The sequence below is a fragment of the Quercus suber genome, unplaced genomic scaffold (assembly GCF_002906115.3).
Source record: "Quercus suber isolate HL8 unplaced genomic scaffold, Cork oak 2.0 scaffold_390, whole genome shotgun sequence".
Lineage (NCBI taxonomy): Eukaryota > Viridiplantae > Streptophyta > Magnoliopsida > Fagales > Fagaceae > Quercus > Quercus suber.
The window spans coordinates 406773-478861 of NW_027069842.1; the positions used below are offsets into that span (position 1 = coordinate 406773).

At 34.9% G+C, this 72089-nt stretch overlaps 5 protein-coding genes across 6 annotated transcripts; 2 read left to right on the forward strand and 3 right to left on the reverse strand.

Annotated features, from left to right (window-relative positions):
* Positions 1-3781: 3781 nt before the first annotated feature.
* On the reverse strand, positions 3782-10898 carry LOC112031514 (uncharacterized). 2 transcript variants are annotated; one of them, XM_024064206.2, is made up of 5 exons: positions 10563-10898; positions 9153-9336; positions 7246-7663; positions 5777-5857; positions 3782-4578 (listed from the first exon to the last, which is right to left on the reverse strand). In XM_024064206.2, exons 1-5 carry the CDS (start codon positions 10644-10646, stop codon positions 4077-4079), a joined length of 1269 nt encoding a protein of 422 aa, XP_023919974.1. In that variant the 5' UTR covers positions 10647-10898; the 3' UTR covers positions 3782-4076. The 2 variants fall into 2 exon arrangements, with proteins under 2 accessions (XP_023919974.1, XP_023919975.1); XM_024064207.2 differs by having other exon boundaries at positions 9153-9333; positions 10563-10895.
* Positions 10899-44934: 34036 nt separating this feature from the next.
* Positions 44935-48230, forward strand: LOC112008379 (BTB/POZ and MATH domain-containing protein 2). The gene is made up of 4 exons (XM_024040710.2): positions 44935-45639; positions 46293-46641; positions 46894-47170; positions 47756-48230. The coding sequence occupies exons 1-4, from the start codon at positions 45179-45181 to the stop codon at positions 47932-47934; spliced, it is 1266 nt and encodes a 421-aa protein (XP_023896478.1). The 5' UTR covers positions 44935-45178; the 3' UTR covers positions 47935-48230.
* Positions 48231-50356: 2126 nt separating this feature from the next.
* Positions 50357-53924, forward strand: LOC112008381 (sm-like protein LSM2). Its single transcript, XM_024040711.2, has 3 exons — positions 50357-50491; positions 50836-50994; positions 53630-53924. The coding sequence occupies exons 1-3, from the start codon at positions 50489-50491 to the stop codon at positions 53747-53749; spliced, it is 282 nt and encodes a 93-aa protein (XP_023896479.1). The 5' UTR covers positions 50357-50488; the 3' UTR covers positions 53750-53924.
* A 1416-nt stretch (positions 53925-55340) lies between these two features.
* On the reverse strand, positions 55341-56417 carry LOC112008386 (hydrolase pyvD; the record flags this gene model as incomplete). Its single annotated transcript, XM_024040718.2, has 3 exons — positions 55341-55604; positions 55818-55915; positions 56321-56417. Coding segments are annotated over 3 exons (345 nt in total), but the record flags the coding sequence as incomplete, so codon positions are not given.
* Positions 56418-61649: 5232 nt separating this feature from the next.
* LOC112008383 (endo-1,3;1,4-beta-D-glucanase) lies at positions 61650-67269 on the reverse strand. Its single transcript, XM_024040716.2, has 7 exons — positions 66917-67269; positions 66042-66063; positions 63196-63319; positions 62901-62991; positions 62667-62756; positions 62190-62287; positions 61650-61960 (listed from the first exon to the last, which is right to left on the reverse strand). Exons 1-7 carry the CDS (start codon positions 67149-67151, stop codon positions 61814-61816), a joined length of 807 nt encoding a protein of 268 aa, XP_023896484.1. The 5' UTR covers positions 67152-67269; the 3' UTR covers positions 61650-61813.
* Between the last annotated feature and the right edge of the window lie 4820 nt (positions 67270-72089).

Sequence of the window (72089 nt, forward strand, 5' to 3'; positions counted from 1 at the left end):
TTTTCAGTATATTATCATCATAAATTTGACCTATCTTCTTGAACGCTTCAATTGCCGCTTGAGGGTCATATCCAGCAGATGCCATTAACATTAATCCAATATGATTTGCTTCCCTTTCATTCCTATGATTGAAACAAAATGTAACATTATTATAATTTGACATGAAAAATGTATAAGGTAGCAGAATTTGGATTTTCAAAACAATTATGGACACCACATAAAGAAATTTCAACCACTTTTAGGCTTTGATAACCCAATAATAGAAGAGAAAGACAAAAAGGGGGGGAGAATCTCTTTCGAAGCTCAAAACAAGAAAAAATTGATTGAACCAATGTAAATTATTATGCATTTGCTATTATTTTCATTCTTTCAACTTTTTTTGACAATAAACTTATGCCAACCAATTGAGCTATAAGATTTTTAACAACTAACTGTTAACCTCTTGTTTTGTCACACATTTAATATAAATTTTTTAAAAAAATTGTATCTTTTGACATCACTATGCAAAACAGACTCTAGAATGACTTAAACATATTAGATATTACAATCAAACATAGACAATAAGAAAATTAATACCATTTGTGTAAAGAAGCCCAAGCCCACTCCAGTAAAGGAGTAAACTTCTCCTTAGAGAATATATGGTTGAAACGAAAGAGATTCCAGCGAAATCTTACATAAATTCTTGCTATATGTCGGCCAACAATATGCCCAATCTAGCAGGAAAATATATATTAGTTTGAAACATGATATCCTAAAAATAAAAAGAAAGAAAAAAATAATATGAACACAAATAAGTTTCAACTTGGTCCTTATATACGTGAGAAAGAGGAGAAAAAAAAGTAACAGATTTAGGAACCAAGTTGGGTGGCATAAACCTTAAAGGTGTTTGCTGAATTTTACAGTAAAATCGAAAGAAACAAACCTGATGCCCAATTAATGCGGCTAACTCTGCATCAGACTTTAGACCTTCGAGCAACCCCCTAGAAATAACAATCCTTTTATTAAAGTGGCAGACATGGCCAGATTGTGCTAAAGCCACTTCCTTTTCGATGCAATTCAACACATAAACTTCCCAATCTTTTCCATTATCCAAATGTTTAGTACTAGGTTTCCACAAGAGTTTATGATCCCACATTTGGTTAGGCTTCATATAATCTCTAAAATTTCCATTAATCTCACATGAATGCCCATTTACCTTGCACTCCTTTTCAAGCCTTAACCCCACCTTCAATGCTCTAATCATATTTGCAGCTATGGATTGTACTCGAATACTCCTAGGGTCTGATAAAGGGAGTAAACAGTCATTTCCTTTGCAATCCTCCATTAACATCTTCCAGCGAAACTCTGCTCTCCTTTCCTCCTCTTTTACATTGGAAACAAGTTGGATTTGTCTTGTGTATGGTACCATCTGTATTCTCACGTAAGAAAGAGTAACCCAAGTGACAAAAGCACCAAACAGCAAACTACCTTTGTGTCTTTTACAAAACCCCATACATCTTTGTGCCCAAAAATTCAATGAATGCATTGTAGTTGTACTGTTTAGGAATTGCTGAGAGTAATTTGCATGGTAAAGCCTCCTTGTACATGTATGAATCATAGGATGCACTCCAACTCCAACCAACCCCATAGAAGGAACCATCTTCGAAGTTCGAACTCAAAATTGTACTTGCTGACTACCAGGCATGAACTGGCTTGCCATCAAATTTTATCAAAGAAAACCCATTAGCCTTCTCTTAATATAAGAACAATATTGAACAAATTTGAACAAACCAGCCGAGAGGCAGAGGGTCAAACCTATATTTAAGCATATATAGGACTGCATGTGTGGAACCTAAGGTTTTTGTTTGGTATCAAATTTAATAGTTTTATTTTTGCCTATTTTGGCCTACTTGCGACGCAAGTGGTTTTACTTGTGGAAAAGTTTTTTTTTTTTCTTACAACAAAAATATTTTCCTCCAAAATCCTAGATTTTTTTGTTTATTCTCTTCTAGGTCTCCTCCGTTTTTGCACAAATCAACACAAAATAGGTCTCGCCAATTTTTTCATTCAATACCAGAAAACCCTTCCCTTTTTTTCTTTTTGTTTTTTTTTTTTTTCCCCAAAAATCCGTTACCTGAAAATCCATTTTCATTGAACACCAAACAATAAACATGCATCTGATACTACGCTTTGGATATTACTGTTTGCGTGTCCCTAACGTATCCTGGCTAAAAATAATTAATTATACATCATTTTTTTATAAGAATTATACATCATTGTATAGCCATTAATTCACTTAATTGTCAAAAAAAAAAAAAAAAGATAGCCTTAATTATCTATTATTGTTTTTAAATATATATACATATATAATAATAATAATAATAATAATAAAATTATCACACACCTTTGATGCGGTGGTCACTCCACAAGTATAAATGCTTGTAGGGTGTGAAGGGCAAGGGTCAGGACTCGGGAGTTTCACACACATATACATTTAGATTATGTTAGAGTAGAAATTTTATCTTGTATAAAAAAAATACTAATAATAATAATTTATTGATATATGTGTTTATGTTTGTGTATCCTAGCATACAGTATCAAAAACCCTAATGGGCTCCACCAATATCCATTAGAGTTTTGGATCCCACCACAATCCTACAAATTACCACTCAAATTTGTCATAGATACAGTTACAGAATCACCAACTCATGGCACCAAATTTGTCATGGAATTAAAGGTAATTGCTAACATTTTACAAAATTATTTAAATTACTAACCCAAATTCTTACTCCAAATTCAAAATACATTCCATTTGAAATTCCAATTCAATGATATGCTTGAATCCTTGATTGAATTTTAGATTCCCAAAAGTTCCAAATTCTAAGACAAAAATTACCATTCATGAAAGACAATTTTTTTTTTAAAGTAAACAGTTATTAAAACACACTCGAAAATAGTAATATTAGTGTTTTAAACCGGATTTATAATACATTATTTAATCAAAGTACAACGATAAAAGGACCTAACCTTTGAAATCTAAAACTAGAAACCAAAATTACATTATCATTCCAAAGAAGCTCTACCCGACAAAAAGCTACTTCATTACGAAGCTATCATACCCATAACCCATTAAAAAGAAACAAATCCAACGGCCCCAGTTTCCCAACTACCAACTACATACCCGAAGAGACACTAAAATTCCTGAGGCAAACCCAATATCACCCTTTCCTTTCCCAGCCTTCTTGGGCAACATAGTCTGGTGAATATTAGGAAAAACACCACCATTAGCAATAGTCACAGACCCCATAAGCTTGCTCAACTCCTCCTCGTTCCTCACAGCAAGCTGAATATGCCTTAGAATAATCGGTGGGTCTAAAGCAAGAAGGGGAGTTCACCAGGAGAGAGAGTATTTATTGTAGTTTTCACATGAATACTTGTGAATATTATGCAGGAGGTTAGTGAAACTGAGTCACTATGACAAAGGCATATAAAATAAATCACATTTGAATTCAATCATTAGCTTCTTACATGACTGACTTGGTTTATATTTAACGATAGATACTTTCTCCCTGTCCACATAAGGATGGTACCAATAGCATCATTAACTGGACAACTCTATGTAAGTTCTTTGAATCTGTTTTGAAAAGCATCAATAGGTGTGTGTAGGTGGCTTTGGGGGCTAACACAGTCAGGCCAGTGTCTATCTATTTAAGTTTTTATAAGCTCAGTATATATCCATCCATCTATATATATATATATATAGAAACCAAAAAGGAGCTATGGTTTTTTTAAAGGCTCTTAATTCCATACACAAAACTGTATCATGCCTTAAATTCCACAAACAAAAGTATATATCAAGATGTACACTACTTATGCTACAGGATTTATCAATGTAACCCTCCTAATTCTAACATTATATTAGTCACATATCAACTTCTGCAAGAACTAGCTGACTGGTGATCGGACTGACTTAATGCTAATGATAACTAAAGTCAGTCAAGCACAATACGATAAGATTAAGCCAACCTGATCATCACCCAACTTCACAATGGCATTTACAATTATAGTTATCCCTTATTGAAGTGTTCTCCAAACCATCATACTAACTTAAGTACTGCCACAGCCATCAAAGCCGCTGCTCTGAAGTAAACCTCATGCATACTTTTGTCCACTTGCCTCACCATTTCCTCTTCCTTCAAACTCAACTTGCTTGCATTCTTACTAATATAGACAATTGTGTATCTCAGTTGATTCACCGCCCATGATAGCCAAACCAGCCCAAAACCAATACCAGTGCTAAAGAGCTTAGATGCACAGAAGGGTACCCTCCCACAAGCTACTTTACAGATGACATTGAAAAGTACAGCAAGGCCGGTCCCAGCAATTCCAACAGAAAATTGAGTCAGCAGCTCAGGAAGCTCAGGGCCAGACTTCTTCAGGGAAAGGATTGCCGTTTTCCCATGGTACCTCTTGTGAGCCATTAACGATAGAAGGCACTCACATGCATGGAAGTAGTTCTTCTTGTAGAGGTCCCTCTCTCTGCCTACTTTCCTACTATTCTTTTTCTTTTGTGATGGCTTGACCTTTAATTTTTCGGGACTGTTAAGAATGTGACATGCCATATACAATATATAAAAGGTTAAAATTTAAGCAAGGAATTTCTGGAAAACAGTTAGTGCGTGCCTACCAAAAAGTCAATTAGAACCGAAGATTTTGGATTTAGGAGAAATGTAATATTAAATTAACAGTAGTGAATGCATCAATATGAAAATATGAAATACCAGCATCATGAATGCAGACCACTCATGCAGATCCCCCTATATGAGCAGCATGTCAACATTAAGATAATGGAGGCCCAACCACCACATGGATCGGGATCTTCTCCATTTGCTTTGCAATGAAAAGGTTCCATTTTATGGTGAAAATTTAATTTTTTTACAAATTTAAAGGTGTACATAGTGCTATGTCATTTAAAATCATATTCCCCTAGTAAAAAAAGATAAAATAATGTAACACCATGTGCATCAATAGATTTGTGAAAATTTAATTTTCACTGTGAAATGATTTCTCTCCATTATAAAACAAATGGAGGGGATCCTAATATCAACCACATAGGAAATCCTCCCCTACTAGGTGATAAGTAGATCCCAAATAACATATATTGTTGATTTCACTAGGTTAATTTTAACGACGTTCTTCCATCGTCTAAAAAAACAAACAAAATAGATTAAGGGTTTGATTAGGAAGTATTCAAATAAGATGAAAACACCCCTTTGCAGTCTCATTCTAATTTAAGGAAACAGACATATACGGAGGGCCCACTCCTTTTCATAGCTAACATGTTGAGCTTCTATTGGTCATTTGACCACGCTTGATAGAGATCATAACACCAGATCCAGGACATAATTTCTTTTAGAGTTGAACTTTTTGTATTAATTTAGTATCTCCACCTGGTATTCTGAACTCACAAAGCCTTGAATCCCTACTACTAAGGTTGGCTAATAAGATTTTTTAAGCTGTTGAATTAGCTTCTTACGACCTTTATCTAAAGTGTATTTTCATACCAAAAGCAATCATAACATGTCGCACCACCACCATACAAAGTCTTTCTAGTCTTCCTCTTGCATCAAGGCATTCTCAACTTAAATCAAATCAGTTCAAAGAAATAACCATGTGGTATTTATGTGGGAAATATTTTAGCATTTTTTCTTATTTTTTCATACATAATCACTAGCCAGGTCAATGCTAAAAATTGAGCAAAATATAAATTTTCAGAAAGTTAATCATTGTCATATACCTCTTTAAAGGGGCTACAGTTATAGCTTGAGGCTTCATAGAAGATCCAGGAACATTGGCCACTGCTTCATAGCTGTCCAATCTTTACAATATAATGAATAGTCAGATCTTTAAAACAGCGACAACAGCAAATGGTTGATATAAATATAGATAGAAAATAATAAAGAATGTTTGTTGCCGTCAATTTTGAAGCAACATCTTAAGTTCATTGAACAAACTAAAAGGGATATTCAATGTTGTCAATTTTAATGCAACATCTTAAGTTCATCCAATGCTATATTCCCTCCATCCTTATTTAAATTTTAAATGTCTTGGTTTCTTTTTTAGAATGTCCCAAATTACATGTTACTTTCTAAAAGTGAAAGTTCTTACTATTTCAATTTCACGAATCATCCCTACTTTTTTCTTGTAAAGCAAATAAGATTCATCTTAAAAGCAGTCCCATCTCTAATATAATGCAAGGGACATCTAGGGAGTTGGTATATTTTACCTTTGTATTACTACTCACACCATTTCAAAACAAGATATATAAATTGGGCTGGAGGGGAGTATCAATAGCAAGGAGTTCTGATAGCATATTATTCAGTAAAAAGCCAATATAAAGTAGAATATGTAATAAATCAGGGTTTGGAGAGGAAGGTAGAATGCAAAGAAGTCCCAGACAACTCTGACTTCACAACTCCTAATCAGTGAACATTGTTGCAAACTAGAACAGATTCAAGCATGACATAATTCATGGAGTAATTTCCATCATTGAATTTTTTTTTATTGGTAAGTTATACACACAACCAGTGGGTCTTGAACCCACAACCTCACCTTCCATACTATTATTATGGGAGGAGGAAGAACCAATTGAGCTATTGACAATTTCCATCATTAAACCCCTGACCTCACCCTCCCCCTTGAACTTATTAGGGGAAGAGTTTCCAATTGAGCAAGAGCTGAATCACTACTCAGTCATCATATTTCAACAATTTATTCCATTCAACAAGCCATTGGTTTAGCAACATAAAGTGTAAACCCAAAGTTGTGTACATCAAAATTGAAACTCTAATCAATGCCTAATGAGCAAAAGTGGGGTCAGGTCAAAGTCTTTTACAAAATGACAGGAATTAAAACAAAAACCACAATATTCAAGCCAAGTGATGAGGTTTTTATACCAGATGTTGATGATGTCATTATATGAGATCTATCCAATCAAGAGGCTGTCAGGAGATTTAAGAAATCAAATTAATTAATCAATGCCATAAGCTAAACTAACCGAAAATAGTCATCTGATCCAGAAAAATGTTCAAAGAACACTCAAGGTAAAATTAAGTTAGGTACCTTATCCCAAGGGGGGGGTGGGGGGTTAAAAGATTGAAGGAACTAGATAACCCTTCACAAAATTTAAACATACAGCTACAGATGAAAATTATGTTATACATGTTATAATTTTTGTTGTATCAAGACAGGTCTAAGCCTCCATACCTACTATAGCGTGGAACCAGCATAGACAGCTGTCCACACTTGGATGAGTTTCTTGATACATAGAACTCGGCTACAACTGAAAGTAGATCATTGACCTCCTTCCCTGTATCTGTGAATATGACTCGTCCATCTGGCTGAACTACGATTTTTGAACTACTGGCCAAATCTCTCACAAAGTCCAGTATAGGCTTTGGGGCATGGAGTTGGCCACTTGGATAGATAAGAGAAGGACCAAATGGCTGTTGATATGCATCAGTTTTCAATGCTTGTAACCCCATCAGGTCAGATAGTAAAGACACATCTAGTCCACTTCTCTCTACTTCACTTGGTCTGGACATAAGGAACTTCAAGATTTTGTCATGTTTTGTGCATTGCTCAGCAATTCCAAAGCTAAATAGTATCGAGTCTGGGTGGTCATCTGAATTCAAAAAACCAAGGCAATTAAATACATATCCGGCATAATGCAAATATACAGAGAAGCAAAAAAAAGTAATAAGCAGTGTGAATCATTCTGCATGTCATCCTATAAAAAGACAAAAGACTATATTACCAACTACCCCCATTTCCATACCTTTATAATCAAACTCATTTAAAAAATCAGACACACCTTTCTTGATCATAATATATTTAGTTATTTGCTTATCTTTAACCACTGGAGTCATTCCCTTTCTCCACTAGTGCTTATTTTCACACAAACACACGTCAACAATTTCAAGCACATGCACAAAAACACAAACCTAGACACGGTCCATATAAGAATCCAATAGACCACTTAATATGCCCAAATGAAAAATACAATTTAACAAAAAGGTTGAGATGCCATCAAAAGACCAGGGAACATTCATAAGTACTAAATCTCTAAGGTTGCATTTCACACAGATTCTGACAATGAGAAATCTGTCAACAAAGACTCTGATTTCCAAAACAGGATTTCTAGGAAATTTTTATGCAAAAAGTAAAAACTAAAAAGGAACAATTTTGTCATCACTGCCACCATAATTGATGATACCATAACAAGCAAGTGATCAACACCAATAACCCTCTAAACATAGTCACTGTAGTGTAAACTAGCAAGAAAGAGGGGTCTCATTATAAGAAGAGAAATAGAATGATGAAGAAATCCATTATCATTAAGACAAAGATGATAATAACACCTTAAATAAGATGGGAATGACAGAAAAGAGAATGCTGGCAAATTAAATTTGCTTTGAGGTATAAATTGAAACTATTGTCACTTAAGTCCCTCTGAATCTTAATGTGAAAGCATTTGCAGAAGCATGCATTCTTTGGTTACTTCCGTTGGATGAACTCTTGAAAGATATTCTACCTTCAAAATTTGATGGAAAGAGGTCTACCAAACATGTTCCTTTTTGCTACCACTAAATTAGAAATTAGATAATGGAGTCAAAGGAGAAATGAAACCGATAGAAAGCGCAATTTACTAGTTTCATTCATACATCTCCAAACATCCCTTGCTTAAACTATACTACTACAAAGAGGGTAGCCAAACTTGGTCTCATCTTTTGATTTTTATCTCTACTAAAAATAAATAAACAAGGAATTAAATAAGGGTGTTAAAATTACATAAAAATTTTAAAAATACAAGAATTTAAAAACAACAAATTCATCTCCTACATTTTTGCTTTGTTGTTTATCACTTAACTTGCCACTATCTCCTTCTTCACAATAAACTCCAAATCTTTGTCAATTTCCTACCAAATCAAATAATTTCCCTCCTTTTCTTCCCAATATACATTCGTACTTTTAAAGTATGAAAATTCACTTGAAAAAGAGGGAAGTGATAATTTAAAAGGATTAGTCAATAAAGGGCAATGATCTTCACTTCTCAAAAAAATAAAGGGCAACCATCTTCTAACAACAATTGCATCCAATAAATATCTGCAAACCTTGCACGTCAATGAGCACAGGCCTTTTAACTGTTGAGTCAATATGGACAAACTGATTAGACTCGGATGACCCACTTATGGATTTCCATGGATCCTCACACTGATGTGGCCTCAAAGTAAGCGATCTTGATCTAATTAACTCGTGTCTAACTCCACAACTTGGCAAAAGAGGTTGAGAATCCTGCTTTGAACATGAAAAAAAAAAATATCAGTTTTCAAAGCAAACAACCAACTATGGGACAGGATCATTTTGTAGTTTCATTTACTAACCAGGCTGTAAAAAGAAAACATGTCAATGCAATCATCAAGCAAATACTAAATGGAGCAACCACAAAAAAATAAAAATAAAAAAAAATAAAAATAAAAATAAAAAAAAATCCTAGCAAATGAACCACAACAACTAGGGCCTAGATATTATATACAATGGCAATACGAAACAAAACAACTGAAGACATGGAATTCAAAATGAAAACAATTAATGTAACAAGACAAGAATAGCAATTTAATTAAAACTCAAGATCTCATGATAGATAGTCAGGCATTAAGCAATATGAAACCAACTTTTAAGAACACCAGATTCCAGTAGCATAGTTCACATAAGTGGGCAAAGAGAGGGGGGCTGGGGAGAGGGGGGAGCTGCTCTCTTCATGTTAGTACTACATAAGTGAATTATATGTGAAATAGGAGTTCTTAAATCATCAAAAATGAATACTTAACCCGCTATTAATTATCTCACTTATAATTTAACCATGTGAATTGACAGTTCCGCACAAGCTACTAGCATAATAAAACCATGAAAGTAATTAATTCTCCAGTTGTCTTAAAATTAAGCTAAAAATAAACTTTAATTAGCATCGAATGCACTAGAGTATGTGCTCTATTGAAATTGTTATTAGACCATGCATCAAAAACGCATACTACAAAGAAACAAAAAAAATTAAGTTATAAATATCCACTTAGGCCAGTTATTACTATTTATTCTCAAGCATGTGAAAGCTATTGAGCAATTCGAAATAAATCAGTAAAAGACTCAAGCAGAATCCCATCAAAATTCAATAGTCAAAACCAGCAAACTGTCGTACAGATATACAACCTAAAACACTTGAAGATCTAAAACCCAGTAAATTTCACATAGAATTGCAACATATTGATATGATATAAGCCCAATAAGCCAAGCTCTACTCTGAACATACATAAAACATATCAACAATCATTAAAACATGAATCCCAAGAAAACCCTCTTAGGATTAGCACATATTTCAATAACCCAGATCCCCAAACCCATTAAAATCAACTAATAAGCATGCTAATCAGCCAATTCCTACTACCACTACAATAAACCCATTATCAAATAAGTAACATAGCAAACAAACCCTATAATTAAGATTAAAAATAAAACTTGCGCTTTACCTTAAAGACTCTGCTATGTTCTTGGTGCAAAACAAGCCCAGAAGGGTACCCATGAGAAGCCATAAGACAAAGCTCAACAACCATACCTAAGAGAAACCCAGTTCAGAAAACAAGTTCCTGAAACAAATCTCTCCCCTTTTGTGCCTTTCTCACACGTCCATAAACTTATCCATCCCCTAGGCCTGGCAATCAAAATTATAAAACAAATAATAAAAAAATGTAAAAGTTTGGATTTTTCTGATCCAATAATTTGATCTAGAATTGTCTGAACTTGGAATCTGTGGCACACACGGCCTTAGAGTCTTGATTACAGGTTGGACTACCGCAACAAAGGTCCACAAGTGGACAATTTTTTTTCTTTTTTTTTGGAGAAGGGACAAGTGGACAATTTAAAGTGTGGACAAAATTTAGAAAAAGGATTTTAGGCGTTATATTTTAAGTTTTCTCTTACTATTTAATTAGGTGACTACTTAATTAAAAAATATATTTTAACTTCGTGACAAAAAATTTACATAGTAAAATTTTAAGGCATAATCCTAAAGAAGTACAGTATTTAAATTATGCTCTTAAAGTTACATCTGAGTGCTTTGTAGTTTTGTTTCTTCTTGTTGGACACTACGAATTGAGAGCTTTTTTGAGTTTTCCTTGGGGGTCCTTACTTATTCCAGGATTTACCTCATCTTGACCATTGGATAAAGTCATTGTGGGGCCACCTATGAATAGAGTATTCGTTTGGTACGTGTGTTTAAATAACAGTTTTTAGTTTTTTTAAAAATACATATGGATGAAAAAATGTGTGCAAATACGTGTAATGTTGTTTAAAAACTGAAAACACGTATTTAAACTTGCGTACCAAACAAGGCCACCTTTTTTTTTTAAGAGATTTTATATATAAGACTAAAATGAATAGAGATTTGTTAGCAATATACTACAATAAAACAATTTTCATAACCATTTTTCCAACTGTTAGGTGAATTCTGGTTTTTAATAACATAATAATGTATAAGATCATCACAATAACACTATTGATTCATTGAACTTACTTTTATATTTTTTTTTTTTTTTTTTGAGAATACTTTCTATATTTTTATACTTTTACTAAACCAATTATGTTTGACTCTGTACAAGTGAAGAATGAAAGAGAACTGCCTAAGCTACAAGTAGTCTAGAATAGATATGCTTAAACTGCAAGTAGTTTGTATATAGAATTAGTTAGAATTCTGTTTTGACAGTTGTCAGTTTTGTATTGGCTAGATTAGAAGTTAGTTACTGCTGTTAGTTTTTTCCCTCTCTAATCCTAGTATATAAAGGCAGAGCTCAGATATTTATCAATATATGCATATACAATTTTATCATCTCTCTCCCATGGTTTGCTTGATTTCCTCCATTGATGAAAATTGTATGTGTGCTTGAATTCTAACATGGTATCAGAGCAGAGCTAGTTCAGAGTCTTCATTCTTGGTACTCTCTGAAATTGCTAGTTCAATTCTTTGCTTTTCCCTGTGCGTTTCAGATCAAGTAGAAAATTTTCCTTTACATTTTCTCTTGATTCTTGCACATTTTCTTTCCCCTTTGTTTCGCTTTCTTTTGCAATCCTTAGCAAATTGAATTTAGAACTTAGGGTTTAGTAATTGAATTTCATTTGGATCTTAACTTGATCGTTGAAAATTCAATTTTCATTTCTTGTGAAAAAACCTTAGGGTTTCTATAGTTGAATTCATCATCTAAATCTCCACTTGTTTAGTGGATTTAGATTCAATTCTTTTTCTGAGAATCTTGAAGCTTTAGTTGTTGTTCTTGTTGAATTCTGGTTTGGAGTTCATCAATCTTAGTTGTGGTATATCAGTTCTTGATTAGACAAACTCTGATTTGAAGAAATGGGTGACAGTAAATCAACTACCTCTGTTCCAACCATTCAGCCATGAAAAATTCTTCTAGCCCATATTTCTTGTCTAATTGTGACAATCATGGTGTGTCACTTGTTATTCAGCACCTCATTGAAGAGAACTACAACACTTGGAGTAGAGCTGTTCTCATTACCTTGGATGCTAAATCCAAAATAGGCTTCATTAATGGTTCCTTATTAAAGCCTCAATTAGTTGATCATCCTCTTTACACTGCTTGGTGCAAATGTAACATCACTGTTCTAGCTTGGTTGTTCAATTCTATCTCAAAGGATCTTCAACCTAGTGTGGTCTACTTCAAGATAGTTAGGGAGGTTTGGTTGGATTTACAACACAGGTTTTCTCAAGGCAATGGGCCACGTATTTTTTAGTAGAGAAAGGAAATTTGCTATTTAGCACAAGAGGATCTGAGCATCAGTAGCTATTACACCAAATTTAAGTCACTGTGGCAAGAACTTTCAGATTATAGGACTTGTTCTTGTGGTCATCGGGTAGAAGACTATGTCATGTCTTTTCTGATGGGCCTTATTGAAACCTATACCACAGTTTGGGGGCAGATTCTATCAATGGACCCTATTCCTTCTTTGGGCAAGATGTTTTCTCTTTTGCTTCAAGATGAGAAGCAAAGGAAGGTTGGAAAGAAGAACACCATTGAGTCTTCTACTCTGGCAGTCAAGACTAATGGTTCTGCTAAATCCTTCAACAAAGCCAAATTTGGGAGACCTCAATGTACTCATTGTAGAGTTTTGGGACATGTAGCTAATAAATCCTACAAACTACATGGGTACCATCCTGGTTATAAGTTCAAGACCAAGGGTTCACAAGCTAGTTCCTTTGCTAATATTGTTGTAGCAACTGAAAATTCTCCTAATGAAAGTGTGAATTTGACCCGTTCAGAATATCAACAATTGCTTAGTTTGTTGAATTCTCACAACCACTTTGGTACTCAAGCACCATAATAAGGAGGTTCAGACACACACCAAGTTGCCAATATCATCACTCAGCCTACCATTGGTCTTCAAGAACATGAGGTTTCAAGTATTTGGTCAACTTCTTCCTTAGAATATTTTGTTTTCTATTCTAGTGTTGTCATAACTCATATTAGTTCCACTGATTAGATTCTAGACAGTGGTGCCACAAACCATATGGTACATTCAATTCAATTCTTTACTTCTATAACTTCCATAATTCAAATCTCTGTTAGGTTTTCTAATGGTGATATGGCTAAGGTTACACATGTTGGGATTGTGCAAGTTTCTCCTTCATTGCTCTTAGAAAATGTGCTTTGCGTTCCTAGTTTCTCCTTCAATTTGATCTCTATCAGTAAACTAACTCAAACTTCATCTTCTTGTTGTATTTTCCTTTCACAATTCTATCTCATTCAGGACTTACAGGTCTAGAAGATGATTGGGTTGGGTAAGATGTAAGGAGGCATTTATACACTGCAAAGCAACTCTTCTGCTCCACTGCCAGCATCTATTTTTTATTTTCTTGCTAAGCTGTGTAGGTTTTCTTCTTTCTGTTTCAACTCTTGTATTTCTAAAATTGATAAAACTAGCTTATAGCATTGTAGGTTAGGCCATCCTTTCCCATAAAGATTAGTCTTGTTGCAATCACTTGTACCAAATGTCATTACATGCAATATTAATAAAAGTTTTGATTATTCTGTTTGTCCTTTTTGCCAAGCAAAAAAGGTTGCTTTTTCCCTCATTTGTTTCTTCTTCATCTTCTTGTTTTGAATTGTTTCATGCTGACATTTGGGGGCCTTATTCTACTTCTTCATTAAATGGATCTAAGTATTTTCTTACTTTTAGTGGATGATTATAGTAGATGTACTTGGGTCTACTTAATGAAATACAAATCTAAAACTTCATTAATTCAATCCTCTTATAATCTGATTTTCACACAATTTAAGGTTCCTATCAAGATCCTTAGATTTGATAATTGACTGAGTTTGCCTTAAACTCCTTTTATGCTTCTAAAGGTATCATACATTATCTTAGTTGTGTAGAAACACCACAATAAAATTCAGTGGTTTAAAAGGAAGCATCAGCATCTTCTTACTGTTGCTAGAGCATTGAGATTTCAAGCCAATCTTCCTTTAAAGTTTTGGGGTGATTGTGTTCTCACTGTCACTTGTCTCATTAATTGAATACCTAGTCCATTTTTGCATGATCTTACTCCTTTCCAAATGTTAGTGGGCCATCCTCCTTCCTATAGTCATCTTAGATCATTTGGCTGCCTTTGTTATGCTTCAATCTTGGCAAGAGACAGGTCCAAATTTGATCCCAGGGCAAAGGCATGTATTTTTTTTGGTTATCCATTTGGTACAAAAGGTTACAAACTTTATGATTTAGCTTCTGGAACATGTTTTGTCTCCAGGGATGTTATCTTCAAAGAGTCATGTTTCCCTTTTAAACACTGGACTGCTAAATCCACTTACATTCCTTCTTTCCCAACTTCTCATTCAATGTTTCCAGACTAACCTATTCTACCTGAGTCTTGTCCATCACCTGTTTCTACAAAGCTTCCTACACCTATTATTTCTACAGAATTCACTCATACTTTTACTACAAATATTACAGCCCCTCCTGATGAGTTTCCTAATCTTGTGCCTCTTCATTCTGACTTAGAGCAGTCTCATTCTGCTCCTACTACTCTTGTCCTTCTTGTTACTTCCACTCTTGTTTCTCCATCACTGCCACAACCTTAAAGAAAATCGTCTAGACCTCACAAGGCACCTTCTTATCTTCATGATTACCACGGCAACCTTGCTTCTGCACATGTGTTAGCTTCAGCATCCCTTACTCAGCCACATGATTCCATTGCTTCCAATAATTCAGGTATTCTCTATCCCGTATCATCTACCTTGTCTTATAATAAATTTTCCATTAGTCATAGGGCTTTTACTATTTCTCTATCTGTTTCTAAGGAGCCTGATTCTTATGCTGAAGTCATCTTGGATCCTAGATGGCAAGAAGCAATGCAAGCTGAGATTGATGCTCTTAAGGCTAACAACAATTGGACTGTGTGTCCACTTCCACTTGGCAAGGTTCCTATAGGGTGCAAATGGGTGTACAAAGTGAAATTAAAGGCTGATGGTTCTGTAAAGATGTATAAGGCTCGTTTGGTGGCTAAGGGGTTTACACAAATTGAGGGAATTGACTTTTATGAAACCTTCTTTCTTGTGGTCAAGTTTGTGACAGTTAGGACTTTGCTTGCACTTGTTGCTGTTTCTGGTTGGCATTTGACACAACTTGATGTCAATAATGCTTTTCTCCATAGTGATCTCCATGAAGAAGTCTTCATGCTTCCACATCTTAGGTTTGGCAACAAGGGGGAGGTTTGTAGATTACTTAAGTCTTTGTATGGATTTAAGTAAGCTAGCAGACAATAGTTTGCAAAACTGTCTTTCACAATTATCAATCATGGGTTTGTTCAATCCAAATCTTTTTTTTTTTTTTTGATAGTCAATCTCAAATATATTTCATTAACTTGAACACTGGTTTAAAAGAAGTACATCTCTATGCACTTGGCATTGAATAATTGGTGGGGTATCTTCTACCCACACCACACAATCAAACATAAGTTTGGCATTCCGAGCCATAAGGTGAGCTGCACAGTTTCCTGTTTTACGGACATAGCTGTTCTTCCAGTCTTGGACCGTCTACCTCTATCATCTAGCTCCAGTTATAATCATTTGAATTGAACTTGGAGGAAAGCATTTACCCAACAGAGCATTGGTGATAATTTGAGCATCTCCTTCCAAGATTACTTACTTGAGCCCGAGATCCCCTGCTAGCAGTAAGCCTTCCTCAAACGCTTTAGCTTCCACTTCCACAACCCCTAAAGGTAGAAACAGCTTTTTACTCATAGCACCCATGATCTGGCCTGGGTCATTTTTTATTACAACCCCAATCCCACAACTACTAGACTCCCTGAACACCGCCCCATCCACGTTAACTTTGTACCACCCCTCGCTTGGAGGACTCCATCCCTGAGTTCTCAGCGGCATAGGTTGTTTTACTGTTGCATTCACTGAGCTAAATTCCTCCACCAACAGTTCGGCTTCCTAGACAATTGCCTTCACTGCCTTGCCCCCACCTTTGAACTTTATGGAATTCCTATTCTTCTAGATGCACCATGGCGTAGTAGCAAAACTCTCCCAGCTGACCTCCCTTTTATCTTCCCAGATCTTCCACACAACATCAATGAAATCATGTAACAGGCTTCAAAAATTAGGCAAGGACAATTTTGACTCCCTCCAAACAGCCCTAGCCACCTCACAATCCCAAAGAGCATGCCTTGAAGACTCCACTTTTCCACATGTCCCACACGCATTCTCCATGGGAATTTTTCTGAGCTTAAGGCAATAATTCGTAGGGAGGTTGTTCTTGCACGCACTCCACATAAATTTTTTAATCTTACTTGGGCAATTCAATTGCCAAATAAAATTCCAGAACTTGCCTCTCCTTGTTGGATCTGACACCTCGCCCCTATCAGCCTTGTTTCTCCTTTCTCGTAGCCAACTACAGGCATCATTATACACACTACTTACCGTAAACCTCCCATTTGGAGTCCAAGCCCAGGTTAGTGCATCCTCAGGGAAAGTATGGCTTATTGGGATGCTTAAAATAGCCTTCACTTTGTGGGGGAGGAAAGTTCTTTGCACCAAGTTTTTTTTCCAACTGCCCGCAGCCCAGTTTAGGAGAGATTCCACCAAATCACCTCTAATCACTTGTGGCCTAGGGCTTACCACCTTAAAAGAGTGTGGGGTTGGCAACTATCTATCATCCCAAATTCTCACACTTTGCCCATTCCCTATGTTCCATCGCAACCCCCTATCTAGGACTTCTCTCGCTATCATTAAATTCCTCCATGTGTACGACGGCTTCTTTCCTAGCTGTGCCACCATAAATTTGCTTTCCGGGAAGTACCTCGCTTTTAGAACTCTATGCGCAAGAGAACCTAGGTTTTGGATGAGCCGCCACCCTTGTTTTGCCAGCAAGGCTAGATTAAAGGCCTTTAGATCTTTAAATCTCATCCCCTCATCAGCTTTTGGCTTACACATTTTCTCCCAAGTGATCTAGGCTAGCTTCTTTTTCTTTGGCACGTTGTCCCTACCAGAAATTACTAACCAAAGAATTCAGCTCGCTGCAAAGCCAATCGGGGAGTTTAAAGCAGTTCATTGTATACGTTGAAGTAGCTTGGGCAACTGCCTTTATCAAGATTTCTCGGCCTGCAGTAGACAGCAGCTTTCCTTTCCAACTTGCTATTTTGCGCCCAACTTGATCCTTTATGCGATTGAATGCTTTCTTTTTACCCCTCCCCACCAACGGGGGTAGCCCTAAGTACCTCTCATGTTGGTGAATTATCTGAGCCCCAAACATTTCTTTCATCGCTTCTTTGACCTCCTCCTTCGTATTCTTGCTAAAGAAAAGGGATGTCTTCTCCTTATTTAGCTTTTGCCAGACTTTCTTTCATAATCTTCTAGGATTTTGGTGACTTTAAGCCCCTCTTTCATCGATGCCTTGTAGAAAACTATGCAATCATCCGCAAAAAGGAGATGGGAATCCCTTGGCCCCCTTCTACACACTTGAACACCCCTCAAGACTTCCCCACCCTCAGTTCTTTACAACATGGCCAAAAGGCCTTCCGCACATAAGAGAAATAGGTAAGGCGAAATAGGGTCTCCTTGCCTAAGTCCTCTAGTAGGAACAATCTTACCCTTAGGCTCTCCATTAATTAATCCAAAGTATGAGACCGTAGTCACACACATCATCATTAGAGATATCCACCTTTCCTAGAATCCCAATTTTCGCATTATCACCTCCAAATACCCTCATTCCACTCGGTCATACGCCTTGCTCATATCAAGTTTGATTGCCATTAGCCCTTCTTTCCCCTTCCTCCTTTTGATTAATGCAATGCGTGACTTCGAAAGCTACCAGGACATTATCTGTGATTTGCCTTCCTAGTACAAATGCATTTTGAGCATCATCAACCACTTCCAGGAGGACACCTTTCAACCTGTTGGCAAGTACTTTGGATACAAGTTTATATTTCACATTACATAAGCTAATTGGGTGATATTCAATAATCTTTTGGGGGCATTTAACTTTGGGGATCAGATAAATGTATGTATCATTTACTCCGTTTGGCATAATACCTGATCTAAGAGTATGGATGACACTTTGAACTACCTGAGGACCAACTACATCCCAATACTTTTGGAAAAAAAAATAGGGGACATACCATCCAGGCCTGGGGAATTTGTTGGGTGCATTTGCATTAGAGCTTGCCACACTTCTTCTTCTTCTTTAAATTCTTCTAGGAGCTCGGCATTCATGGCTTCTGACACTCCCCTGTCTACTGCTCCCAAGCTCGCTTCAAACTCAGTTGGAAAGGTCGTGCTATAAATCTCTGTGAAGTACTTCAAGATAACATCTTCAACCTCCTCTCCATCCTCTCTCCACCTACCCTCCGAATCACTAATTCCCTCTATCCTATTCTTTCTTTGTCTATTGTTGGCGGTTGCATGAAAGAACTTTGTATTCCGGTCACCGTATTTAATCCAAAGCGCCCTTGATATCTGGTTCCACATTATTTCCTCCCTAAGCATAACTTCGTTTATTTCCTTTTTCAAGCCTTGAACTTCCTCCGCTGACTCATGAAGAAGATTCAGCTCTTCCAGTTGCTGTAGGCGGCTTTGTTTTTGCTTCAAAACTTGGTTTACATTTCCAAACACTCTACAGTTCTAGTTCTGAAGATGAGCCTGGCATCTTTTTAAGCGTTTATGAATCAATAACTCCGGGTTGCAATCCAATGGATCCCATGCCCTTTCAACCACCTCTCTACAGCCCTCCTCCTTGGTCCACATTTCTTCAAACATGAATCTTTTCTGAGTTACCCTTCTCAACGCTCTCATTCTAAGCGACAAAGACAGTAAACAGTGATCAGAAGCCGCCATTGATATGTGAACCACCTTCGCTTCAGGAAACATGTTTAACCACTCCTTATTAGCTACCATTCCATCCAACCTAACTAGAGTTCGTTGTTCCCCAATTCTACCATTACACCAGGTGAACCTCTGACCCACAAATCCCAGATCAAATAGCCCACAGTTACTCAAACACTCTCTAAATCCTTCCATCTGCCTATCATCCCTATCTAACCATCCTAATTTTTCATCAGAACTCAGAATTTCATTAAAGTCCCCGGACACAACCTATGGCATTTGGCACTGCCTATGTAAAGATTCCAGTAAATTCCATGAGATAGATCTTATACCTGCATCAGAGTGGCCGTAAAACCCCGTAGCACGCCACGGCTTTGCTCCATTACCCTCGCACAGAAACACATCAATGTGCGTGTTTGAGCAGCTTTTAAATTGCACCTCAGCTCCTTCCTTCCACAGCATTGCCAAACCCCCACTCCGACCATCAGACGACTTTGATATTCCTTATGTTAGGTCGAGCTTGCTTTGAAGTCCTTTAATTCTGTTCTAGCTGGCTTTGGTCTCTGCTAAGAAGACCAAGATCGAATCATAATTTTTCACCTCGTCGATGAGTGCACGAACCGTCAAACCTGATCCCATTCCCTGGCAGTTCCATGCTAAAGTTGCCATTTGGCTCGGCGGTGCTACCTCGCAGCAACCGCCACACCGCCATCCTTGGGAGATTCCTCCCTTGCATTTTCCTTACCTAGCACCTCACATTTTCTGCATTTTGTCCCTTTAACGTTCTAATCAAGCTCACTCAGTGGTATAGACCTTCTCTTTTCCACTAAATTAGGCCTAATTCTTCCTTCATTTTATCATCTTGCCTATCCTGAGCCCTCCTCTTCCAGTGGCCACTAGTCGGGCCTAATGTATTTGCAACCCAGCCCACATCTTGTTCGTAGGACATGGCCATTAGGCCTTCCTCACTGTCCACTAAGCCCAGGCCCACATGGCAGTCATGGGTTAAAGTTTCTAGTGCTTGCATAAATTCAAACTTTGGGATAACGTTACATTGTGTCACTGTCATCCCTTGTTGACTCACCTCAATCCCGCCACTCCCTTTCTGTTTTTCCCAGTTTTCCTTCCCTAAATTAGCTAACACTCCTTTTGGGCTTCCAACAACGTTCTTTTCCTTACTCTTTTCATGATTTTCCTCATTAGTCACCTCACTCCCAACATGCTTTTTTGTCTGCTGCACCTGCGTACCTTCCTCAAGGCAAATTGCTTCGATCTTATGTTCATCATGCCCCACCCTCTTACTCAGCTCTACCCTCTCATTCGCCCACCATCCACAACAACCTTTGCTCTGTTTTTCATTTTGCCACCCTCCTTCTTCTTTGCAAAGCCAAACTCCAAACCTCCCCTTCTGATTGGTTCACCTCTCAGCCAGGCCCCATATTGGAGGTCGCCCTTTTCCTCCGCCTTATTGTTTCCCATACTTTCCAAGCAGTCCTTTAGGTCATGTTCTAAAAGCCCACACCTATAGCAAAAGTTCAGAGGCGCTTGTATTTGAAGGGTACCCACCTTGCTTCCCCTTCCTCAAAGTTAATCTTACGACCTCTAATTAGTTTCCGTGTAAGGTCTATAGCAACCCGAACCCTTAAACATGTTCCCCACTGCACTCCGGTGTCAGCCACATCGACATTGATGACCTCCTCTAGGTTGGCTCCAATGGCTTTCCCCATTTCTCTTGTTCGAATCTTTAAGGGGAGGTTGTATATTTGCACCCAAAATGGGGACTACTTCAGCACAGTATCCTTCAGGTTCTGTTCTCCTTCAAACTCTTAAAGAAGCACCAGTTGTTTCTCATAGTACCAAGGCCTCATATCCATGACTCGTCTCTTGTCGCACTCATCGTCGAACTCTACCAGGAATAGCTCTTCTTCAATCACCGAAAGCTGAAGGCTTTTATTTGGTTTCCATAGCATTCTTATGTTTTTCCTCAGCACCTCTAGCATAATACCCTTCCTTGATAGCACCTTCATAAACAAGCAATTCCTTCCTCTCTCATTTACTGTTCTAGTGCATTCACCTCCAAGCGAAATGCTCACCTCCTCTTCATCAGTAACTTTGAGTTTCTGCCATAAACTCTCGAGCTCTTCCGCCATTCTTTCACCAACCCCACCCCTGACCTTACCACCCAAAGAGGCAGAAGGTCACACTACTCCCACAAGTGACTGTGGGATGTTCACTGCTTCCACGGGCCAAGAGGCTCGAGAGCACTTTTTTAAGGTTTAGTGTTTAAGACCTTTTCAAAAAAAAAAAAAAAATGCAATCCAAATCTGATTACTCAGTCTTCACCTGAATTAAAGGAGGTTCCATTATTATCATTTTGGTGTATGTTGATGACATATTAATTGCAAGCAATGATGTGGATGCAGTGAACTCTTTCAAGCAGTTTTTGGATAGTAAATTCAAGCTTAAGGACCTTAGCACATTGAAATACTTTCTTGGCCTTGAGGTGGCTAGAACTACAAAAGGTATCTCCTTATGTCAAAGGAAGTATACCTTGGATCTTCTTTTTGATACAGGTTTGTTGGCTAGTAAACCTACAAGCATACCTATGGAGCAATCTGCCAAATTTAGTAACTCCATTGGTGAACCAGTTTCAAATATTTCACAGTATAGAAGGCTAATTGGAAAGCTTCTTTACTTAACCTTGACCAAGCCTGATATATGCTATTTAGTACATATATTGAGCCAATTTATGAGTTCCTCTAAAGTTCCTCACTTACAAGCAGCTTAAATAATCATTAAGTACTTGAAGAAGACACTAGGATAGGGCTTGTTCCTTTTTGCAAATTCAAGTTTATAATTGAAAGCTTATTGTGATGCTGACTAAGCAGCTTGCATTGATACAAGGAGATCTGTTTCAGGTTTCTGTGTATTTTTAGGGGATTCTCTAATTTCATGGAAATGTAAGAAACAACAAGTTGTTTCAAGATCTTTAGCTGAATCTAAGTATAAGGCTATGGCCACAATGACTAGTGAAATTGTGTGGTTAATTGCTTTGTTCAAGACTTTTGGGGTGCACCATACACAACCTACCTACTTTTATTGTGATAGCAAGACTGCTTTGTACATTGCTGCCAATCCTGTGTACCATGAAAGAACAAAACATGTTGAAGTAGATTGTCATTTCATTAAAGAGAAAATTCAAGATGGTGTTATCAAGACTTTCCACATTCCAACAAGGCATCAAATAGCAGATTTCTTCACTAAAACTCTTAGACAAAAGCAATTCTTTCATCTTCTTTCCAAGATGAACTATGTTCATCTTGAAGGGGAGTGTTAAATTGTGTACAAATAAAGAATGAAAGAGAACTGCCTAAGCTACAAGTAGTTTAGAATAGATATGCTTAAACTGTAAGTAGTTTGTATATAGAATTAGTCAGAATTCTATTTTGACTGTTGTCAGTTTTGTATTGGCTAGATTAGAAGTTAGTTACCACTGTTAATTTTTTCCCACCTCTGATCCTAGCATATAAAGGTAGAGCTCAGATATTTATCAATATATGCATATACAGTTTTCTCATCTCTCTCCCATGGTTTGCTTGATTTCCTCCATTGATGAAGATTGTATGTGTGCTTGAATTCTAACAAATTACAATGTATCATCTATGAAAAAGTTTATGAAATTTATTACTATGTATTTAGACTGACTGAGTGATGGATTAATGGGAAAGCTAGCACGTGATTCATATACACTAAAATAGTAAACTAAAAAAAATCTATCAGGTTTTTTCAAATGAGTGGCCAAGATTGTGACATGTGGCCCTGCTTTTAGCTTGGAGGCTTAGAGGCTGTTTGGATGAGTGATTTCCATAACACATAATTCTATTTCCATAACTCATAACTCAAAAATGGTGGGACCCATAGTTGAGAAGTCCGTTTGGCACCACATAACTGTGTTTCCATTTATTTGTTTCCATCACTCAATTTCCTAATTTTTGAGTTATGAGTTATGGAAACTGAAAACACATTTTAGCTGTTTTCAGTTTCCATAACTCTATTTTCAATGGCATTTTTGAAATTAAACACACATGGAGGGACCAACTAGTCAGGTCAGCTGCACCTTTTAACCTTTTTTTTTTCCTTTCTTCTCCACTTTTCTTTCTTCTCCTAGGTTCAGTCTGTTCATTCTTCCTTTTTTTTTTTTTTTTGGTTCTTCATCACCTCTAATTTTTGGTCTTCAGTTCTTTCTTTCTTCCTTTTCTTTTTCTTCTTCTTTCACTGGGTTCAGTTTTCTTGGTTTTTTTTTTTTTTCCTTTTTCTTTCACTGGGTTCGGGTTTCTAGGTTTCTTTTTTTTTTTTTTTTTTGTTCTTCATCACCTCTAATTTTCGATCTTCAGTTCTTTCTTTTTTTTTCTTCTTCTTCTTTCACTGGGTTCAATTTTCTTGGTTTTTTTTTTTTTTTTCCTTCTTCTTTCACTGGGTTTGGGTTTCTGGGTTTCTTTTTTTTTTTTTTTTTTTGGTTCTTCATCACCTCTAATTTTCAGTCTTTAGTTCTTTCTTTCTTTCTTTTCTTCTTCTTTCACTAGGTTCAGGTTTCTTGGTTTTTTTTTTTTTTTTTTTCACTGGGTTCGGGTTTCTGGGTTTTTTTTTTTTTTTACTGGGTTCGATGAGTTTGGGTGCTGGTGAAAAAAAAAAAAACTGCACCGAGTGACAGGTATGGGGCCCACAAACAGTGTGAAAAATATTGAGTGATGGCAAGTGAGTGATGGTGCCAAACGGGTAGGGTATTTTAAAGTAATGAGTGATAAGTGATACATGATGAATGACGGAAATTGAGTGATGAAAAAAAAAGCATCCAAACAAGCCCTTATTAATTTCAGATGGTTTTTTTTCCCCCAATGAAATTAGAAGTATATGAATTTAAAAAATATATATAAAATAAATAAATAAAAAGTGGAATTCATTTTACTTTGATTGAGTGATTTTGCAAGCCATAGCTTCAACCGTTTGTGAGATAGTCTGGTTAATCTCTTTGTTTAAATAACTTCAAGTGAATCACTTCCAGGAGACCTAGTCAGGCTGCTATAATATATAGCAGCCAATCCTGTTTATCACGTGATGAATAATTAAACAATTAATCTTTTCTTTTTCTTTTTTTTACTTACGGGAATACAAGTAAGCTTTTGTTCACTATTTGAATGAAAAAATAATAACAAAATACGGCAAAGTGATTAATTCGATACTTTTAAGATGTTGAGTTTGGAAAATTCATAGAAAAATAGTGGTTTTTCCTTTCTTATTTATGGTAGACCGTATAATAAAATTAATAAGTGCATTACTATATTTGTGAGAGGAGTAAATATTATTTATTATACTCTGAGAGTACTTAAGAATTATTCGTTGAGTTCGACAGTCAAATGCTTAAATTCATGATGGCTGAGCTGGTATAAGTGGACGATAAGTTAGTGATGTGGAAAGTTTAAGCTAAATATTAACATGGTACTATTATTAATATTTTGATGTGATATTTTGATGTAGAATAGGAATTTTAGGTGTCTATACTTTTCAATACTATCAAAATTATTTTTTTTTTATTTAAGATTTTTTTTTTTTGAGAAACTGTATTTAAGAATTTCAATATAACAGAATTTTGTCCTTTTAGAGGCTCTTGACATGAGAAAATCTTATAAATTGACATGATTAAATTATAAATTACAGGATTGAATTGAATTTTGAACAAAGTCAGAGGTGTAATTTCAATGCCTTTTGACATGCACACAATAATCTCACCATAAAACTGACATGATTAAATTATAAATTATAGAACTGAATTAAATTTTGGACAAAGTCAGAAGTATAATTTCAATGCCTTGATGTGCACTCAATAATCTCATCATATCATATATATATTTTATCAAAGATGAAGCACAATTGTAAGTTGTAACCCAAATTTTATTTAAATTAGCTTCTAATTATTGTCTAACTTTGTGTCACATGTTCAATTTATTTTTCTTATCTATGATACCAAATAATTCATTCATATTACTCAATATAAAGTCGAGATAACCATCTCACTCATTTATATTAGAACCTCATCATCATTAATATTATTAAATATTTTTGTGTGTAAACACAGGTTACATCCAATATTTATCTTAGAGATACGGTGATTTGATAAGGGATAGGGTGAGATGGAGAGTGTTGTGCATAGCTGCATATAGTATAGACAAATAAAGACTAAGTATCCGTTTGGATACACGGCCACGTCCACGTTTTTTGCTTTCGCGCGTTTTCAGCCTTTTTTTTTTTTTTTTTTTAAGCTGCAGTTTTTGACTATTCTCCCGTGAACAGTGCACCTGTGTATTTTGCTTTCGCGCGTTTTCAGCCTTTTTTTTTTTTTTTTTTCAAGCTGCAGTTTTTGACTATTCTCCCGTGAACAGTGCACCTGTGCACTGTTCACGGGTCCCACAAACTTTACTTTTCAGCATTTTTTAATTAAAAATAGGTCATATGGCACTATTTACACATTTAAAAATTATTTTGCTACAATATTTTCAGTTTTCAGTTTTCAGTTTTCAGTTAAAACAAAATAAGTTATATCCAAACGGACTCTTAATCAGTTGATTATGCATCCAATCATTCAAAAGTAAATATAAGAGGTAGACAAAATGTGAAAGTGAATTTGACAGTGAAAGCATCGAATTCACTTTAATTTCGACATTCTCAATACCAATCTCAAGGGTTTTTTTTTTTTTTTCCTTGTGAATTAGACAGTAAAGTGCAGACTTATGCCATCGCCTATAGGCTATAAACTAGATTCTCTTTAGTTCGATAGTGCAATTAATTGTCGAGTTTATGAGTTGCCACTTCAACCACAATCATTCAATTAGCCAGCCTATCTAGCAGCCGAGTCAACAATGAACTAACAAATCAACTAAGCATGAATTCGACACTCAACACCCTCTTGTAAACTGATATTTCCACTTCAACATGTGTAAGTATTTTACGCCACCATTTGTATAGAATTTGACCATATAATTTTTAGAGAGGATTAATAAGTGGAAGTAATTATTAATATATAATATATAATATGGAAATAGAAGTATAGAACTATCTTAGCTTTTGTCGTAGTCTTCTTTTTATAAGAAATTTTGTCATATTCTTAGTATAATTTATTAACTATCACGTGAATTTTTTTTTTTTTAAAAGAAAATGTCTAAAGATAAAACAAATTGCTACAATATTGTGGTAGATCCTGATATAATATTTTATTATTTTAATTAATTTTATATTTATGTATGATAGTTTTTTTTTTTAAAGGTATGATAAGCATATATCTTAGCTATTGTGAAAATATTATGATATTTTGTTATGGCGGTTGTGGCAAGCAAAAAATATTGCCAACAAAGTTAACGGTTTTAGACATGTTACTTTTTGCTCATACAATTAATTTTTAGAGATGGGATGTAAGGTCAACCTTTAAGTACCCATTTTGAGATAAATAATGACGTGGGACTACACTCAAGTGAGATGTGAATGTATTCAATTAGAAAAAGCCTTGAAATGGCTAAGTGTTCGTCCTCGGGTTTAGTCCAAAGATCAGGTTACAATTGAGTAGTCTCTCTCCCTTCTTTTTATCAAAAAATTCTCCCCTTGATCTAGGTACTTCTTGGCTTTATATAGTTAGTCAAAATGTATTTGGACTTTACATTTGGAGGGTTAGGATCAAACTTTCCTGATACTTGTCCCATCAAGGCCTTGCTAGAAAACTTCTACATTAAGGTATGAGTTGTGTGTACACTATTCAAGGTCACTTCCCCATTAATGCGGCCAACTAATTTATTGCAGTGTATTTAATTGGGGGAGCTGGCTACTTTGTCCTTCCTCTTTCTTCTCTTTTTTGATAAACGCCAATTTACCCCTTTTTCACCCTCAGTTTGCACCATGCTACCTCTAGCTCTGACTCTCGACTTTCCGAGGTTAAGTAGGCGTCTTCAGGACCCTCATCAACTGTGGCTGTTCTGCTCCCTGCATGAGTTAGGTGAGAACTTTCTGAGGACATTCTGCCAATATTTCCCAAGGTTTGATTCCTCGGAAATGCCCTTATCCATCTTACCAATTGTTTTGGATCCTCATCCCCCACAATAGCCCCTTAGAACCTCGCTTTCCATTACAGCCCTAGGAAAGGGAGGTTTTGACAATTGAGGGCTAGTTGCACTGGCACACTTTCAATATGTTCCCACGTGAAAGTCTCCCTTTAACTAACTACGACACACTCTTGACGCTTCGGAATCCATGACGCCGTAATAAATGTTGCAGGTGGCTTGTTGTCTCCCACGTTCTATGGTAAGATCACAATCCTACGGTCTCTGTTCCTCCACCAAAGAGGCAGGAAAACTACCACTTCTTTTTTTACCCTTATATGAAAGGTGGATATAGGGGTACTGACCCCATATTTCTCTTTTTAGAGCAAAAACTTACACCCCCCTATAGATAACTCGCCCAAGGAGCCCTTCTTCCTAAATTTTGTAAGTGTTTTCATGATTCTTTCTTCTTTTAATAGATTTTTAGATCTTCTTTTCCTTTTATCTTCTTTCTTTCACCAATGGGTAGATTTATTAACTTAGTTGATACCCCCGAGCATAAAGAAGAGTTCAAAAAGCACTATAGGATTCCTAGTAACGTGTCTATAAAGCATTGTAATTTGGGGGAGTGGCATGAGAAAAGACCCACTAAGCCCGTAGTGATTCCTATGATAGCATTTATTGAGGAAGGAATGAGGATTCCTATAGGTAGGGTTACTAGGGATTTTTTGAATCTTTTTAGACTTTGCCCTACTTAGTGTGCCCTGAACATGTTTAGGATATTGGGTAGTGTAGATGCAATAAACGACAAGATGTGTATAAATCTTACTCATCATGACATAAACTGGGTCTATAGTTGCCAGCGGAATAACGAAACAGGATACTACCTAAAAACTAGGGTTCCTGTTATTAGATTAATTTCTTGCCTCCCTGAGATGAACAAAGGCATGGACAAGGATTTTCTCATCGTTTCAAGAGAGTGGCATGATGGACTTCACTGCCCGACCACAGATGGCATTCCAGGTGGGGTGGCTTAGGGACACCTTTAAGATTTTGTGTTGTTTAGGAACTAAAACACTAATATTCTATCTCTATTTTTCTTTGTTAATCCTTTTTCTCACTTTTGTTCCATTGTTTTTTTTTTTTTTTAAGACCAAAAAGCTACTGCTAAAAGACGAAGCTTGGTGAACTTCAATTTGTTGAACCAAGTCCTAAGATCCAAGACCTTTCTAAATTGAGACGGCCAACTCCGGGCAATGCACGTCATCCTTGGTTTTAGACCAATTTCCACCCGCTTCCAAGTTTCTAAGCACGAGATCAAGGCCAAAGACTCACATCTCGTATTGGTTGATATGACCGTAGAAGGGTTTATTCGAAAGCCTCCTCATGTCGGAACTCAACTTGTGGAACTCCCCACCTTAACAAAAACACAACCCTCAGTCGAAGAAGTCGTCTCCTCAGATGACGAGGTTAAAGCTCAGTCCAAAGAGGTAGAGGAGGAAACTAAGGAAGAAAGTATTGAGAGTCTCATCCACGACGTGCACTTTGAGATTTTCTACGATCGGGACGTGACCGAGGACTTAGTATCCACCTTGAGGTCGGTTACAGTTGCCATTAGTGAAGATCAAGAGGCAATTGAAATTCTAGAGGCAATGGTGATAGAAAATAAGCTGCCCGACTTGTTGTCCTTATTGGAGTCCCATGCCATGAGGTGCTACCCTAGAAATTCTTGTGGTACCCAAGCCTCCAACGCTTGTCCCTCCTCCTCCTACCTAAACTGAACTAGCTAACAAGAAATGAAAGAAGGATAAGAAGGGAGGAAAAAGCTCTACTAAGAAATGGGAGATTCCAGAAGAAACTCCTCCTAAACAGACTAAGGTTGCCAAAGTCACTTAGTCTCAACAAAGGAGGGGGGGGGGGAGACTTCAGAGGTCGTTTCAGAATGCCGCCCACGAGTTCCGAGCTGGAAACCCCCCCCCCCCCTAGTATTGGATGGAGCCCCCCTTCCCGCAGATTCCTCAATCCACAAATTTAATAATGGAAGGGCAAGCTATGTAGTCAACTCGGTCAAGCAAGCGCTCCTTCTACCTCGGGACATGGCCAAGCTTTGTAATTTAAAGAAGCACAAAATGTTTTTGTCCCTAAAGAGGGACTTAGCCCTAGTATGCTTCTCTTCTTCTCTTATTTCCTTATTTACTTCTACAATGTTTAACTTCTAACTCCTTTCTTTATTCATAAATTTCTAGGCCACCCAAGCAGCACATGTGGCCGAGGAGTGGGTTGACCAAGCCCTTTATGAAAAGAAAGAGGAGGAATCCAAGCGCCATGCTGCCTAGAAGGTCCAAGCCCAAACTGAAAAAAAAAAATTTTGAATGAAACCCTTTTTGAGTTGTTCGCGTGTGATAAAGCTTGGAAAAGTATTGAGGCCTTGATTAAGAGCTCTGAAAGGCAGGCATGAGAACAACTACACCATTTAAGAAAGTCAGAAGGTCAACTTACTCTTGCCTGGGCTAAGATTACAGAATTGACCAAGGAGCTGGAATAGAAAGCTGAAGAGATGAACAAGGTCAAACAAGGAACGTACAATCTGGGGCAGAAGGAAACTGCAACACACTTAAAGTCTCAGATCCCAATTGATTACTGAGACTTTTGTCTTCGAACTTGGATCAAGGCTTTAAATGCTGCTAGCATGGACCCCTCCTTTGAGCAAAGGAATCCGGAGAAGGTTTTCTACCCCCCCTCCCCCAGCCATCAGAGAAAAAGCACCTGCTCCAACTCCTATCAGCACTACTGCTCCTGCCCAACCTACCCATGTCAAAGACCAACCTTTTGCATCCAGTGATAAAGCTTCGACAACTTCTGCTACAGCCAAGAAGACTCCTTCCTCGGACAAGGTCCTCTCTTTGGTTAAAGCTACTATCTCTGGGCCATAACCTTTTGCTGAGGAGCAAACCACTAAGGATAGAGAAGGAAAAAGTACCCAAGGTCCAAGGAGCAAAATAGATATTGGCCGAGGTTTCATTTTTTTTTATTTTTTATTTTACATGTGGCCACCTTTTGTACTACAGCCTCCCCTTGTTATAAAGAAGTTTGCTAGTACTTCAGTTCATCAATGAAAAAGCTTCAACCTATCTTTCATTGCATACACTATCTTTTTGCTTTTTACTCATTATTTTTAGTAGTAATTTTCAACATTATGTTGATATACACGACAAATTACCTTGTTTTCCTGAACTTTACCATATATTGACATTTGACTTCACATACATGTCTATTTTCAACTGTCTTTATTTATTTATTTATTTTTCAAAGATCTTTATTCTGCAATCCAAGATATCAAGTCTTTCTATATTTGGTGTCATACTTGCAAAACTTGAAGGTGAGCTTTTCCAAAAATTATTATCCAATGTGTTAAACTTGGCTAAAGTCCTACTTGTATTTATCAAGAAAAATATGTGTTAATTTACTCAAATTAGGTGATCCGAGGAATCAAAATTGTCCAAGGTTCTATTTAACCCTTAGTAACAAATTAGGTATTAATTTATCCAAGGCAAGTGATCTGAGGAATCGAACTTGGTCGAGGTTTTGTTTAACCTTTAGTAACAAGTTAGGTGTTAATTTACCGAAGGCAGGTGATTTGAGTAATCGAACCTGGTCGATGTTTTGTTTCACCCTTAGTAACAAGTTAGGTGTTAATTTATCGAAGGTAGGTGATCTGAGGAATCGTACCTGGTCGAGGTCCTGTTCAACCCTTACTAATATTAAAGCCACTATTAACCAAAACAAAGCAACAGTATTGCTTAATATGTCTTGATTTTCCATACATACATAATCATTTATATGATTTCAAACTAGTAAAAATATTTTCGTAAGTTATTTACATTCCATGGTCGAGGGACTACAATCCCATCCAAATCCTTTAACCGATAAGCCCCCGTTCTAGCTACTGAAGTCACTCGATAAGGTCCCTCCCAATTGGGACCAAGCTTTCCCCAAGAAGGATTCTTCATACTTCCAACCACCCTGCGTAGGACGAGGTCCCCTGGAATGAACATCCTAGCTTTTACCCCTTTTCCAAATCTTTGCCTAAGTCTTTGTTGATATCATGCTAATCTTATTACAGCGACCTCCCTTCATTCATCAGCCAAGTCGAGGTCAAGGGAGAGGAGCTATTTATTGCTGCTACTAGTGAACTAGAACTGGTCGGACCTTAACGTCAGAAAACCAATTTCTATAGGGATAACTGCTTTAGATCCATATGTCATAGAAAATGGAATCTCTCCAGTAGATCTTCTAAGAGTCGTGCAATATGTCCATAAAACACAGGGTAACTCTTCCACCCATCTTCCCTTAGCATCTTCTAATCTCTTCTTCAAACCACCCACAATAATTTTATTTATGGCCTCCGCTTGGCCATTACTCTGAGGTTACGCTGGTGGAATACATGTTCTTTATCCCCAAATCATAGTAGTATCTCCAAAAGACTTTATTGTCAAATTGAAGCTCATTATTTGAGATGAGAGTGTTTGGAATCCCAAATCTCGTTACAATATTCCGCCATATGAATCTCTTTACATCTTGGTCTCGTATATTTGCTAAGGGTTCAGCCTCCACCCATTTGGTAAAGTAATCAGTAGCAACGAAAAGATATCTTCAATTCCCTATCACCTTAAGGAATAGTCCAACAATATTCAACCCCCACTAGGCAAAAAGCCAAGGAGTACTCAATAGATTCAGAGCTCCCCCTGGCTGGTGGATATTGGGAGCATATCTCTAACACTGATCACATTTTTTAACATACTCTTGAGAAGATTTTTGCATACTCGGCCACCAATAACCTTGTGATAAAGCTCTATGGGCAAGGGATCTTCCTCCTGTATGATTACCACAAATTCCCTCATGCAGTTCTTCCAACAACACTTCCACCACCTCAGGATGAATACACAACAGATTCGGCCCCGAATACGAGCGCTTGTATAATTTATAATCCTCGGACAGCCAAAACCTCGGTGCCTTTCTATGGATTTTCTCCGCTTCAATTCTGTCCTCGGGCAAGGTTCCTTCTTTAAGAAATGTAACTATAAGGTCCATCCAACTTAGGCCCACTTGCATGAAGTGTACTCCTAGCAGGAGTTGCATGGTCTTCCACGAGTATAATCCTTAGAAGTTTTTCTCTACTTGAAGTGGCCAAGGTTGCTAACGAGTCAGCATGAGAATTTTTACTTCGAGGAACTTGCTCCAAGGTAAAGGAATATAAGCCATCCGATAAACATTTCACCTGATTTAATTACCAAGCATCCTCAGGTCTTTTGCTTAAAAATCACCCTGAACCTGTCCAGTTATGAGCCTAAAATTGCAGTACGCCCTAACAGATTTACCTCCAAGCTCCCAAACAACAACTAACCCTGCTTGGAGAGCTTCACACTCAGCCTCATTGTTCATCGTTGAAAAGCCAAGCCTCAAAGATTTTTCCAATGCAATCCCGTCTGGCGAGATTATCACGATTCCAATTCCTGACCCCTTTTGGTTAACCGTGCCGTCCACAAATAACTACCACGATTACTGAGTTGCTATTGAACTCATTCTTGTTGCTACTTTGGGCTTACCACCTCGGGGTCACCTGGGCCTATCTCTTCAATGAATTCCACTACCAGATTTGCGAGAATTTTCCCTTTCACGGTCGTACGAGGCAAATACTTGATGTCAAATGCACCTAGCATAGTTCCCCACTTGCCACTCTTCCAATGTAGTCCAATCTCCAAAGTAACGCTTGCAAAGGCAATTGGGTTAAGACGATCTCCGTGTGAGCTTGGAAATAGTATGGTAGCTTCTTTGTGGCATGAATAACAGCAAGGATAGCCTTCTCAAGAGGGAGATACCTAACCTTTGCCTCCTAAATAGATTTGCTGACATAATACATTGGTTTCTAAATTCCTCCATCAACCCATATTAGGACCAAATTCACTGCATGTTGCACAACAGCTATGTATGCATGCAAAACCTCTTCTTTCTCTGGTCTGGACAAAACTGGTGGATGTGCCAGATATGCCTTCAACTCCTTGAAAGCTTTGTCACACTCCTCGGACCAAGAAAAATTCTTCCACTTATGTAATAGCTGAAAGAATGGTCTAAATTGATCAAACAACCGTGATATGAACCTATTCAGAGCCGCTGTCATTCTAGTAAGACACTAGACGTCCTTCGGATTCCGAGGAGGGTGCAAATTATGAATAGCCTTAATCTAGTTGGGGTTAACCTCAATCCCTCTATAGGTGATCATATAACCCAAAAACTTCCTGGACCCTACACCAAAAGAACATTTAGAAGCATTTAAAGCAACTTATGCCTTCTCAATATTGCAAAAATTTCACCAAGACCTATTAGATGTTGGGACTCTTCTTAACTTTTTACCACCATGTCATCAATGTAGGCCTCCACGTTCTTTCCCAACTGGTTCTCAAACATCTTCGTCACCATTCTCTGATATGTAGATCCAACATTCTTCAGGCCAAAATACATTACTCGGTAATGATAATTTCCTGGTAGGGTAAGGAAAGTGGTTTTCTCTTAATCGGATAGTGCCAAAGGGGTTTGGTGATATCCTTGAAAAGCATCCAGGAAACTTATTCTAGGGTGCCTAAATGTTGCATCTACTAGCTAATCTATCCTTAGAACAAGAAAGGGATCCTTGGGGCAGGCTTTACTAAGGTCTGTAAAGTCAACGCACACTCTCCATTTCCTCGACTTCTTTCTTACCACTACGGTGTTAGCCAGCCACTCAAGGTAAAATACCCCATTTATCACCCCTGCTTGTTTAAGCTTTCAAACCTCCTCCTTTACTGCCTTGGCGTGCTCTTTAGATCAATGTCGAGGTTGCTGCTTCTTCAAAATGGCCTTAGAGTTAACATTTAAATGGTGACAGATGAACCTTGGATCAACCCTTGTGCTTCATACGCACTCCAAGCAAAAATATCCAAATTTTTCTTCAAAAAATCTATTAACTGCCTTTTATCTTCTTATGGGAGTTGAATTCCGACTTGGAAATACCTTTCTTCATCCTGTTCAATGAGAACTTTCTCTAACTCCTCACATGATACTAAACAATCCAAGTAGACTAGCAACCCAGGCTGTGATTACTATAAGGCTGGTCTTATCTCCAAAGAACTCACCTCGAACACACGAAGGCTAACCGTTGCTACCATACACTGTCTGGCCACTGCTTGGCATCCTACCAGCTCGGCCACTCCCTCATCAGTGGGATATTTCAACTTTACATGCAAAGTTAAGGACACTGCCCCCATAGCGTGTAGTCACGACCTAGCAAGGATGGTCCTATATAGAGAGAAAGCATCCACTACTATAAAATCCACACTCACTATCTTATCTCTTGTCTATACAGGTAGCCGGATCATCCCCTTCAGGATAGTAGTGTTCCCATCAAACCCAATCAAAGGAACATCATACTTGCTTAGGTCCTCCAGCTTAAGCCCTAGACCTTTGAATAGATCAGGGTACATGATTTCAACCCCATTACCTTGATTAATCATCACTCTTTTGGCATCAAACCCCGCTATTTGCAAAGCTATTACCAACATAAAGTTACTACCAACGCATCATCATGCGGCTGAATTGTTCCTTGCTTATCTTCCTTAGAGAATCCTAAGATTGGTTGATTCGAAATCCTGGGCTTTTTGCACGATGCTTCTCCTTCATCTCCTTCTAACTATGAAAATACCACCATTACTGGGCTGACTGAGCTAGAGTCCCTTCTCAGAGATGCGAAGATGACGTTTATTGTTCCCAATGATGATCGGGAAGCTCTGCTTCTTAAAGTTCTGACTTTAGGCTACCCTCCTTGACTGGCCGGCTGTTGTAAAAACTACTTCAACTTGCCAGCTTTGATTAAGTAATTAGGGAATGCTTATAAATTCCTACAATCTCGGTTGTATGACCTCAATCCAGGAGGTATTGACAGTATAAATTTTGATTTCTTTTAGTGGGATCTCCTCCCATTCTATTTGGCCATTTAAAATAAGGCTTGTTCTTGATTTTCTCTTAACACTCAATATATGGGCTTTTTGAACACAGAGTTTGCCGCTTGGGGACCAACAAGGTTATGGGGCATCTGGTTGAAAAACTCCCCCCTCAGCCAGGAAGACGTAAATTGACCTGACAAATTATCCCTTCGATTAGGGGTGAAAGACTTGGTTTTTGCCTTGCTAGAATTCTGGTTGTCCTCAACCCTTTTATGCCCCTCAATTTGATCCAACAATTAATGCATACTCCAAGAAGATTTCATAGTAAGCGACTTCCACAGATCAAAGTGTGTAGGAAGGCCTACCTTGAAGGTTCGTACAACAACATCTTCAAAGTCTCCCATCAATCTCATTATAAATTTCTCAATATCTATCAGAGTAGTTTTCAAGGTTTCACCCTCTTTCATGGACATTGAAAGTATAGAGTCTAGAGGCCTTAGGTCCCTGCTGCATGTCACAAACCTCGCTTCGAATACGCTTGTTAGCTCTCCAAAAGAATGTATAGATCCCTCCTCAAGACTATCATACCACCTTATGGCCACCTGACCAAGGCTCGAGAGGAAGACTTTGCACATTAGGGCTTTAATCTTGGAATGGATGACCATTCTTTGGTTAAAGTGGCTCACATGTTCGACAAGATCAGTCTTACCATTATAAATGGTAAAAGTGGGCTGATTTAAGCAACGTGAAAGCTTGGCCTGGTCAATTTGTCGAGAAAAATGGGAGCGGGATATTTGGAGAAAAGCCTTTCCCATGGCATCATGCCCTTGGCCTTTCCTTGGTGGTGTTCTAGACCTTCTACGATAATGTTTTCGCCTAGAAGTGCGATGGGATGATGATGTGAACGATTCACTGGGCTGAGTTCTACTTCAAGGTCGATAACTTTTGTTGCTTTGAGAGCTTGAATCTTGCTCTGAGGTAGGAGTCCTATCCTCCCTTATTGGAGTCTTGCGACAAAGTCGTCAGCGTAACTATTCCACCTTCTTCTCCAGGTTATGCACTTCCTCATCACGCGAATTATGACTGGTTTCATGCGGACCATAGTGAATGGAGGGCGCTCTTTCATTATGAGTATGGGCCATGTGATGGTCCCTCCTTCGCTCAAGATTAACAAAACGGTCATTACGCTGGGACCCCATAGATTCTAAAGATCCACTTCGCCTGGGACTCGCCATGCTAATAAGGTTTTACAGGAGTACTTTAGGAGACAATTCCCACAGATGGTACCAATTGTGGTGGGAAAAAAATATTGCCAACAAAGTCAACGATTTTAGACGTGTTACTTTTTGCTCACATGATTAATTTTTAGAGATGGGATACAAGGTCAACCTTTAAGTACCCATTTTGAGATAAATAATGACATTAGGATTATGCTCAAGTGAGATGTGAATGTATTCAATTATAAAAAGCCTTGAAATGGCTAAGAGTTTGTCGACAGGTTTAGTTCGAGGATCAGGTTACTATTGAGTAGTCTCTCTCCCTTCTTTTTATCAAAAAATCCTCCCCTTGATCCAAGTACTTCTTGGCTTTATATAGTTAGTCAAAATGTATCTGGACTCTACATTTGGAGGGTTAGGATCAAACTTTCCTGATACTTGTCCCATGAAGGCCTTGTTAGAGAACTTCTACACTAAGGTATGAGCTGTGTGTACACTATTTAAGGTCACTTCCCCATTAATGCGGCCAGCTAAGTTGTTATAGTGCATTTAATGCGGGGGGAGCTAACTGCTTTGTCCTTCCCCTTTCTTCTCTTTTTTGCTAAATGCCAATTTACTCCTTTTTCACCCTCGATTTGCATTGTGCTACCTCTAGCTTTGACTCTCAACTTTTCAAGGTTAAGTAGGCGTCTTTGAGACCCTCGTCAATTGTGGCCGTTTTACCCCTACATGAGTTAGGTGGGAACTTTCTAAGGAGATTCTGCCAATATTTCCCAATGTTTCATTTCTCGAAAATGCCCCTATCCATCTTACCAGTTGTTTTGGATCCTCGGCCCCAAAGCGGTAGAACAACATTTTTTTAGGACTAAACAAATATAGATGAACTAACTCTTATTTATAATTTGATGAGCAAATAAATATAAATGCCTTAGCCCTATTTCTAAATGCCCAATAAGTGCGATCTAGTACGAATTGGGAGATTTATTTATTCTTAGATACTTCATTAATAGGTCAGCAATGAAATAGTATCCATTTATGGCTAGATTATTGCAAGTGGGAAAAGCCTATAAACAATCAATGTTGGGATTGCCTTTCAAATCCTTCCTGTTTCCTTTCTTTGCCAAAAATTTGTAAAAAAGGGGACTTGGAGAAACTTATTATTAAACATTGGAAAGTTAATGTTGTAATTATCACTTCACCAACCCCAGCAAAAAAAATTCCAAGTCTTTACCAGTCTGAATGTCTTATTATGGGCAGCAAGAAACGTGGCTTTCAGTATTGAAGTAAAACATTATGTGCCTTGTTCCCTGATTGTCTCCCCTAGTCAAAGAAGTTTCAAAGTCAAAGTCCTGAAGCCATATTACTGAGGATTCAACTACCATCAGGCTGCTTCTTTAATATGATCCTTTATTAGTTAAATACAGAAAAAAAAAAAGGGTAATTAATGTTTTGTTAATATTTTGGAAATTAATGTTTGCAATTGTCATTTCACCAACCCAATCAATCATAGATTCGTAATAGTTAATTCAAGTCTGAATAGGGTTTGACCATTCTGATGCCAAAAAGGCAAAATTTATGATAAAACGAGGTTGCACACTTGCACTGATTAAATAAACAATCCTATTTTACAATGTTAATTAATTTAGTTTAATTTAAAAATCAAATGTGCTACACCAAGAAATTGTCATAAGTCTAATTAGTTATATGATTTGTTTAAATAATATACACGGATAGTTTTGTAAAATGCCACGTAGTGATAGTTAGAAGAGATAGATCTAAATTGATCTTGAGTTACACTTTATCCTTTGTACTAAAAATGTACATTAATCTTGTAATTTTTTAGGGTCAATAGGGGTGTTAATCTTGTAAAAATTAGAATCCTTAAAGATATCGAGTCCAACATCTTATAAGGATTTTGTGTGTTTCCTATTAATAAGACAAATTACAATGTAATTAGTTATCAAAAACTTGAGAGAGATGGAAAGGGAATTAAAAAAGCATGTTTGGATAGTAGAAATTAAAAAGATAGTTTTTTGAAAAAAAAAAATTTTAAATATGTTGTTACTAAAATTTAAACTCTAATGCAAACTCATTAAATGAGACAGATTCATTAAATGAAATGCATAATTTCATTGACTTTTAAAAATCAGAAACTGAAAACAGTCTTTTACATGTTTTTAGTTTCCTTCACAAATTGAGTTATGAGAACAGATTTTGTTTTCTGTCTATTTTAGGTTGCCAAACAAGTTTTTTAGTCTCAAAAATAAAAAATTATTTTTAAAAACAGAAAATTAAAAAAAATAGTTACCAAATATACTCTTACTTTTCTAAATGTCTCAAAATGAGCAAACAAAAAAAGTCATCAAAGATGCTATATTTCTAAAAATAAAAATAAAAATCTCTAACCAACAAAACATATTATTTGGATTGAAAAAAAGAAGAAGGAAATATATGAATTGAGTTGCTATTTTGTTTTCTTTTTCTATTTTAGAACTTAAAAGTTAAAATAATAAATTAAAAAAAGTTTTTTATAGAAAAAATAAATAAACTGTGTAAATATGTCCCATACCAATATGTAAGTGTTAAGAACCACAATAAACAGTTTCAAAAAAAAAAAAAAAAAACCACAATAAACGGACAGGCCACGAAACGAAGGGTACATGGCAGTGAGGTTATAAATTATCGTACACATTCTTACATGGATTTCCTACCACAAATTGCTCCTGCGACCTGACTAGTGACTCATCGTGCCCATGGGGTCTACGCATTGAATGTTTCAAGACCTTAGCTGACTGAACACACGAGGTCATGTTTACGTTATGTTTTTGTCTTACACAGAGAGAGAGAGAGAAGAATTGGCAAATTTGCAATTGACCAATGCAACAATTTATATTAAAATATTATTAAATTTAATTGCAAAAATTGCAAATTTATCACTTAAAAATTTACCTAAGTTTTATTATTATATAAAAACAAAAAGTTGGGATTTTTTTTCATCTTGGGTAAAAAAGAAAAAAATATATATAGCAATTTTCTTTTGGGTACAAATGATTCAGTGTGTCAATAAGTCTTGTACCAACATGTTAGTCAAATTTCATAGCTTAAAATATAAATATATATATATATATTCAATCGTTCAAATACATAGAGAGGGGAGATTTGAATTATATCTATGAGCCATTGAACGACAATTTTTTTTATTAGTGAGACTTATTTATGTTCATCTAAAATCAGCATAATGTTTACTGGTTTTATTTGTTTTTTATTTGAACTGCCTTTTTGTTGGACGCAGGGTATTTTTACTAAAAAATAATTATAATAAATGTTTCTACATTGGACTATTGATTATTGCAAAATACATTTTTGCCAGCGATAAGGTGTTGGTTCTTGATTTTGTTCTTAATAAAGAACCAAGTGTAAAATGAAATATACTTATATAAACAAATTTCTAATTACACAAGTATACAATTTTCAATAACAAACTAACTACATTAATTTTTTTTTTAAATTGGAATTTTTTTTTGTATGTAAAAATAATTAATTCTCTAACGTAAAGTAATATATACTTGGTAATATTTCTCCAATTTCTTCCAAAATAAAAATAAAATAAAACTAATTGTAACCAATTTTGTTTTCTACATATAGGAATCCCAAGAATTCCAACACACATTTTTTTTAAGAGAGAACTTAAACACACACAATGGCAGTGATTTGATTGATGACGTTGTGGTGACTTTTAGGTCATTATAGCAATATCGCGATAGTTGAGGACAATAAAGATTTGTTTGGTGACATGTTTCTAAATGAGCAGACATGTGTTGATTTGTAATACAGTAATTCTTAGGTACTATAAGAGTTTAGAAAATAATGCTCACTCATCTCACATTATGATAAGGTTTATTTATTAAATTTATGGTTGGATGAGTCTACCATGAATTTGAAAAGAATGAGCATTGTTTCATTATGCTTTGAAAGTACTTAATATAGTTTTGACCATACTAAACCGCCACACCAAAGAAGACAAATAAATAGAAAGAGTTGTCAATGTCATCCTTGGTTGAGTAAGAAATTGAAGATCCACAATAGGAGGAAGAACTCAAAGATCCATAATTAAGTGAAGAGAAACATAATAGAACAAAAACAAGCAAAAGACTTTAAAAAAAAAAAAGCGAAATAAAAAAAATGGCTTGGAAAAAAAAAAAAACCATATGCCTCTTTTTTTTATTTTTTTATGGTAAAACCATATGCCTCATGATGTTTGCAAGAATGGGTGCCGTAATTTATAACAAAAACTATAATGAAAATATAAGACTTCAAAGATAGGAAATGGAAAATCCATATTTTAAAATATATATATATATATAAATATATATAAATATAAATATATATATATATATATTACAGAATTAGAATCAGTGATAAAACACATCAATTTTTATTTTTTTTTAAAAAAAGCATTTTACCCTAACGGCTAGATTTGCATGCTTTTCGAAGTATGAGCTAATTTCGCATGTCTTCTACATCGTAAATAATTGTAAAGTGTCACACTCACACTAACAGCTCCCATTGCAATTTACCGTTAAAGCAGCACTTCACCACCCGTTTGAACGTGCATATGACTTCGTGCATGTTTGCCTTTGACTTTTTCTTATCGTTTCTTTTTTATTTTGTCTTTCTTTTCCTTATTTTGTCTTTCTTGTCTATTTGTTATACTATTTCACTTTTTATATGTACAATTATAATTTATTATATGTTAACCCATTTTATTTTTTTATTAGAATAAACGAATAAAAATAAATTCTACAAAAACAACAAGAGTTTTTCAGGTTATCTGGCTTATATACAACATTTTAAAGTTTTAATTTTTAAAATTTTTTAATAAGTACAATTGTATTTTTATCAAACTTACTGTACAATAATAAATTAATTAAAATAAATTATACCAAAAAAACTTTATAAGAAAACTGACACATCTAAGAGCATTCCCATCAAATATCTTAAAAAATTTAGCATTTACCGTCATAAAACACTACTTTTACAATTTTAACACCTCATTTTACAATATATCAAACATCAAATATATATATATATATATATATATATATATATATTTTTACAACTTCATATAAATATTCTTTCTTTTAATATTTTTATTCATTTTTATTATTATTTCTCACTCTCCCTCTTTCTCTCTCTCCCACTGTATTTCCATCTTTCTCAACCCGGTCTAGAAGCTTCTCCCACCTCTATGGCCTGAGCTTTTCACCTATAACCACGGCACTCAACAGCATAATAATAAAAAATAAAATAAAATAAAATAAAAGAAACCACCCACCACATGGTCTCAACCCACGGCACAACCCACAACAACCAACCATCAAATCAATCAACCCACACCCATAAGTCGAAGCCACCCCAATCAACTCATTCCCACGACCATAAAACCACTCAAGGCTATCGAAACCCACCCATAACCCAGATCCAATTTTACAAAACCCACCCACTCATAGCCATGACTCAAGGCTTGCGATGGCTCCTGCGAGGTGATCTTGCGGGGTGGGCCAAGGCGATCTTGAAGAGTGCGAGGCTTGCAGTGGCTCTAGCGAGACAGACCGTCGCTGTGAGAAAGAGGGAGAGAAAGAGCATAGAGAAAGAGGGAGACAAAGAGGCAAAGAGAAAAGAGACCTGGAGAGAGAAAGAAAGAGACATGAGAATAAAAAAAACCTTTTTTTTTTTTACAATACAGCTACAATGAGCTTGTATTGATACAAGTTCATTGTAGCAGTATGTCAAAAAATTTGCCATTTGAAATCTCTGATGGAGTGGCTTTTTTGGTGTTTTAATGGTAAAATTTAGCATATACCCCTTTTAGCATCCTTAATGTGAATGCTCTATGGCATGATATATTTGTGATGGAATTCTCTCAAACCTTTATAGAATAGAATAAAAATCTTTATTTTCAAGAAAATAAATGTGTGTTTAGATGAGTTTATTTTGCTTAAAAAATTAGGTATAAAAAATGCAACTACAACTTTTTCTTTTTCTTTTTTTTTTTTCCTTAAAAAGACTTAGAAAGCTATACTTATCAAAATAAGAGTCTGTTTGGGATTTGCTTATTTTGCTGAAAATACTGAAGGTAAAAGTTAACTAAAATAGTACAGTGAAACCCATGAATAGTACCAAAAAATGTAGTGGAACCTATGAATAGTACCAAAAAATGTAGTGGAACCCATAAATAGTAGCAAAAATAAGCTAGCTTTTTTAAGTTGGAGCCAAATGCACACTAAGTAGGGACGACAATGGATTGGGCTTTGTGGAATTTATGACCCATGCCCACCCTAAAGGTAAGACATTTTAGTTTTTATTTATTTTTTATTTTTATTAATGGATTTGGGGTGAGTTTGAGTTTACATTTCTAAAACCGTTAAGATTTTAAAGAATTTGTATTTTATACGTTAGGTACCTTTACACAACTCTATTATTAATAAAATATCCTATATTAATTTTTTGAAGACAAAAAATTTGGGTTTCTATAATCAAACTAAGTGTGCCTCACTTGTGTGTTTGTTTCTCAAAAAAAGAAAAAAGAAAAAAAAGAATGGGTAATTGTCCCACATTGTTTAAGAGTGTGTTGTGTGTAGTGTGTAGTATAATTTGCCCCATTCTCCCTTAAAAGTTACCATGACTTTTGAATGGAGTTATGGTGTACTTTTATGTTAGAATCTCTTTCCCTCTTCCTTGTGTGTGTGTTTGTTTCTCAAAAAAAAAAAGTGTGTCTCACTTTTTCTATTAAAATATAAATCTATTGAGTGTAAAAATTCTTATTAATCCTTTATTTCGTTAAATAATGTTTTAGATATTCAATTTTAGGTTAGCTCAATCTAATTTGACCTATTTGACCAACTTGATAAGATTACATGAGAGTTTGGCAAAGTTTTTGATAGAATTCTTGAAATTAATGGGGTTTGGTGAAAGTTTAATATATAAAAAAAATAATATTTAATTATAATGATAAAGATCAATTATCATAAAACATATGTCATATGTTACAATTATATTATATAGATAAAAATTTATATAAAAAAATAGTTAAATTGTATATATTGTCCTTAACAATTAACCTTTATTTCGAAACCATTCTTTAAAATTTAAAAGTTTTACTCTAGTCCTTATACTTGAAAATTATTTTAAAAATATCCTTATCATCATCATATCAGTTAAAAATATTGATATAGCAAACATAATTCATGCTTAATTAAATTATATTGGTTTCATGAATTCGCTCAACACACAATAGTGCTCTCCCAAACCACCCATTTTTGCCCAATGGAGCTGATACCAAAATGGTAGACCCCACATAAATTGCATCACTCCTTATTCACGGTTTTTTAGAGCGTTTCAACTTATTACGTTCACTCTTGATGATAACTCTTTATTATCAGACTAATACACCAATCAGTTTTCAGTGTAGATAAGGATTGTACCATAGATCTCTTATTCAACTATCAGAAATTTTACTAGTTGAGTTAATTGTAACCCATCACTTATTCATGTTTATTTTCTCTTCTTTACAACCAAATAGGGAAATGAACTATTTTCTCTTTTCTTTTCTTTCTTTCATTCCAACCAATCAATGTCTTCAAATTTTTTTTCCTAGAAACACCAATATATGCTTATTAAGATTGAACTACAAGATTCTTAAGCTAAACAATCAAATAGTGTGTTCGTGTTTACTAATTAGAGCTTTTATTCTCACTTTAAAATCACACATAAGTAACACTATAGACACAAAAAAATTTTAAATAATTGAATTTCATTGATTCTCATCACTTTTTTTTGAAATAGTTTCGACGTAGGCGTTCGCTCTTGATGATAGTTCATTATCATCAGATCAAGACATCAATTAGTTTTTAATATAGGCAAAGATTAAACTCCAAATCTCTTATATAACTATTAAAAATTGTACCAGTTGAACTAATTAGAACTCACATTAATTCTCATCACTTGATTACCCAAAAAAAAAAAACTTGTAACAGACAAAATGACTATCGACAAACATGGCACGCCAAGCCGTATAGAATGCGTGTAATAGTAATAGAGAAGAGCAGCGCGTGTACCAAAATCATGTAGGAGAGCAGGTACGCAGCGCTTAGCCAGTTTAGCCCGCCTCTCTCACCAATAATTCTCTCTCAGACAAAAAAATAAAAATAGAAATAAAAACAAATTCACTACTTATTAAGAGCAAAGTCCATTCCCAAATTTCAGAGTCGCCCTTCAACCCATCTATCTTCTCTCTCTCTAAAATTTGAAGCTTCGAGAAACATATATAGCCACCCAAATCAATCAAACCCTAGATTTTCTCACCAACCAAACGCCCTATTTTCCCGAGAAAAAAAAAATCAGAACACCTCTAATTCCTCTATTTCCTCTCAAATTGAGCTCCGAGATCGCGATCCTCTCGCCGCGGCGAAAAAAAAAGAATGGGACGGGTTTTCAGGGAAAACCCTAATTCGAGGCCGATATTCCCGTGTTGCGAGTCGACGTTGGCGAATTCGTCTTCGTCTTCTTCGTCTTGCTCGACTCCGACCACGACGACGTCGACCTCGATGACCGAGACGGTGAATGGGTCCCACCAGTTCAAGATCTCGGGGTACTCGCTCTCGAAAGGCATGGGGATCGGAAAGTACGTGGCGTCCGATACTTTCGTCGTCGGCGGGTACTCTTGGGCGATCTATTTTTACCCGGACGGTAAGAGTTTGGAGGACAATGCTACGTACGTTTCGCTTTTTATAGCTTTGGCGAGCGAAGGCACTGATGTGAGAGCTCTTTTTGAATTGACGCTTTTGGATCAGAGTGGGAAAGAGAGGCATAAGGTTCATACCCATTTCGGGAGAACTCCGGATAGTGGGCCTTACACGCTCAAATATCGCGGCAGCATGTGGTAATTGATACTTCTTGTTTAATTTCTTGGTCGTTTTTCGATGATCTTGATGATAGTAATTGTTATGATTATGATGGTGTTTTTTATTTATTTTTATTTTTTATGTTTGTGTATTGGGTTCTTGGTTGTTATATGTTTTTCTTGATATTTGGGTGTAGCTTGATTGTATATTTACGAAAAAAGAAAAAGAAAATCTATTTAATGATGCATTAAATGCACTTTAAGACATGATAAAAGTGGGTAGTTGTATAGAAACCAATAGCATGATTAGGAATTGTGAAGTAATAGCAATTGGCTATTTATTTTATTTGTTTTGGAATTGGAAGTTTTGATTTTGAAAGAGGTCAATATGTACAAGTGGCGGTGGTATGCTTGTTGAATTTGATAGATAACGGGTTTTCTTGGCTTGAATTCTAGCGTTGAGCTAGGATTTTTAGTGTAAAGATGCAATTTCTTGGCAAACATTGTTCAGAATTTGTGTGTATTACTTAAATCGATAATGCCTTTACATGAACTATTTTCCACCTCCAATTGTGTTATACTTATAACCTGCATCCAATCATTTTTAGGTGTATACCTTTTGCCCCAGTTCTCGTTTAATGTAATCGAGTGGCAAGTGTGATATGATAATTTTTTTTTGTTGGATGCTGCAGGGGTTACAAACGGTTTTTCAAAAGAACTGCTTTAGAGACATCAGACTACCTCAAGGATGATTGCCTCTCTGTTAACTGTAGTGTAGGCGTTGTGAGATCATACACCGAGGGTCCTAAGATCTACTCTATTGCAGTACCATCTTCTAACATTGGTATGAATTTTGGGCAGCTACTGGAAACTGGAAAGGGAACAGATGTGAATTTTGAAGTTGATGGAGAAACTTTTGCTGCTCATAAATTGGTACTTGCAACTCGCTCACCTGTATTTAGAGCCCAATTATTTGGTCCAATGAGGGATCAGAATACCCAGTGTATAAAAGTTGAAGACATGGAGGCTCCTGTTTTTAAGGTTGGGAAAAAATGCCCTTCTATATTGGGGTTTCTATTTCATCTGGTAGTTAATACCTAGCATTGGGGTTCTTCATATTAACTTTTTACGCTTAAATTTTTTTCCCATAATAGTTATTTTCCAATATTTCTCTTAGTTTTTTTCCCCTTTACTTTTCCAAGCTCAGCCTCACTCTTGATGATAGTAAATTTACCTAGAAATATATTTATGTTAAATGTTTATAATTATCTAACCTCATGTGCCATAATACAGGCTTTGCTTCATTTTATGTATTGGGACTCCCTACCTGACATGAAAGAGCTTACTGGTTTAAACACAACATGGGCTTCTACTTTGATGGCACAACATCTGCTTGCAGCTGCAGATCGTTATGGTCTTGAAAGACTGAGGGTGCTATGTGAAGCCAATCTCTGCGAAGGTGTTGCCATAAACACTGTAGCAACAACATTAGCTTTGGCGGAGCAGCATCACTGTTTCCAGCTGAAAGCTGTGTGTCTCAAATTTGTTGCACTGCCTGAAAATCTGAGAGGTGAGTCATTTTTTTCCTTGAAGATTTTTTAATATTATGAAAAGTTTGAATAACTAAGATTTATTGATGGAAATTGTTGACACTAAAGAGGCCATACCATAATCAGTGATTTGGATAATCATTTTTTTGCTAATTGAAATTCATCATTCATCAACTAATGAGTCCTAATATTTTAAGACTGTCTCATCTCTTTGGAGAAGGCATCTCATGCATATGGCTTATGCAGCACCACCCCTTGCACACCACACACTCACATGTTGTGATTTGAGGACCTTAATGTTAATGATCAGCATAAAGGTGAAATAAGCTACATCCCTCTCACAGGTATCCCAACATGTTTGTTAGGACCTTAATGTTATCAACTTATTACTGTTAAATAAGGTGAAAGTCTCATCCATTTTGTAAGCAACTAGTGCATCTGCAAGGTATTGAGAAGCTATGCCAAGCAATCCTATAATTGTCTTAGATCTTAGGAAGACATTTTGTAAATTTAGTTCTAATCAAGTGGGTTTCAAAGTGTTTTTGTTGTCTGGATTTTTATTCTAATGTTGGCTTCAGCTTATTATCTTTTTCTTTCTCTCCCAGCTGTGATGCAGACAGATGGCTTTGAATACTTGAAGCAAAGCTGCCCTACCGTCTTGTCTGAACTCTTGGAGTATGTGGCTAGAGTTAGTGAACACTCTGTCATCCTATGCAGGCATGGAAATGAAGCTATCCTTGACGGCAGTGATGTCAATGGTAGGCGGGTGAAGCAAAGGCTATAGTGATCAGGCTTCCACTATTCTTTGTAGCCAAAAATTGAAAAAGATAAAAACAATAATGTTTTCTAGATATAGAAACCAACTTCTAGCTTTTAGCTTTTCACTTGTAAGCGAATGTAAATTTGTTGTTCATTTGTTGTCCATGGAAAAGCTTGTAATGTGTAAGTTTCCACTTGCAGTATGCCATTTCCTCCCCCCACTTCCCATAGCACTTTCTTTCCTTGTGTTTTTTGTTTTGGTGTTTTCTTTTTTGGTAGAACTATATTTGTGCGATTAAAATTTGGATTACCTTTGTGTTAGATTGCAATGTATTTCAGTTCTGGATAATTTTCTCATCACAGTTAATGCTCTCTCTCTCTCTCTCTCTCTCTCTCTCTCCACTATGTTTAATCAACTGTTGTGTGAACTGGTGATGCGGGGGAATCTTTGAGGTGGAGATTGTCTAAATATGGTTTTAAAGACGCGAAGTGAAAAAAAAAAGAAAAAAAAAGAAGAAGAGCTGTTCCAAAAAACCTGCAAAGCCGCCAAAATAGGTTGATTTATCTTTGCTTTGAATTAGGTCGCATTCTGAGTTTATATTATCTTCATGGAAAACGAGTCCTTAAAGGAGCCTGTCATGGGTCCCAAAAAATTAAAAAATCTTCGTATGCCTTTGGAGACCTTCCTTTCTGCTTTTATGAGAATTCATTTTGGTTGCAATTTAAATACTATTAATCATACACGACCTCCTAACGTTTATAGACAGTGATAGAATGGGGTTTCAAGTGATAATATAATGGTAATGAAATCTTTTGTGATACTTTTATCTCTTTTTTGAATCTCATCTCCATTATCTACTTATATTCAAAATAAAATTTTACTTATCTAGAAAGAAAGAAAAAAAAGACATGTTTAACTAGTCACTATTTTGTGCTTTAATCAATCTCATGCAATTCATTTAAAATTAATAATGTTAAAACAAGTGAGTAATTGCATAAGCAATTACATTTTGTATATTCATAACTTTTATGTTTAGAAAGACTTTTACTTAAATTTAATCAGATCGAAGTGGACCGTACACTTATATAGTTCAATAGGAGTGTAATGACAATAAATGTTATATGCTTTAAATTTTAGATATTACGAGTTTGAGATTATATATACATTTTTTAATAAATTTGGATTTAGAATATGTACTCTTAACCTAACCTTGTCTTTTTCCATTATGTAATTGCACTAAAATGGACTGAATAGGAATTAGTGGACAGAATAAGACCTAATAGGACCGAATGGGACCTAGCAGACTAAATAGGACCAAATAGACATAATAGGACCAAATAAGATCGAATGGACCGAATAGTACCTCAGTGGACTGAATAGAACTCCAAGGGACCAAATACAAAATAAAACGAAGTAGGACTGTATGGATTGAATAGGAACGAATGGACTTAATAGGACCGAATAGACCCAGTGGACCTAATAAGACTGAATAGAATCAAAGTAGACCGAATGGATAGAATAGGAATGAAGTGGACTGAATAGGACCGAAATGGACCAAATAAGACCGAGTAAGATCGAAGTGAACTGAATAAGACCGAATAGAACTGAAGTGGAGCGAATAAGACCAAATAGGACCAAATCAGACTGAATAGGACCCAATAGACCAAATGGATCAAATAGGACCGAAGTGGATTGAATAACACTATTTGTCATTTTTAAAATAAAAAAAATTTACTTTTTAAATTAGGGAAATATTTAATGAAAGCTAAAATCCATAATACTTATAGGTAGGGGTGACAAAATCTGACACGACTTGCGAATCTGACATGACTAACCTGTTTATAAATAGGTTATGGATTAAGGCTAAACAGGTTTAGGTTATATTTGAGTTGACACGGCTAACCCGTATTTAGCATGTGAATTCGTCTAACCTATTTGATCTGTTTAGCTTATAAAGTTATTAGTTATTTTGATATTATTACTTAATTTATGGTTGTTTTTATATGTTTATTATTATATTTATAGTTGTAATTGTATTTTAATTTTATATACATGGGAATTGATAAAAATTATATAAGTTAGATATGACCTATTAATTAAATAGATTATAAAACGAGTCATTTGTATTAACCTTTACATGACTTATTAATTAAAAGTGTTTGGTCGGGTTGACCTGTTTAATAAATAGGTCGTGTTCGGGTTGAGAATTTCTAACATGTTTAGTAAATAGGTCAGATTCAGGTCAATCCATAAAATCAAATACTCATAACTCGACACAACACGAACTCAATCCGTGGACACGAATTACAACCATTTACTATGGCTCGGTTAAAATATAAAGTGGGCTCCAGAAGCAAAAAAAAAAAAAAAAAAAAAAAAAAAAAAAAAACAAAGTGGGCTGGGCTGGGTTTTCAGCATGACATATCTGTAAGACTGTAAACATAGCTATTTCTCCACTTTCCTTTCCCTCTTTGCCCTTCACTCTGTAGTCTGTACCTAGCTCGATACCTCGACTCCAAAACTTCTTCTCAGACAAAATACAAAAACCAAACACTCTCTCTCTCTCGGCGAAGAAAATATGGTAAGCTTAATCTTTGTCTTTGTTAGTGTTTCGTTTTGAGTTCTCTTTCTCTCTTTGCTTTTCCAGCAAAAATTGTTTTTTGTTGTTTCTTCCACAGACTTTTCACTTTCTCTTTATGTTCTTTGTGATTTTTTCTCCAAATTCTTGATGGGTTTTTCAGGAATCTCCGTTTTCGTTTGTTTCTGACATCTGGGTCTTTTTTCTTTTATGGGATATTTGTAAAGTGTATATTTTTGGTTAAAAAATTTTCTTCAAAGTCTCTAGCTTTCTAAAAGTAATCTCTGTTTCCATTAGTTTCTGATATCTGGGTCTTTGTGTTTTTCGTTTAACTTTTATGGCTGCAGTTGTTCTTCTCGTATTTCAAGGACTTGGTGGGCAGAGAAGTAACCGTGGAGTTGAAGAATGACCTTGCAATCAGAGGGACTTTGCACTCAGTTGATCAATACCTCAATATCAAGCTTGAGAACACTAGGGTTGTTGACCAGGACAAGTATCCTCACATGGTACTAATCATTCTTATCAATTCTCAGCTTCAATTGTCTATTTTTAGTACTTATTCAAATTTTAGGGTTAGGGTTTATAAATTCTTATAAATTAATTTAATTTGTAGTTATTGTAGTGTTGGCCTGTTTGCATTGTAAATTTTTAATGGGTTTTTTATTAGATAACAGGTAGACATATGTTGTCATTGTAATTTGGAGCTCCGTATAATCTTTAACAATGAAGAAGATTGGGTTCATGATGAATTGATGGGGGATAGGATCTTCTCTAGTCATTCTACAATCAATATAATGCTCTATGGAATCAGTTGTTGTATACATTGATAAATAAATTCACAAATAATAATTTGGGCTAATCACATATATCCACAGTAAGGGTGTTTGCAATGTGAGCCTAAAATTGCAAGCAATGTACTAATTTGAAATGAATTTGCAGTGTCCACTCGATGTCCCTATTAGTATCTAAACTAATAGATTGGTGGGGAAATTAATCTTCAATTAGGGTGTTGATTGTAATTTTTTGTATTTTAGCTTTAGGTTACATTTTGCAGTTGTCCTATAGTTTAGGATACATTTTACGGTTGTCCTATAGTTTAGGGTGGATAGCTACCTGCTAATTGCACTGATTTGGTTAGTGGGGTGGGCATTGCAAATTAATCTTGAATTAGGATGTTGATTGTATAATTTTGTAGCTTAGGGAACATGGTGAAATGCCTACATTGCTAATAACTTTTATAGACATTTTAAAAACTTCTCATTAGCTCTTCAGTGTCTAGCAAGTGGCAACTCCTAAAGAAGATGTGTACATGAGCATTTGACTTTTGGCTTTCTATCATTTATTTGTTCGTGTAAATGATTAGTGTTGTTTTTAACTAATCATATTGGGATCCATGAGATCTGATTTTTCATGATTTGAAGTTACATTTTGATTGGATGATTTGGGAATATATGGATGTTTTTATGAGATTCTGAGTTTATCCCAGTTCCCCTGCCAAATATGTTTTGAAATTATTACGCTCTAGATTATTTAGAACTATGATGTAAGGTTTATGTTTTAATTGATAAGATGGTGATGGGACCATAAGTTGGGAGGAGTTAGCCTTAACATTGTTACCCTCTGATGGTGTAGAATCATTGAAAACTGCTTATATGATTTCTTTTTGGTCTTGAGGCCCTTTCTCATACCTGAAAGTGAGTGCTGAGTTCCTTATTCTCTGCTTGTTTTAGGCCCTAAAATTCAAAGTACTATAATGTCTTGTCTTGTCATCATAGCATTCTTTCTATACTACGCAAACAGCCTTGTATTAGCGCCAAATATTTTTACAAAAAGTATGTCCATTTATTTATTTATTTATTTTTTTGATAAGTATATGTCTATTTAAATTTATTGGCCCATGTTTTCATATTCTAACTCTGTTCTCCCTCTGTCTGCACAACTATCAAGGTTTGGTGGTCTTGATATAAGGAATTAATAGTCTGCCTACCTGTTCTCTCATCTGAGTGGTTATTTGGTATATTGGAAAAATTATCTAATTCAATGTCCAGGCAACCATAAAGCAGTCTGATGTCATTCAAAGGTTTATTTATTTTTAGTCCTGAAGTTTTTAAGACCAATGACCATAAGTGTGTAATTTCTTTAGAACTGAGAATTGTGACTTCAGAGTTCACATGCTGCATTATAATTGATGTGGAACTTCTTAACAATGCAAAATACGGTAGAGAATGATTCACATTATCTTATATAGAGTTATTTATTTATTTTTAAGTCATTATCTTATATGAAGATTATATCATGTAGACACCTGGTTGACCATTTTTTATATCCTTGGTACAGTCTGCTTACTTGGGGGTCTTTTTCAAAAAAAATTTTTTCAATGAAGTATTATTACTTATCCAAAAAATTTATATAGACACTTAATTCATTTAGATGGAATTTCTTTGGAAGACAATTGGAATCATTAATGAATCAGGTATCTCTTTTGGATCCTACAGCTGGGAGATTCTTATAGACCTGCTATTAATTTTGCTTATAATGGGCTCTAGAGAGTCCTTAAGATTGGGTTGAAGGGTGAGGTAGTGGGTTCAAGACTCACCAGTATAACTTACTGATCAATGAAAAATATTAATAATAAAAAATAAAAATAAAAAATAAAAATTTTGACAAAAATTGGTTTGACCAAATGATTTTCTACTCCATTCTCATCATGGTTTCATGTTTCCAAGCTTATATGTGTGCGCTCTTCCCATACTCTTAGGGCCAAAACTCACATTAAAAAAAAAAGTTATTTTCGTCCTTCATGAGTCTCAATTCTGGTTTATATATCATCAAGGTTAACTTTGGGGGTTTCCTACTCTCTCAGGTAGAAAATAATTAAGGAAAGAGGGGGGAGAGTGGGTGGGTTGGGCAGGGGTCTTGTGTTGTGTTTGCTGTATATGATTAATTTTCTCAAATTGTATATTATGCATTTCTGACATGACTAGTTTTATTGTGCTACAAAATGCTCATTTACGTGAATGAGAATTTTTGGGTTCTGTTAATATATCAACTCCCAAAATGACTTTAGTTTTTGTTGCATTTTCCCCTTCTTCTTTCTAAACATGCTGAGTGGATTTAATGATGTTTCTGCAAAAATGGCAGCTTTCAGTGAGAAACTGTTTCATCCGGGGGTCAGTGGTGAGATACGTTCAACTACCTCCAGAGGGAGTTGACATTGAACTGCTTCATGATGCAACAAGAAGAGAAGCTCGGGGTGGCTGAATATAGATGTTGTTGTATCCCATGAACTCTTGATTCAATATACTCATGGATGAAACTATTTGTTGAAACAAATTATGCATTGTGATATGACTTAAGCTTTTCTTTTTCTCCTTTCAAGCAAGTTGCTATGTTAACTTCTTACATGTGCCTTGGAATAGATCTAAATGTTCCTCAATCCTAGATTATCCTTTTTTGAGTGAACATACATACTAATTTGAGTTGTCTGTATGAGCAGGTTGCTAATATTACATCTTACATGTAATGTTTAACAGAAACATGGCAGTTCATTGATATTCTTGACTACCTTTTTGAGTCAAAAACATCTTACTGCATTATTCGCTTGTGTTAAACTAGGCTCAAGGCCACTGCCTTCATGAGGAGAGCATAATGCAATCAATAAACCTCGGTTCCCAACTAATTATGTGGGGTGTCTCAACCTTATGTGGGCATTGAATTGCTGCATAATTATATTACTAATGGCACTTTTGATATGCAAGAATAAACTCTAAATGGAACATCCACTTCAAAAGAATAGTTATTTTTTTTATTTGGTTGTTATTTTTTATTTAAAGACCCGTATGGTCATAATAGTTACTGTATTTCTTAATATGTGTAATAGCTTTAATAAATAAATAAATTAGTGCTAGTTGCTGCTTCCCAAAACCGCCCTCTCCTCTTCTTCATCATTCTTAGATTCCATCTTTTATATCCGTTTTAGGTTTGTTTGCTATTTGCATTGTTGAGTTCTCTCTCTTGGTTGATTCGGCCTAATAGTTATAATGAAATTCTATGCTACATCAACCTTGTAAAATACTGTTTTATCTTTGGTAGATCGATTACATTAATTATTTATATTCTTTGAGAAAAGTATAGCATCTCCCGGAGAGAGAGAGAGAGAGAGAGAGAGAGAGAGAATTTTCTTATTATTCCCACATTGCATTATGATTCCAAGAGAATTTGACTATATATTTTGGTTAGATTTGTATGTATGTAAAGACTACAGAGAGGACAAATTTTCTCTTCTTTGGTAGATGTTCAACGGGAGATAGGAATATAGATGTGAACTCTATTGAACAGTTTAATTAATATTCTAAATATATTTATACTCAGCACATTGCCTTTCTATTAATTTATACTGGATTTTTTTCTTATGACAAAACCATACCAGACTTGGGGTTTGAACTTTTTCCACGTAATTGTTTCATTTGAAAGGCAAAAAAGGACTCCGAATTTACAGCCTTACAGGTTTAGGTTTAGTTTTTGGAATATAGGTGAGCAAATTCCAATCTTCACTAAATGAGAAGAAGATTTTATTTTTGTGACACATCAATTCTTTAAGTGTGGAGTTACCGCAATTGCTCAAAATTTGGGGAATATAATAGGATGATTGATTCTGCTGGAGCATGTCAAATTACACCTTCTATGTCCTCCATGGCACGTAATTTGGGGGATACAATCAAATATGGAGATAGGGATTGGGAACTTTTTTAATACGTGGTAAAGAAAGCATGTTTTGATGCCAAATATATACCTTCAATTCAGAAATATTGCTTACACAAAATTAAAGAGACTCAATTATATTATAATAATTTCTTGAAACATGCAAACAGCTCGTTATTAGGATTTATCGTGGCCCCAAAAATAAGTTTTTAGGGTTCAAACAGTTTATTTTAATTTACAGATAGGATTCGAGCCCTTTTGACAGCTAGAAATACCATCTGAGATACTTGCTCAACCATATAAACATGTCTATATGGGCTTCAATGGCGGCCTGCACAGCTGTTGCGTCACTATCATTGTACCTGATTGTCCATCCGTGCTGAACCTTAGGAAATATCTTGATGCGGTTTTCAATCTGCAGAATGGAAGCATTAACTGGAGATTGAGAGTCAATTTTTTGGAACCAACCTAATTGAATATTTCATGATGCAAACCGCTTGCAAGAAGATTGCTGTTTAGATGTCATTTATATATATTTATCTCCAAAACAAGTTGTCACATGACTCACATCCAAGGCTAGTAGTCAAGCAGCATGAACATGGATTATCTGAAATTTGAAGATCCTTACCTTATTTTCTGTTAGAGCCTCCTCAAACTGTTTGAGGAGTTCAGGTGGAGTGCCATTGTCTAACTCAGCAGCCAATATGGAAATTGGAACCTTGACAGCTGAAAAAGAAGAATTCTTCAGTATTTGTGAGTTATACAAGCAATTGTGTCAATAAATGTTAATGAAATAAATAGGCAAGTCCAACTGAAAATCTTTCACTTGAGATTGAAGCAGCTCTCCTACCACTATTTTGTATCAGACGAATTAGGCCCAAAAAACAGGCAAATTTTCACCTCTATGTGTCTTTTGTGTATACTTATTCAAGGCTAAATATTTACATATTAGACAACTAAAAGTAGAGCAATTATACTTTCTATTATATTGGAGACTTGGAGTCCCTCTGTTGATATTTAGTATAAACATGTACGGGGATAATCCTTATTTTCTAGTAGCATATCATGTAAGATCGTAATATTTCTGGGTTTACACCTGCATAATCTTTAGATTTGTATTAACAGTCATACCCTTAATATCATCCAGAGTGACCCGTGAAGGGTGTAACAACACTGTAGCTTTAGTGAAATTAGTGCTTGCTAGTTGTGCAACCACCTTGCCTGACAAAAAAATTCAAGAAACTAAGATTTTAGCTGAAGTACTATAGAAAGCTTCCTTTATCAATAAGATAACTCAATAAGCCAAGCCAAAAAAGAATTAGAAGATCAAAAATACTACTAAGAAAAGATGAATGGATATCTCACCTCCCCAGCAAAACCCTGCTGCCCCAACTGCATGTATGCCTTCTTTTCTCAGAGCTGCAGTTATACTTTTAGCATCTTTAAACCCTTTGTCCTAAATCAGACATTTAGGAGGAAAATGATAGCATAAAGCTAGTATGATTTGAAAGCAAATATTGCATACAGTCATGATTTGTAAGTAAGAAAATGGCAAAGAAATATTATTTACTGGATACAATAACTGTTTAAACTGATTTTTTTTTTTTTTTGGAGAAGATGTTTAAACTGAAATTCATGAAAAAACAGATTTAAAAAAAAATTATATTTATAAGAAATTCATGATAAAACAGATGAATATATTATGTTTAACTTTATTTGAGAAGAGTTAGACACAAACTGTTCCATGGCTTTTTAACCACTCTTCTAATGTCCTGGAAGAGTTCTCTACATAGGGATCTCCATAAAAGAAGTCGGGAACCACTGCAGAGAATCCAGCTAGGGCAAGCCTATCAGCAATATCCCTTTAAAGTGACAGTCAAAAAGAACTCGGCATTAGACTTAAAGCAAAACGTAGACAATTATATGTATGTGGAATCTATGTACAATACCTATTCAAGAGAAGACAATATGTTATTCCTTATTGTTTCTATAATTTAGGCTTAAGATGATTCTTAGAGAGTAATGAATATATAGGCACACACAACAACAGCAATAGAGAATTTATCACAATAAATAACGTAATCAAGCAGTGTAAAGTACTGGGGTTTGGAGCATGTTCTTCACGAAACAAAAATTGTCGTGAGCTGTGTAATAACAGCACAATTCAAATTTTCTCACTCTTCTACCATTAAAATATTGAAATCATGGAAAGCTGAGGTGCCACTGCCAGCACCATATGCGGAATAAAACTAACAATTTATTTCAAAGGTTAGTTTATTTCTTAATATGAAGAGAGTCAAATGTTGAAGCTTAGTATCACTTTCACATGTCCAATTTCCACACCTCAATTCCACATCTAGATGGAAAACGTACCATTAGATATCACTACTGTTTTACAGGCTGATTTTAACAGCCTCCATTAATGAAATTCAAGGTCTTTCTTCTCAAAAAAGAAAAAAAAAAACGTCACTACTTATGATTTATTTGAGAAAATAGATATTTTCTTACTCACTTTTTAATGGGGTTTCAGTTGCTGACTTACAAAATTCTTTCATTGACATATTATATTTTGTAACTATCTTACTTGATGCACCAAATAAATCTAGGAAATTTTCCAAACTAAAGGAAAATATTTATTTGGGATATAAAGAGAAGAATATAGACAAGATTTATTTAATAAAAATATAAAATAAATTATATTGATTTTTTTATACAAAATTTACAACGGAAAATGTTATATCACATTTACTCAAAGAGTTGTTACAAAAATATTTATATCCCATTAACCCCCATTATCTTTCTAATTTATTATTTGTATTTTAGGTCTATGTAAATGTGGGTTATCACTATTGATATCTATCTTATCTATATAAATCCTCTATACTATGAATGGTTATTCATTTGAGTGATTAAAATGATAAGAGATAAAATATACAATATTTGTTGTGAAGCACTTTTATATAGACATAAAATACATATGGGTTGTAATCACAGTTCACAATATAATGACATTGTAGTTGAATTAGTACTTTCTCATGCACAAACTACTTAGGGGTCTAAGGGAGAAATACAATATAATATTTCATAATTTTTTTTTTGAAAAAGTAATATTCCATAATTTGTAACAAAAAAATTAATACAATTATTCTTCCTCCAAAAAAAAAAAATTTAATACAATTATTATTATTATTATTAAAATACACCACAAAGTATATACAGGTCCACATTATTTCTAGATTGTCTACTCTTTTTTTGCCATATTTTATTTATTTATTTATTGTTGAGAAAGCCATATTTAAATATGTTAACCAATCATAAAGAAGAAAACCTGTTGTTAATCAAATTGTTAAAAAATATTGCTTTCATTTTTTTGTCAAATTGCAAACAAATAGCACCCATTTTATCTAATTACAGAACGGTTAGGACAAGCAGGTGGTCCAGGACTGCATACTCATGTTCTTCTATAATAATAATATAAAAAAATTTCATTTCATGTTATATCTACGAAGTTCTTTAAAAATCACATTAGAGGTAAAGTTGAGAAGTGGAAACACCTCAAATGTGGCGCCTCATATCCTGTAAAAAGGGCAAAATTGTGTTAGGAGAAAAATAATACCAAAAGAAATATAAACAAAACCAAAAACAAGATGATGAAATAAATTTGGGTACTCAATTATGATACAATTAATGTCAAAATTATCCCTCCCCTCTGAGAGAGAGAGAGAGCCTGAAAAGAAAATTATATCTAACACAAGATATGTTCTAAAAATTACTAATCACAATTTTCATGATGGTTAATCAATAGATATTATATAGGTGATCAAAAATCACAACCACACTTTTCTTAAAATTGTCAAGAGCTTGGTGTTTTTACTTTTTAGTGACTTTTGTCATGGATCTATCCATGAATATAGAACCTAATTAAGTTGGAATTCTCTTCTCCCACCTGTTGTAAAGGGGGAAAAAAATCCTTCTTAAAGCCTAGTACATGGGACATTAGCATCAAGCATCTTTATTTTGATTCAATTTAAATTTAGCTGGTAATTAAGGGAATTTAAATTTGAGAGGACATAGATTACTAAAAAATATTCTAGGAAGCTAGAATACTTCAAGTGTAGTATTTATTCTTATTTTTTACTCTTTTTTATTTTTTTTTATTTTTTGGTGTTATGTACTCGTATTTGTACGTGTTTCTAGATAAGGATGAACAACTTGATAAGGACAAATTTTTCTTCCTAGAAAATATTACATTTCAAATTTCAATAATTTTTTGTCAAATTTTAGAAAAAATAAAATTTTCTTATTTGTTAAAAGAATGAATAACTTCCAAAAAAGTAAGCATGGAATACCTCAAAACCAGAAGTTGACAAATACCCAAATCTGAAAAATGCTGAAATATGAAACTAAAATAAAAAAATAAAAAAAATGTTAACAGATGCTTTAAATGTATTGATTTAGAAATTATTTTTAGAAATACATTATGAAAAAATAATAAAATAATTAATTTTTTCAATAGCTTTTTATATTCTCATGAATGTGACATTAAAAGTTTTTTAATATAGTTTATTAATAATTGTTCTAAAAACACCCGTTAATATAACCCAATAACCAATACTACGATCCAGTCTCAGATATAAACTCAGATCAGAATACAGCTATGAACCTAAAACACCAACACCATAACATACTGGAAGCTAAATATGGTAAAGAGTATGTCATTAGTTATTAGTTATCACCATAAATATCAGAAACGAGTAGGATTCCCCGCTTTGAAAGACCGCTAACATAGGCTTTGAGGCCTCCAATGTCTTTCACAAATCCAAATCCATAGTTTGGGTTAAGAGTTGGTGGGTTCTCCGAGCAATGACGGCCTAGTTTTTCTTGCCCAAGAGAAAGAAATACAAAGCTGGAAAGAGTGACAAAAAAGGCTAGCCCGAGCACAGAAACTGGAGCTACCTTAGCCATGAATGACAGTAGGTACGAAACTGACAATGGCACAATGGCTTTTGTAACCGCATGTGTCAGATTACAAAGGTTTTATCTTTTTATAGTACGTGAACTGGATAATGCATGGTTGCTAGTCATGGTCAGCCTGTTATGGAATGCTTGAATTGGCATCGTTGGAAATATTATTATGCTTCCTATTGCAGTCAACGCCAGCATTTTTGGTTCTTTGAATTTGATTTTGGGCTATGTTTAGTTCACACAGATGTGTTACACACATTTTGGCTAAGGATTGACTTTCTTCTGGTGACAGTTCTGTTTTGTTTTTGTATATATCCTCAATTTCTATATTTTGTTCCAAATGTATATATCCTCATTTCTATATTTTGTACGAATTATTGACTGAGGTTTGGGGTATTTCTTATCTGGACTTTGTACTACTTATCTGTTTAATATAATTTAAGTTCCCTTTCACCCAGAAAAAAGAAAAAAGAAAAAAGAAAAAAAGAAGAAGAAGATGTGTTACACATAATGTGTATTTTGTAAATTTAAATTGTAACTTAAAGCCAAGATTTCAGCACCAACAATATTTACACATTGATTTTACTTTGTTGTAAAATAGGACAGAGACAATAGATCAAAAAAAAAAAAAAAAAACGTGGTTAAGTGTGTGTTGGATGCGGATGAAAAATTAAAATTATTTTACTATTTAGCTTATTTTTGCTACTATTTATGGGTTTCATTGCACTTTTTGGCACTATTTATGAGCTCCAATGTACTATTTCAAATAACTTTTACATTTATTTACTACTTTCAGTATTAATTTTTTAGTTTCAGCAAAATAAGCGGTATCCAAATACACCTTAAATCTTTTTCCTTATTTAAATAATTTATTTGGATCATTTAAATAAAAATGCCCACATTTTTCATCAGTAAAATTATGTTTTTTTCCAATTCTAAAAAAAGAAAAAGAAAATCTATAATACTTTTTGAGCTTTTCTAAACGGATACAACATTTGTCTGGTGTCTAGGGCACTGATACATTATTTTGGAATATTGTTATATTTAGGACACATCTACAAATAGTTTGATTGTGAGCCACACATCTTCAAAAAGATTTATGCATTGTTTTGGAATTTTCAGGTTTAGTTTTTGGAATGTAGGTGAGCAAATCTAATCTTTGTGAGTGACAAATTTGCTTTAGAAGGTTGGGGGGGGGGGGGGGGGGGGGGGGGGGAGGGGGGAGGGGGAGAGAGAGAGAGAGAGAGAGAGATAGAGAGTGTGTGTTACACATCAATTCTTTAAGCGCGGAGTTACCACAATTGCACAAAATTTGGTGAATATAATAGGAGAATTGATTGATTCTGCTGTTGCAAATTACACCTTCTACGTCCTCAATGGCACAAAATTTGGGGGATAAATCAAATATAGAGATATGGATGGTAAACTTTTTTAATATGCTATAAAGAAAGCATGTTTTGATGTCATATACCTCCCATTCAGAAATATTGTATACTTAAATGAAAGACACTCAAATAAATTTTTATTCATTTCTTGAAACATACAAACAGCTTGTTCGAATTTATCTTGGCCCCAAAAATAATTTTTAAGTATCATACAGTTTATTTTAACAAATTCTGGGCTACAGATAGGATTCTAGTATTTTGATTGCTTGGAACATCAATGTTTCCTGAGATACTTGCTCAACCAATCCAACAAGTCTTTATGGGCTTCATTGGCAGCCTTCACAGTTGGTATATCAGTCTCATTGTACCTGACTGTCCATCCATGCTTAACCTTAGGAAATATCTTGATGAAGTTGTTAACCTGCAGAATGGAAGAATTAATTGGAGACTGAAAGTCGATTTTGGGAACCTACTTAATAAATATTTTCACAATATAATCGAAATTCTTGTTGCAAAACTCTTACATGACGGTTGTTGATGAGATGTCATTTATATTTTTCTCCAAAACTAATTGTCACATGACTCACTTCCAAGGCTAGTAGTCAAGTAGCATGAACTTATTAGATTATCTGAAATTTGGAGATCCTTACCTTATTTGCTGTTAGAGCCTCCTCAAACTGTTTGAGGAGTTCAGGTGGAGTGCCATTGTCTAACTCAGCAGCCAATATGGAAATTGGAACCTTGACAGCTGAAAAAGAAGAATTCTTCAGCATTTGTGTCAATAAATGTTATTGAAGTAAATAGGAAAGCCCAATTAATCGATGATCTTTCACTAGAAATTGAAGCAGCTCTCCTACAGCTATTTTGTATCAGATGAATTAGGCCCAAAAACAGGCAAATTTTCACCTCTATGTGTGTGTTTTGTGTATACTTACACAAGTCCAATATTCACATTAGACAATAGAAGTAAAGCACTTATCCTTCCTATTATCTTGAAGTCCCTCTGTTGATATTTAGTATACGCATGTTCAGGGCTTATCCTTATTTTCTAGTAGCATTTCATGTTACATTGCAAGATGTCTGGGTTTACACCTACATAATTTTTAGATTTGTATTAATAATCATACCCTTAATATCATCCAGAGTGACCCATGAAGGGTGTAACAACACTGTAGCTTTAGTGAAGTCAGTGTTTGCTATCTGCACAATCACCTTGCCTGACAAAAGAATTCAAGAAACTAAGATTTTAGCCAAGCTACTTTAGAAAGCTTCCCTTATCAATAAGCTAACTCGATAAGCCAAGCCAAAAAAAGGTTAGAAGATAAAAAATACTATTTAGAAAAGATGAATGGATATCTCACCTCCCCAGCAAAACCCTGCTGCCCCAACTGCATGTATGCCTTCTTTTCTCAGAGCTGCAATTACTTTTTTAGCATCTTCAAATCCTTTGTCCTGAATCAGACAGTTAGGAAGAATACGATGGCAACAAAATTAGTTTAATTTGAAAGCAAATATTGTATACAAATCAGGATTTGTAGGTAAGAAAATGGCAAAGAAATATTTTTAACTATATATGATGACTGTTTAAACTGAAGTTCATGATAAAACAGATAATATATTATGTTCAACTTTATTTGAGAAGAGTTGGGCACAAACTGTTCCATGAATTTTTAACCACTCCGGTATTGTCCTGGAAGAGTTCACCACGTAGGGATCTCCAAAAAAGAAGTCAGGAACCACAGCATAGAATCCAGCTCGAGCAACCTTATCAGCGATATCCCTTTTAAGTGACAGTCAAAAGAACTAGGCATTAGTCTTGAAGCAAAATGTAGACAGTTTTATGTATGTGAAATATGTTCACACCTTTCATGAGGGTAAAATCTACTATTCCTTATTGTTTCTATAAGTTAGGCCTAAGATTATTATTAGAGAGCAATTAATGAATATACGTACACAACAACAACAGAGAATTTATCACAGTAAGTAACATAATCAAGCAGTGTAATTAAAGTACTGGGGTTTGGAGCATGTTCTTCACGATGCTACAATTGTCATGAGCTGCGTATCAGCACAATTTAGTTTTCATTGACATATTATTTTATGTAACTACATTACTTAATGCACCAAATGAATCTAGGAAATTTTGCAAACCAAAGGAAAATATTTAATTTGGGATATAAAGAGAAGAATATAGAAATTGTTGATGTATTTTAATAAAAATAATAAATTAATTATATTAATTTTGTTGTTACAAAAGTTACTATGTAATATTATACCTTTACTCAAAGAGTGGTTAGAAAAAAAATTATGTCCCATTAATTCCCCCACTATATTTTCACTATATTTTTAATTTGTTTGTCATCGTTATATTATGATTATAACTCATATGTATTATATGTCTATATAAAAGATGTCTTACTACTATTAGCATATCTATCTAGAATCTAGATTATAACAAGATATAATCAAGCCATATATATATACCTGTGATATCTATCCTATTTATATCATATTATTATAAATCTATCTACATATGATAAATTATTATTCATTTGAATGATTAAGATGATAGGCGAGAGCTTGCTAAATTATTGTGATTTATTGAATTATTTTTAATTTTTTTACCATGAAACCAACAATGTTAAGCATTTTGCGCCACAGTGTAAGAATTTGGGCTAATTCTCTAGAACGCTAATGAAAGGGGTGGCGTGTTAGTGAACCCATTGCAATGGTTGAGTTCTTCGATACTCTTCCGCAGTGGTGCCAAACACCTTAATATTGTTGGTTTCGATAGAAGAAAAATATAATAAATAATGCAATAAATCACAATAATTGAGCAACCTAACAACAAATAATATGTAATTTGTCGCTTATCATCTTAGTCATTCAAATGAATAATCATTTATTGTATGTAGATAGATTTATAATATAATATATATATATATATTTTTTTTTTTTGAGGAAAAGATTTATAAAATGAATAATCATTTATTGTATGTAGATAGATTTATAATATAATATATATATATATATTTATTTTTTTTTGAGGAAAAGATTTATAACAATATGATAGATGAAAGATAGATATCACCGGTTATGACTTGGCTGAGCCGCAAATATCTCACTCTTTAGATAGATATCTCAAATTCTCAATAGTGATAATTCACCTTTATAAGACATAGAATACATATGAGTTATAATCATAGCATAATGGCAATTAAATTAGAAAGCTAATGCTTTTTTTGTTGTTGAGAAACTAGATAATGGGATATAAACATTTTTTGTAACAAATCTTCGAGAAAATATGGTATAATATTCCAACGTAAATTTTGTAAAAACAAAATTAATTTAATTAATATATTATTTTTATTAAAATATACCAACAAAAGTATAAAGCTACTCTAGGTAAAGGATAATCATATCAGCAGTGATATGACATTATCTCCTTGTTAGAGCATGAGTAATTTTCATTTATATGCAGGTTTGCTATTTCTAGTTTAAAATTTTACTCTCCAAGCAGTCAGATTGCTGATATAGGCCTTAACAAGATCAAAGATCACTTGACTTTGTTAATCTGAGCATGATACTGGTTACTATACTATTAAAATCTTGATGGTTTTTATACACACATATATATGTGTGTGTGTGCATTTTTCCAACCACAACACAAACAGCAAGGCAAACTTTGGATTCACATGTATCATAGGTTATCTACTAGATCAAACAAGCTATATAGAGCATGTCCGTTCAAACATGACCTTCTTTTTGTTACCCTTTTTCAAATGCTCATTGATGAACACAGAAAACACAAATTTTAAGGCAAATGGTTAAATTTACTTATATTTGCATATGAGGGTTATCTAGCCAAAGGTTGAAGGTAGGCTTTCGTCAAGACTCATGCACCAACTCTTTCAAAGAGAGAGTCATACACGCATCCTCCCTTTTACAGAGACTCAATTTCTCGAGTGTGAATATGGGGCATACTAATTTATGAGGTTGAAACTTGAAAGGATGTGGTTTGTAAGGCCCAAATGTACCATTGAAGCTATATAGGACCACATCCAAAGTTGAAAACAAAGAGAACGTGCATCTGAACACCACTTTTTTCCTGTGTAGACTGTAGAAGTTATCAATCTTTATGATATAACAAGTCAAAGTAATTTGTAAAGTCGCCAGCATATTCCTATTCATCATGGTCCTGGCCCTTCTGCTTAAGCTCGGGCTAAAGACTAAATATGAGGCTCAAAAGTCAAAATAGATAGTTCCACATTATCTCTGATTTTTTTCCACCCCATATTTAAATTTGTTGACAACTACTATTCAAATTGCGTTAACATATTGCTCTCTTTTGGTCAAAGTAGGCAGACAAATAGAAACCATTTGATCTAAATATAGAACAGATATGACTTGGCGGGAATCCAGGATTGCATACTAAGGTTTCATTTCATGTTATATCTATGAATTTTTTAAAAATCGCATTAGGGGTTGAAAAGTGTACATACCTTAAATGTGGTGCTTCATATCCTGTAAAAAAAGAAAAAAAAAAAAACAGGGCAAATTATAACACAAGGAGAAAAAAAAATAATAACAAAAGAAATATAAATAGAACCAAATGCAAAGTAATGGAAATATATATGGGAACTCAATCTTAAATTCCACAAACACATGTACTTCAAGTTACTGATTGCTTAATCAATAGATACTAGATCTAACACAAGATATGTTCTATAAAGTACAAGATATAAGTACTAAATTTCCAACGTTGAGATAGGGGATTAGATCTAACACAAGATATCTTCTAGAAAGTACTGATTGGTTAATCAATAGATACTAGATAGATGATCAAATTTCACAAACACATGTACTCCAAAGTCGTCTCTTCTTAAAATTGTCAAGAGCTTTGTGTTTTACGGTTTTAGTGAACTTATTATTGTTCTTTCTCAAATCCTCTTCCACCTCTTGTTGTAAGAAAAAAGAAATCCTTAAAATCTTAAAGCCTGGTATGAAGGACATTAGCAACAAGCTTCTTTACTTTGGTTGAATTTTAATTTAACCCATAATTAAGGAAATATTACATTCCAACTTCAATTATTTTTTGTCATACTTTAATTGAATAAAGAATTCAGAAAAGAAAATCTTCTTCTTTGTTAAAAGAATGAGCATGTTCCAATAAAGTAAGCATGGAAAAACTCAAAAGCACATGTTGAGTGTAACCCAGATCTGAAAAGTGCTAAAATATGAAAGTAAAACACCATAACTACAATCCTGGATACAAACCCAGATCAGAAAACAGCTCAACCGTGAAACTAAAAACCCAAACACCATAACATACCGGACGCAAAATATTTTTAAAAGAGTATATGTCATTAGTTATTACCATAAACATCAGAAACGAGCAGGATTGCCAGCCTGGAACGATTATGGCCACTAACATAGGCTTTGAGGCCTCCAATGTCTTTCACCAACCCAGCTCCATAGGTTGAGTTAGGAGTTGGTGGGTTCTCCAAGCAGTGACGGCTTAGTGTTTGTTGAGCTAGAGAAAGAGATACAAAACTAGAAAGAGTGACAAAAAAAGCTAGCTTGAGCACAGAAACTTGAGCTATCTTAGCCATGAATGAAACTATTGAGAAACTGTTAAAGGTTACACAAAATCACTGATAATCGGCACAATGGCTTTTGTAACTTTGTCAGATTATAAACTACAGAGGTTTTGTCTTTTTATGGTATGTGAACTGGAGAATGGGTCCGCTTTTTATGGAATGCTTGAAACGACATCGTTGGAGATATAATTATGTTTCTTATTGCAGTCAATGCCAACTTTTTGCCTCTTTGATTTTAATTATTGCCCTATTATTAGATAGGACAGACTCGACAGAGACAGTAGATCCGTAAAAAGTGGTCAATACTTTTTCCTTATTTGAATAAGAGAAGTTATTACCGTAAATTTTGCTACAATTTTGCTTTGCGGCGACTCATGAATAGTGAAAATAAAATAGCAAATTTATTTGAATTCATAATTTCATCACTCATAAGTTATTATATAATAAAGTTATGATAAAACTGTAGAAAAGACTTTTTTTAAAAAAGAATTGTGAAAAAGTTTATAGAACTGCACTTAGCCTTTGAATAATTGATTTGGGTCATTCAAATAAAACTGCCCACACCCTCAAAAAAAAAAAAATAATAAATAAATAAAACTGCCCACGTTTTCGGTTAATAAATTTTTTTTTTTATTGAAATAAATTATGTTTTTATGTGATACTTCTAGATCTTTTCTATGATACTTCAGTTTTTCCATGATATCTCTAAAGTCAAGTATTGTATTAATTTTCTTTCTCAAAAAAAAAGAAAAGAAAGTATTGTATTAATTTTCTATGATATTTCCTCAGTTTTTCTATGATATCTCTAAAGTTTAAGTATTGTATTAATCTTCTATGATACTTCAGTTTTTCTATAATATCTCTAAAGTCGAGGTATTGTATTAATTATTCAATTATGATTAGTGATGAAACAATGGATTATATGGTCAACACAGATAAAATTTAGAGAAATTTAATATCTAGGAAGCTAAACTTTTTTTTTTTTTTTGACAAAGTTTAACTACAAAGTTTGATTAGATTTTGACATTTTGTTGGAGTCCAAATCTTCTGTCTCACACTTCCTGTTCCACTATATACTCCACAAATAAAAACATGCCACATGTCCATCTAATTTATTAAATGCTAAATTTATGCTTTCTATTATTTCAATTTCCTAAAATAAATAAATAAATAACCTATCATATTTAGGTAATTGAAATAATAGAAGACATAAATTTAGCATTTAATAAATTAGAAGGACATGTGGCATGTTTTTATTTGTGAAGTATATAGTAGAACAGAAAGTGTGAGACAGAAGATTTGGACTCATTTTGTTGTGGTTTAAGTAATAATAATTATAACCTTTGTGATGCTCATGTCTTTAATTATTTATTAGAACCCCGTCTCAATTTCTCCCTCCCCTCCACCATTATTTGCGTATCTCAAAAAATTAGATTTGTTGGGCTTGTGCAATATAAGTAAAGTTTCGACAATATTTTTTGGGTTTGGGCAATATTTTTTGAAAAATGAATCATTTTCCAAAAAATATTATCTAGAATGAGTTGAAAAATTGTCTTTTAACTTTTCATATTTAACTTCCCATGAGATAGAATTATTTTTCTCATTTAGTTTCACGTGAAATAGAGTTGTCTTTCATAAAATTTTAATGGAAAACAACTCTAGATCTCATTCTAAGCTAAATAAGGAAAATTATGAGATAATTTTTATTTGACTTATTTTTTTTGAATTCAGATCTTCTAGATTTCTTAGGGTACTCTACCAAATAAATTTCCTTAAATTTTAACCACTCTCTTATGATTTAATGGTCTGGATTTTGCCATGTTAGCATTCCACTAACAATAATCTTAATTGTTTTGTTTGCAATATTATTTTATTATTTTAAGATTACTGTTAGTAGAATGTTGACATGGTAAAATCCAGACCATTAAATCATAAAAGAATGGTTAGGATTAAGGAAATCCATTAATAGGATACCCTAAAAATCTAGAGGATCTGAATCCATTTTTTTGATACTATCTAACACAAAAAAATGCGGAAGACTACTTCACGTACATAAGGTTTTTCGTTGGAAAAAAATGGAGTGAAATAGTATGTACTATGAACTAACTTTGACCTTTAGATTAACTGGCACGTCCCAATATTTTTAACGGAAACAATCCTAAATTGAATACCATGAGCTGAGGATTTCGTCTGTGTCAATTAAATTAATTTATTTTAAATATTTAAATCTTAGGGTTTTATTTATATTCATGAAGTATTAATGATAATGATTAAAAACACTTAAAAATATATAATTATAATCATAATGGATACTATTCCCTAAAGAAAAATATAGATACTTGTGGCGGGCCTTTTGTGATTTTGGGCTGGACTGCCTCCTGCTGCATTGGACTTGAGTGTTCTGGATAGGAGAGTTGGGACCGGTCTAATTGCAACTTACCTTGGTCCGGCTTGCGCACAAACTATGCCCCGTTTGCCGAAACTTTAGTCACATGCCCATGGTAGGCGAAGTTGCTACAAAAGAGTTATGGCAGATAAATGTAATAAAACAATGATAACGAAAATATGTTACTGTTAGACAAAATAAGTAAGATATTCTTAATTAAAACAGGTGGAAAGAGCACGTTATAGGTGAAATTGCAAAGACAAGAGAAGAAACGATAGCAACAAATGGTAAAATCAAAGAAGTAAAGATCAGTTTGTCGTGTTTAATTTTGTTACGGGCTAAGGCCAAAGAGGGAACCACTTTCTCAACGTGGATAACTTCACAGGGTAATCCTGCCGTAGAGATTATCCACTTTAAGGGAATGGGCCTGGATGGGGTTGTGCCTAAATAGGTTCTTCATCCTTAATAGAGGGTAGGCTTTTAGTAAGAGAGAAGGGATTGGTCTATTAGTGCATGTCTGCCGTTCTACACTTTTTATTTCTTTTCTTTCTCTTTTCTCTCTATTTTTTGTTACTTTGATTCTTTCCCCGCTCCTTTCTTTCATTCTTAATGCTTACTAATGTGGTATTATGGTGAGGGTGGTGCAGTGATCCTCCTCTAGAGGTTGCTCTGGTTTTGGTTGTGTTACTGTCCACAATAAGGACCTTTTATATATTGCTTGCCGTGACTGTTTTTTACCATTTTAGCCTCTAACCACTTTTGTTTTGTTTAGGGTGTTCCTCCCGACCACCCACTGGTTTGTTAGTTGTCCAGCCACCACCACTTACCTGTGTTGGCTATGCCACTCCCCATTACCAAACAAATAAAGCTATTTTGTTTGCTTGCTCATCGTGGCATTCCTTTTTACTATCCCTCATGGCATGCACCTAGTGGTTCCAACTCATCTTGCCTTCTTTTGGTTGTTATGTTATCCCAGTAGGATATCACCCCCAAAAGAATATGAGCGAGAACCCCAGAATAGGTTTTCCCTTCTCCCCACCGCCAAACCATACCCTCTCTTACCTTTAGCCCATGACCCACCACTCCTGTATTGGCTAGGTACAGGCTGGTAGTGTTTGGGCCTTACGCATGCTCCACTTCCCGTGTACGTTGAAAGCTTATCTGCTGCTCATGCATTTGCCATGGTCTGAAGGCTCATCTATGTATTTTGCAGCTCATCCTTAACCTCTTATGGTGTGAACTGTTTTCTGATCTTTCATTCTTTATTGACTTGATCCTTTCAAGGGCTAGGCCTTGCTTGATCGTGGGTTTTTCCCCTTTTAGCCCATTCTTTGCTCCTTTCGTAGTCTTGTTGCCATTCCTACCATACTAGCCTGCCATTCCTGCCATGGTGTTATTTGACCCGTGCTTGCTGGGGCTCTTTGGGCCTGCTGCCTATTCTTTTCTCAATGACTTAATGTGGTCATTGGATTTATACTCATACTACTTTGGGCTTTCTTAACCCATTACATTGCTCGTGGTCTCCTTTGTCCTATTTCTTTCTTCTTGAGCATCCTTGGCCCATTTGCTTTCCTTGGGTATACTTGGCCCATTTTCTAACTATGCATTCCCATGGGCTTTTACTGACTTTTTTGGGCTTCCCTGGCCCAATTATCTTAATCTTCATCCTTGGGGCTCATAGGCTTTCCACTAACCCCTTACTTTCTTGCTTCATTACCTCGGGCTTGTTGTGGCCTATTCTCACTTTTCTACATCTCATAATGCCAATAGGTTTACTACTTCTCTCTTTGGGCTCCTTTAGGCTCATTTGCTTTCCTCAAGGCCCATTTATTTACTTTATAGGCTTATAATCCATTGTTCCTGCCATTCGAGCTTAATGATTTTTTCTATTAATCCATCAACTCTACTCTGCCCATATTGTTGGGCTTCTGGGCTTCCAAAACGAGCATCAACAATGCCATAGAATTTTGCCACAAAAAAAATGATGAGCTGATTTTAAAACCTCCACGTGCTTATGATATAGATTGGGCTTAAAAAAAAAAATATCTTTTTAAACTGTATTAATTTGTTGAGACTTCAGAGGTTTCGTTCAATAGTTTAATATTATTACTAACCCAAAAAAAAAATTATATATGACTTTATGCCCAAATTATTATCTAAAAAATAAAAATAAAAATAAAAATTTCTACTTGTTTGACTTTTATATCATTATCATTTATCAGCCAAGATATCTTGCCCAAGAACCACGGTTTTTTTTTTTTTTTTAAAGTATGTATATATATATATATGAAACACCAATGCTCCAAAAGCAAATAAAGAAAATCAGCCAATATATGCATGTCTATTAAAAAAAAAAAAAATTAGTGAGCTTCACAAAGATTTTTTATTTTTTGGTTCACTTTTATTTTGGGATAAATTAACAGAGCTTTAATAAACAAAAAATTATTAGGTAGAACCAAGCATTCAGAGGCCCATTTACGATAGAATATGGGCCACTTCAAAAACTGATTTTTTTTAAACCCAATAGATTCCCCTCGGGCCAGCCCCTTCATTGGTTTTTAGAG

Bases quoted from the DNA above. Each gene is read 5' to 3' on its own strand.
- LOC112031514 (XM_024064206.2), bottom strand. From the start codon at position 10,646: ATGGTTGTTGAGCTTTGTCTTATGGCTTCTCATGGGTACCCTTCTGGG. The intron at 5,858-7,245 runs GTATGGAGGCTT...TATATTGTAAAG, and splicing joins CTGGTTCCACGCTATAGTAG to ATTGGACAGCTATGAAGCAG. The intron at 4,579-5,776 runs GTATATGACAAT...CATTCTTAACAG, and splicing joins ACTGTAGCCCCTTTAAAGAG to TCCCGAAAAATTAAAGGTCA.
- LOC112008379 (XM_024040710.2), top strand. From the start codon at position 45,179: ATGGGACGGGTTTTCAGGGAAAACCCTAATTCGAGGCCGATATTCCCG. The intron at 46,642-46,893 runs GTTGGGAAAAAA...GCCATAATACAG, and splicing joins TGGAGGCTCCTGTTTTTAAG to GCTTTGCTTCATTTTATGTA. The intron at 47,171-47,755 runs GTGAGTCATTTT...TTTCTCTCCCAG, and splicing joins ACTGCCTGAAAATCTGAGAG to CTGTGATGCAGACAGATGGC.
- LOC112008381 (XM_024040711.2), top strand. The intron at 50,995-53,629 runs GTACTAATCATT...CAAAAATGGCAG, and splicing joins AGGACAAGTATCCTCACATG to CTTTCAGTGAGAAACTGTTT.
- LOC112008383 (XM_024040716.2), bottom strand. From the start codon at position 67,151: ATGGCTAAGATAGCTCAAGTTTCTGTGCTCAAGCTAGCTTTTTTTGTC. The intron at 62,757-62,900 runs GTGAGATATCCA...TTCTTTTGTCAG, and splicing joins AGCAGGGTTTTGCTGGGGAG to GCAAGGTGATTGTGCAGATA. The intron at 61,961-62,189 runs GTAAGGATCTCC...TCCATTCTGCAG, and splicing joins AGGCTCTAACAGCAAATAAG to GTTAACAACTTCATCAAGAT.